The 65,094-nt window shown below is 40.6% G+C and overlaps 1 protein-coding gene across 2 annotated transcripts; it reads left to right on the top strand.

The window, feature by feature from the left end:
• The first annotated feature begins 10,010 nt into the window (after positions 1-10,010).
• On the top strand, positions 10,011-25,318 carry LOC147448119 (pentatricopeptide repeat-containing protein At1g11290, chloroplastic-like). 2 transcript variants are annotated; one of them, XR_015189677.1, is made up of 3 exons: positions 10,011-13,307; positions 24,822-24,877; positions 24,957-25,318. XR_015189677.1 is itself a non-coding variant. In XM_086523977.1 (1 exon), exon 1 carries the CDS (start codon positions 10,400-10,402, stop codon positions 12,362-12,364), a length of 1,965 nt encoding a protein of 654 aa, XP_086380103.1. In that variant the 5' UTR covers positions 10,011-10,399; the 3' UTR covers positions 12,365-13,338. The 2 variants fall into 2 exon arrangements, 1 of the variants encoding a protein (XP_086380103.1); XM_086523977.1 differs by lacking the exons at positions 24,822-24,877; positions 24,957-25,318 and having other exon boundaries at positions 10,011-13,338.
• The last annotated feature ends 39,776 nt before the right edge of the window (positions 25,319-65,094 follow it).

Genomic DNA, 65,094 nt, shown 5'->3' with positions numbered 1-65,094 from the left:
TCCACCAATGCTCCATTAGGATAAGTCATCCACCGATGCTCCATCATTTGGTGGTTGTCTAATCTCGCTTCATACACCTTCAAAATTTCTTCCAATGGCTTGAACTTCTTATGAATCAAGACCAAACCTCATGAGCTAGCAACTTTTGTCTCTAATCTGCTTGGATTTTGTTCAGTTTTGGGTATTTCTTGATCTTGTCAGTTGTTGTAATTACTCTCGATCTTGTGGCAGCTCAGCTATAGCAGCCTTTAACTTCCAATGGTATTGGGATCTAATAATAACTCTCGTAGGTTTCCTTGTAGATTTCACACTTACGAATTTGTTAGACTCATTACTACCCCGCTTACTTGTCGCTTTCTATTTCGCTTGCGCTCTTGTTACCACCTTAAGTAGCACTTTTGTATCTCAATTGGAACCACTTGAAGAGGTTATGACCTCTACAATGTTCACCGGTGCTTTTCCTTCCTTATTTGTGTTTTGAGGACAATCTTGGTACAAATACTTTTTTCCACAATCACCACAATGTCCACAATTACTACCTGTCACATTATGAATATTGTTTGCATCATTAGTTTGATCGGTTGGGCAATTCCTAGCCAAATGGTCTCCTTGACACTTGAAACAAGGTCATAGAGTTCTTTGTTGTATTGGTTGCTAGGAATATGGTCTCTAAGGATATGCATTTTGTTTAGCCTCTCCTTGATTGGTTATAAACATTAGTGTTCCTTGACTCAACGTAAACCCTTCACTTGGAGAAATGCTGCTTATCCTTGAATGAGAATTACTAGAGAATGAAGCGATATTCTCATGGTCATATGAATCCATAATCACTAGTGGGTTAGGATCGTATGCATGGTGGTATCGATAGCTTTCCTCTTTGTAATGTGATTGTACCTACACCAAGGCGTTCTTTTCTGGGTATTGGTCAGGATACACATACCTCAAGTGGCGGTTGGTGCCCCAACACCGGTCTTGGCCTTTCAAGTCCTAGCTGTGGATATGATGGTCCTGATACATATATCAGTGGTGGTGGTGCTAGCCTATTCTTCTATTGATATTGAGGATTCACTGGTGCATTAGGCTAGTATTGAAGGTTGGGCTGATAGAGCCTCTCCCTAACTTGACCTTTGTAGTAGTTATTTTCCTCAATGGCATGATTCATCCACTTATTCTCAATCACACCATTCTTGTTGAGGATATGGTTGTGGCAACATGGAGCACTAATGTGTCGAATGATCTCCTCCACATGTCAAGCAATGTCTCAAGGGCAATCTCTCTGGTTTTGGATTTTCATCATCTGACTCATTCTCCTTATAAGGTCACCTGCAAGCTACTCAGTATTCATGGGTTGCTGCTGTAGCGGTGTCATCCTTGCTGTATTTGCACCACTAGTAGTTGAACATGAATCATTCGAGGTAGTATCAACATCATGTGATACTACTGAGTAGACCTTGCAATTGTTTACTAAATAGTCAGCTTCTCACGTGACCTCATCTAAAGTTGCACACTTTTTCAAGTGCAGGTCCTTCTTGAGGTGCTCGTTCTTAATCCCTTCAATGAACAACACTACTTGGCGGTCCTCTTGAGGTTTCTCTTATTGTGGACATCTCTCGATATATTCCTTAAATTTCAAGGTGGCCTCTCGTGCTCTCTCATTGTCTTTGTGCTTGAAGAAATGGATTTGAGATACTGTATTGCGCTTAATACTTGCATGGAAAACCTCTCCACAAAGTCTTGCAATAGCGCTTCTATCTTTCCATAGTCTTTTACAAAGGTTGGAAAGATGTAGAGACGATGCCTTCCAAAGTTTATCCTTTTTCAAGTGCAGGTCCTTCTTGGGTGCTCGTTCTTAATCCCTTCAATGAACAACACTACTTGGCGGTCCTCTTGAGGTTTCTCTTATTGTGGACATCTCTCGATATATTCCTTAAATTTCAAGGTGGCCTCTCGTGCTCTCTCATTGTCTTTGTGCTTGAAGAAATGGATTTGAGATACTGTATTGCGCTTAATACTTGCATGGAAAACCTCTCCACAAAGTCTTGCAATAGCGCTTCTATCTTTCCATAGTCTTTTACAAAGGTTGGAAAGATGTAGAGACGATGCCTTCCAAAGTTTATCCAAAACTTTCAAACTGAATGTGGAAATTTCTGGCGTGTCCCGCTCTCAACACCTGTTTAAATGACACGGAATGTGCATGGAGTTCCTTTGATCCGTTATACTTTAATACCACGCATTTTGGGACTTGAAATGGATGCATGGGCCTTGGCTCAACATCATATCTTGCCACTCCCATAGATCCTAGAGGAAAGCTTCCTCATATGTTGTAGGTGTTGGTGCTCTAGGTATAACACTCAGGTACTTCTCTCGTTGTCACAACTGACACCCTCCCTTCATAGGGTGTGGCATGGATGACCCTGTAACGACCATAAAAGCCACCTCTCATAGGCTCTGGTTCTGACAAGTAGCTTCCTCTCATTCCAGGATCTAGAAATATTGGTGCTCCCAACCCTATTGTGTGTGTGTTTTCTATATGTGGTGGAATTTTTATGATTGGATTCATAAAGCTTACCTCTCTCTCTAGGCTGGCTTTCTAATGACCACTTGATTCAAGTAAATGACACAAAATGGTTCTCCCCAATAAGAAAGCTTTTCCACGTTTTCCACAAAAGCGTATTTTTACTCATGCCTATAATTGTCTACCAAAATAGATCATTTTCCTGTTTCAAACTGATAGATGTACATGTATGTACATCCTCTTAATGTTTGTAAGCTCCACTAGGTTCACGTCTTCCCTGATTTAAAATTTTCCCCTTCTTTGGTCATCGGCTTATATAACCCCACAAGAGGATTATTAATAAGAATTCTCTCAAGCTCTTTCATGGCTATGAATTTAGTTAGCTCTTGGGTCATTTTCCAAAAGCGGTCTCTCTATTCCTTCGTTGACTTTGTCCTTGGTTCCAATCATACCCATTGCATCTACGAGATCAAGATTATCTATCCTAAGATAGGCAACCCCTCTCTTATCAATGTATCGATCTCCATTTTCAACAACTTTTACTATCTCCCAAAACTCAAGGTTTCCTAAGTCCTCACAAACATAACATCTGTTATGGATATCCACATAAATTCTGGCTCCTCTACCATTAGTGTAGCAATAGTGTAAGAGCATGGTCGGCCTAACTTCTGGTTTCCTAGAGGTACCACCCACATCTCCTTCACTATGATAACTCATACATGTTGCTCTCTCATTCACAAGGATAGGGAATGCTTGTTTGGATGAAGTGTCTGAGACTACCTCTTCCTGAACGATTGATAAATGCTCTAAGTCAGCCTAATTGACACTCTTTTCAATAGACACACGACTCACTTGATCTCTATGTAGTCTCTCACCTGACCTATACAAGTATTTCCCCTAACTTATACAAAGTTCCTGATCTCAAGAACATGAATAATATGTGAATGTGAAACCTGACATGTTACCTTGAACTCCTTAGATCCTTTCGTAATCTCTATGTTGCTCCGACTCCACTCAAGCACTAGACTCCTTATCTGCACAAGGCTCAACACAAAACTAAAGTGCTGGTTGAGTTATGTCAGGCTAACAGTTGAGCTGAACACACTTTTTGCATTTAATAACACCTTTTGCACAACTTTTTCTTGATCCAAAGGGCTACTTATTCTATACAAAGCTTGAATCACTGCTTGAAATCAAAATTTGTTAGAAATGTGTACTCCTTACTCTCTAGAGGAAAAAAACCCGTTTTTTTTTTCTCTCTATAAGCTTATGACCTGATTTTCAAACTTTCTCACAAGCATGCAACACACCTCTATGAATGCAATAATGCATCGATCCCAAAAGAATTTAGCTTTTTGACGGTCTCTTGTAGTCACTTGACCCGCTTTTTTGTCAACTTTCTGACTAGGATTTGGTTTAGCCTGATATACAAATTCTCAATTTCAATTGTTACTTGATAAGTTTGATCCTTGTATCGAGGTCCCCCACTCATCCAAAACTTGGCCAAAACTTCTCTCTCCAGTAGATAGCCAAAAAAAGAACGCACTTTTTTTCTCTGCTCCTGCTTTTGGTACTTTTTTGCAGCTTTCCTCTTTTCTAAAGTGTTTTCCCTCTTCTAAGACTGCACTCACTAAGTTTCACAATGTTTGGGTAATTGATTTGAGTTTAACTCCAATTTTAGCAATTTTCTCAATCTAAGAGTTGGGATTTGACCCCACTCACACTATATGCCCCAACTCACTCTTGATTAATGGTTTGACTTCTTTAGTTAATAAGAACCTTTGTCCCAAGTGTTGTCAAATTCTGACTCCTTTAGCAGAGTGTTGGGAAAAAACGCGTTTTTCCTCTATCCTTTTCCCCCTGCGTCCAATTAGGTTCTTGATAATTGCAGTGTACTTAGCAATCTCAAACAATGTTATACATCCATTTTTGGTCAAGTTTGATTGTCTTATCTATCTATTAAGCACCTACTCATCTTTTCAACAGCTCAAATTTCTCTGAGTGTGAGTGTCCAAAAACAAGCATGCAATTTTCCAACACAAACTAGCTTTCAAACATCCAATGAATACATTTGTCCAAGAAAAACTCAAAAATAATTGTACTTCTTGAGCTATGTCAGGAAAAAAACACATTTTTTCCTTGTAATTGCCTAGAAAAGCCTCTTTTCTTGATTTGGTGCCTCTTTCACATCCTCTTAAGCACAATGAATGGTTTGTATTCCATTTTGCTCTTACCAGTTGGAGTTAACAAGCATATGACCTTGTTGACACTAAGTCCCTTGACTCTTGCACACAAACTATGCTTCTTTTTGCATCCAACTCTCATAATAATGCTCAAACACATTAGCCAAACACCCTTGACAAGTCAAAATGTGCAAATTTTCTTCATGTCAACTTGATGAAAAAAAAACGGTTTTTTTCTCACATAGGCTCATAATAAATTTTTTGACCTTTTTTTTTTAATGTTGTGCATTGACACACTCTTGTTTATAAAATTTTTTCCATACTTGGCTTTACCACTCACAAACCTTTTGAAAAAGAACACAGCTTTCACTTGTAATGAACAACATCAAAAATCTTTCGAGACACTCAAATATGCACTCACACATGCACCTGTTTTACAAATTCATGATTTTAAAAGACACTTCTTTTTTGTTATGAGATGAATTGATGTTAGTGAGCATGGTATTGGTGTTGTATTAATGTAAGATAATCATCCCATCTCATATGAAAGAAAAAAGTTAAAACCCAATAAGCTCAAGTATAGCACTTATGGACAAAGAATTGCTAGATGTTGTGCATGCTTTAAAAGTGTGAAACATCACTTGATGGGGTCCGAATTCTTGATTAATACTGATCAACAAAGCATTTGTCATTTTTCTTTCACAACCAACTATCTCTTATCATCATATTAAGTGGACATCAATAAATCAAAGTCTTCATCCACTCATTCAATATCAACCATGGCATGAAAATAAGGTTGCAGATGCACTAAGTTTCATGCCATCGATTAATAACATTTCTGTTGTATCTACTTGAACTTTTGAAAAAATGATTGATACTTATGTTCATGACTTTGACTTTGCTGGCATTTATGCTTACTTTTGTAACCATACATCTTTTGTTCATGCACAATACTCTTTTCATGATGGGAATTTTCTCTTTGAAAATTGATTACGTGTTACCATTTCATTTCATCAACTTGTCCTTAAAGACTGCCATGAGCCACCTTATATAGGCCACAGTGGGATTGCCACAACTATTCACATAGTAGAATCTTAATTTTATCGGCCCTCCCTTCGAAAAGATGCCGTTACATATGTTGCACAATGTTTTGTTTGTCCAACGAATCAAGCATCATCATGGTAAGCAATATGGTTTGTTGATGTCTTTCCTAACTCTCCTTGGCAGCACATTTGTAGCACATTTGTATGGATTTTATTACTAGATTTCCACTCCTTTGTGCACAAAACGATATGATTTAAACCATCGTAGATAGATTTAACAAGTAGGCTTACTTTCTACCTTGTAAGAAGACCCTTTCAACTAAGCAAGACACTCTACTGTTTCTTAAGAATATTTTTATTTTTCATGGAATGCTTAAATCTATCATATCTGATCGAGATAGACATTTTTGCAATAATTTTGGGTGAAACTTTTCACAAATTTAGGCACTCAAATAGATTTCACTTTTTCATTTTATCTAGAATTTAATGGATAAACAAAAGTGATTAATAGCACCATTCTAAATATTTTACAAATATATACTCATGATAGGCCATGAACTTGGGACACATACATTCACTTTCTTCAATTTGCATACAACAACACTCCTCATTTATCCATGGGAAAATCACCATTTTAAATTGTATATGGGTACTCATTGCCTACTTCTTTGTCTTGCATTTCTCATAAAGACAACACATCCAAATCTTGAAGCAAGCAAAACATGAAATTCATAAAGCACAACATGCATACATCAAACAAGAAGATAAAAAGAGACAACCCATGATGCTTCGCATTGAAAAGAGACATCTTAAGAGCATAGAGACCAATCATGTTGTCAAGCTAGCACCAACAAGGTATTATGGTTCCTTTATAATCACCCATCGTATTTATGCTAATTCCTTTCAATTGTCTCTCCTTGACTCTTGGAAAATTCATAACACATTTCACATAAGTCTTCTTTGTCCTTTCATATGTCCTCTACCATCAATCCCTATCATTGATGATCAACCCTTTTTAGAAGAAGATTCTGAAATCCTTGTACCTAAGACCATCATAGACCATCACGACACTTTGACACATAGTGGTACGTTGTATCGAAAGTATCTGCTTAAGTATAAGAATCATGGTCTTGAAAACACCAAGTGGATGCCAAAGAGATTTTTCCACTCTCATCCTAGTATCTTGGAAGCATATTAGACTTCTAGAAGCTGAAAGGTTTTATTATTTACCTGATGTTCTCTCCCTTTGGCTGATGACTGTGGTATTTCATATCTAAGGTTCGCTCTTTGACATTTCATTCAGTAATAATTTGATGTTGAGGTTCGCACTTTGACAACTATTCAATGTATCATTCAAAGCAATACTTGACTGAGGTTTTTCCAATTGAATATTATAAAAGCTGATTGCATTTCATTGTTTTCATACTCATCTTGTCTTTGTTAGAGGGCCCACTAACAAAGATCTCTTTCAGTTTCGTAGATATTTGGATATGTAGATTGCACTTACCTTTTTGGTTTTCTCTTTTAGCAAATTATGATGAGCAGTGGAAAGTTCTCTCTGAGTATTTTACTTGATCCAACATATATCGTGTAAAGATCTACCACGTCTCCACACAAATTTTAAAGATTCCTAGTTTTTAATTTATTTTCGCGACTAAGGACAGATGCTTCCCTATCTGGGAGGATTGTTATCATTATCTCTACTTTTGGACGTTTGACCATTTTTGCTTTATTTTATTCTCAAAAACCATTTAAAAGAAGCAATGTAAATAGAACTCTCCTTTACCTACACTTCTTAGATTTTAAGTAAAAAGCAACCACTTTTATTTTTGGGTGCATGCATGAAGAGAGAAATCGCATCTTCGGTGCACCGCACTTTTTCAATAGGAATCAGCTTCTTGACTCTTCATGAGGAAGACGAGAATTTTGAGAGCATCTTGACTAGGTAGCTTGCTATTTTACCCCCCTTTCAAAGCCAAAGGAGCCACCAAAATCTCCATCACAACAAAGTTGTAGAAGATACACTTTTTCCTTCTTTTATGTTAAATTTCTCTGTTAATCATGGCATACACACTCTTAATTATAGCTCATGCTCTTTTATCTTTCATACAATAATAATATTATAATAATTCATGCTCCAAGAGATGAATAAAGAGGTGTAAGGATAATACTCAATCATATTGATTGAGGGTGATGGTTGGTACCTAGTATGGTGTCTTGTGTTTTGATTCTTATTTATGTTGCTCTCTTTGTGTGTTGTGATCATTCAATTAATCGTTTTGCTAAATTTATTTATTTTTAATGAATCAAAGTTGTGTTGAAAGTATTGGGAAGATTTCAAAAACCAATACCGTCCGCATTCTTGACTGACCAAGGAGTTACTTGACCCTTTTTACTTGTATGATGCTAAGGTTGAACCACTACAAAGATTTTCTTAAGACCTCAACTCTTCATCTTAAGAAAAGTTGTCCCTAGAAAATTAATGTAGAGAGAGAGAGAGAGAGAGAGGGGGGCGGGGGTCACTAAATGACACCACAATTTTAGAGGGGTCTATGGTTGAAAATTGGCATCGTGTGTCGACAATCGTTGACGTAAACTAAGTGTAAACTCAAGAAAGCGTGAACTCGTTTGTGAACTATATGTGAACTCCGCATGCTTTGTGAAGTGGATGTAAACTTGGGTAGACCTGAAGTGAAGTCAGTGTGAACTATGATCGCAAACGTGCCAAAACGACTCGAACTCCGCATGCTTTGTGAAGTGGATGTAAACTTGGCGTAAACCTGAAGTGAACGCAGTGTGAATATGATTGCAAATGTGCCGAAACGACTCGATATAATGCTACCATTTTCTTTGCATAACAAACCATGTGTGCTAGCGTAGTAGTAAGACATTCGCTTCATGATGAGGAGGTCATGAAGTTGAGCCCGTCTAAGGTGGTGGTAACACGAGGCTCAATTATCAATAACTTGGGTGGATAACTGAGCCTACAATGTGGTCCTACTAAGCTAGCTCAATTCTATCGAGCATAGCCTTTTGTGACTATGCCAAAATCGGCATTGTTGCAAAAGGCTATGGTAAGTGCTTTCAATGCGAGGTGTGCAATTCACTTTTTCAGCTTGCGTGATGAGTTTTATGGGCGTTGTAGACTGTCAACTCTGCCAAGCATGGTCGCATCAACGTCTACCGACTATCTCTACTCCATCAACCTCAAGATGGCAGCACTCCAAGCTCGATAATATACACGTGACCACTTTGAAGGCTTAGTAGCCGCGTGGAATTTAAAAAACGAGCTTATTAGGTGCAATTTTTAGCTACTGAATACTGCGCCTCGTGTGACCATAGCTTAACTTAATCCATATTTTTTTGCCCAAATAGATTAGACAAGCCACGATCAATAACAATCTAGGAATGTAGATTCCCCCCAAAAAAGAGGTGTCCAAATAGTGCCGTGGGGACAATCCGACGAGATCTATCCGACAAGTTTAAACTCAAGATTTAGACCTCGTTCAGAGTGCCACAACATTCGAAGTTCACTATGCATAACTCGATGCCTACTTTTTAGATGCATCGCATGGCTCTACAGCCGTGGGACTCAATTCAGGTTGTATGGATGACGTTCTCGCTTCATTTAGGGTGGAAAGTCCTTAGGCCAGGTTCACAATGGGGCGACGACAACAAAAATACACTTTCAGGTAGAATCGCAGGGGCGCACGTCGGATGGGGTGTTCAAATAGCACGGCGAAAACAGTTAACAAGGGGTGCTAGCTCATGGAAGCCATCCAGCCTTCCCCCCCCAAAGGACTTCCACCCTCCATGTGAGCTGTCGCCCCCTCCCCCTCCCCTCTTTCACTAAGGTTTATGAAAAAATTACCAAAATACCCCTTTATTAAATTTTTTTTGGAGAAATTTACTCTCGTAGCCAAAGGAAATTTAAGAAAAATTTGAAGAGCATTCTGGGAATTTGACACACTATTGATGGTATTTTTGAAAATTTTGAAATTAAAGGGCTATTTTGGGAATTTTCAGAGGGGTATTTTTTCCAAGGTTTATTGGTACACTTGATAAATATTTCTTCCGCCGCCCAATGTTCACAATAGACGGCGGAAGAAAATCGAGTCATTTTTTGTTCCACCCTCTATGTGAGCAAATGGGTGGCCGAAGTGTGCATTTTGAACCCAGCCTTAGGCGCGTCCCTCCTCTCTATATGACACCACAAATAGTGAGGGGATCAGGTGAAATTGGAGCCGTGGATCTTGAACCCTGAATTTACAAATCCCGCTCCGAATTTACAAATGCTGCACGTCGAATTTACAACGGCCTGCTGATTTCTCAGCGCTCGCCAACGAAAACGATTTGTCCCCGTCTCAATTGTTGGAGAGGGCAGTCCTCTGAGATGAGTCGAGCGTCGTATGAGAGAAAGAGTATACCGCCAGAATGCCGAATGTCTGCTTCGAAGGCATCAGCCTGTTTATCAATCGAGTGGTCGTGGCCTTTTTGGGGCTCCCCTACATCGTTATATTCTGGGAGCATGCTTGCGTACCGCTCACATGTGTGGGCTTGCATGAGTGTACAGTTGATCATGTTGCTCGGCATAGACACCCATACATTTACGTACAGACAATCTTGTGGGCTGTCTCATTGACTTTGCCTGTACTTTGATGGTCATAAGCTGTTGTTGCAACAGCAAATATCTTCAAGGGAAGCAGCTGGTGTATCTAAGCAGTTCTTTTGATGGACGATTTTTCAGAAAGATCTTGCAGACAGCAGCAACAATATCCACCCTCAATGCTCCTCACAGACCTACCCAGCATAAACATCACAATAAGAAACATTGCCTGGTTACCCCCTGTCAAAATAGCTTCCAAGGTAATAATTCCATCAAACAGCTGGTGAAGCATGGGCATGTGATGGAGGCACACCAGCTTCTGCAGAAAATGAACATATGTGATGTTTACTCTTGGACAGCGGTATTGTCTGGTTATGTAAACACTGGAAAGGCTGAAGAAGCCCTCCATTCCTTTTGCGATATGCAGAAAGGGAATATAGTGCCAAACAACGTTACCTTCATTTGTGCACTGAAAGCATGCAGCTTGAGGTTGTCACTTGATTGGGGTAGGATGATTCATGCTTTCATCGTGCATGTTGAGCTCGACTTCGATGTGTATGTTGGAAGCTGCCTTGTGGATATGTATGTCAAATGTGGGAGCATTCAGGATGCTACACAGGTCTTCAGTCGGCTGTCTATGCGGAACGTGGTGTCATGGTCCACCTTGATTGCAGGATATGTTAGAGAAGGACTTGGAGCTGCGGCATTAGAGGTTTTTTCTCAAATGCAGCAAGAGAAGGTGGCACCAAACCAGGTTACCTTTGCAAGCAACCTCTCTGCGTGTTCTTTAATACCATCATTAGAGAAAGGGCAAGAAATATATCATGAAGCTGTATGCTGTGGATTCGAGGCAGACCATGTAGTACAAGTCAAGTTGATGGAAATGCACATGAAATGTGGCTGCACAGAAGGGGCACGCCATGTCTTTGATGGCAGGAACATTCATGATCTAGTTTCGTGGAATACGATGATTGATGGATATGCCCAGCACGGTCGGGGTAGAGAAGTGGTACAACTTTTTCACCAAATGATCGAAGAAGGTGTGAAACCCGACAAATTAACCTTCCTGAGCTGTCTCAAGGCATGTGCTCAATTGCAAGATATAGAGAAGGGTAGACATGTTTATGCATACATCAAGAATTGCAGTATGGAGATTGATGCTGTTCTTGGGAGCAGCCTTGTTGACATGTTTGCAAAATGTGGGAGCATAGAAAATGCATACAATGTTTTCAAACTCTTACAAAAGCGTGATGCCATTGCATGGACTATAATGATCTTAGCTTTGTTTCGACATGGGGATGCGAAAGAAGCCTTTAAGCTTTTTGAAGAGATGCGTGAGGCTAGAGTTCTGCCTGACAGATTTACATACAATTGTGTGATTAATTCGTGTGCACGTACTTCAGATTCTGGCAGAGGCAGAAGGCTTCACGCTGATATCATTGAAAACAACTTAGAATTAGATTTGGCTGTCGGCAGCTCGCTTGTTGACATGTACGCCAATTGTGGGGACCTTGACAAGGCTCAGGAAGTGTTTGATGGTTTAGTTGAGAAAGATATTGTTGCATGGAATGCAATGATTGCATGTTATGCCCAGCATGGTGATTCTCAAAATTTTCATAGTCTCTTCAAGAAAATGCACAAGGCTGGTCTTATACTGGACAAAGTCACCGTCATGAGCATTCTTTTTGCGTGCAGCCATTGGGGCTTGGTCGATGAAGGTTATCAAGTAATGGGATGTATAGCAATTGATCCGACCAGAAGAATGATTGCTGAACATTGTAGCTGTTTGATTGATCTTCTTGGTCGAGCAGGTCACTTGAAAGTTGCAGAGCATTTTATCGGAAAGATGCCTTTTCAACCAGGTCCTGCAGATTGGATGTCTCTGCTGGGTGCCTGCAAGCTCCTGTATAATACAGATATAGCCAAAGTTGCTCTAGGAAAATTGCAAGAGCTCGAACCACATCGTGCCACAGCTTATGTTTTGTACTCCAACATCTTAGATGGTCCGGATGATTAAGCGTCAGAAACAGAAAATGCAAAGACACAGATGAAGCAGAAATTTTTGTATCAATCGTTTTGATCCTGGAATAAACACCATCTTCTACCTGGTGCTTGGACCGATATTGACTCCTTAATAAGTTTGCTTCTATGATTGCACTAGCTGCTGTCAATGAGGACTAGTGCCCTTTTATCGCAACGCACAATTTGCAGGCCATTTTTTACGCTATAAAGCTTATACAATTTGCAGCTCATTGCAAAGCTTTTGTTCAAATATCAGGTCTGCTATATGTCTGCAATCAATATCAGAAATGGACCCAAGTTTTTGATACTCAGACATTAGATGGGCGCACAGAGATGGGAGTACAATCAACCCTTCTCTCTGAGGTGGCTAAGGAGTTCCAACATTTTTTGAAATCATGACCTTTTGTGATCAGGTGACTCGGGTGGTTAGGCATTGATGTAGAACCTCGGTCCCTGTCTTAGGGGGGTGTGTAGCCAATGGTAACAAGACACCTGGCAAATATAAAGTGATTAACGGGGTGGCAATGAGGGGGCAGGACTCGGCACTTGGCATAGAATAACGCAGTGCACATTGTGTAGCCAATGGTAACAAGACACCTGGCAAATATAAAGTGATTAACAGGGTGGCAATGAGGGGGCAGGACTCGGCACTTGGCATAGAATAACGCAGTGCACATTGGGGTAGAGCGCATATTCAAAACCGAGACTTTGAGAGAGGGCCACGTAGTCGGAACTTGGAAAGAACATCGCCATTTCTCACAGGCACTAGAGAGAGACGGTAGAGGGTCAACATGTAGTACATGAAACCCAGCTCCATGCATACGACCTGTGGTTGGAAAGGCGTGGCCTCCTACTACGTGGTCGAGGTGGATGGCAAACAGAACAAGGACACTGCCTGGTTATACCCTTCACCCCTCCCTACTGCTTCCAACATCAAGGTCTTCATCTCTCCCTTTGTGTTCATGAGCTTGTATGCCTTCTTTTATTGCTTGTTGTCTCGATTTTCTTTCTGTGTTTATGGACCTTGCCAATGGTGGGCTAGTTGGATGGAGTGCTGCACTACCTGCACATTGTCTGCACGGCTATACATTTACTATTCGATTAGACCCATTTGATTAGCCCTTTTTTGGATTTATCAGAAAGTCTGTACAGTTTTGGGTGTATCGATGATAAGAAATTCATTGTAGAGAGGATTAATAGATTTGGATTGGCCCTATGTCTTGTCTGTGCTTGCAAATGAACTTGTTGTGGGATAATTGACAATAGTCAAGGAACTGCATTTGGCATTGATTGCTTACACATATGCTGTAGATAATCCGACAAACACCCGAACCCAAGATGTAAACTAAATTTCATTTTTCATGTGCATTTAGTTTCTTTTTTCACAATCTTTTTGGCTTGGGCTTCGGATATGTTTGAACAGACACTTGCCTTTCTTTGCTCCTCCATGTTTCAATATTGAACTTAGTATTCTTGTTAGCAGGGATTACACTCATGTTGCCCTTGCATTTTGATTTGGAAGCGCGTATCTTTGCAAAAGAAGTCTTGAAAGCTTTTGCCAGTGCATAAAGCATGTGTAACAGGAAGCATAATGGTTTTGTTTGACTTTGTGTGGCATCTATGCGGGGCTTTGCCATACATTCAGGCAGTTTGACTTACCCCACAGATGAGATCAAGACGCAGAAAACAGAACAGACTTCTAAAAATGAAAGTAGAAAGAAGAAGAGGCCCCAAGATCAGAAAGATAAGGATGCACGACCCCAGCTCGCTCCTCGGGAAAGGGCCAACTACATCAAAGAGGGGAAGTGTTTTGGATGCGGGGAACAAGGACATATCTCCACGAAGTGCCCTAAAAAGGCACAGAAAGAATAAGATGAAGACAGGCCAGAGAGTTAAAAGCAACTGAGGAACGTGGACGGAAAGGCAAGATGAAAGCAGGACTGGTTCCAGATTGCATGGGTACTGACCCAAGCACGATTGATGAGAGTACAGAACTTTGCCGAGCTTGGGGCAAAGTGAAAGATCAAGAAGCCTTGATTTTCTTTGATGGAGGAGCCAAGGCCAACTTCATTTCACCAGAATTGGCGGCGCGGCTCAAGATTATGCCCGATCGGATGGGATCACTAGCAGAGGTAGTTCTAGCGGCACTCGGCAGGGATGTAGCCATTACACCTGTCATTGGCAAACTTCGGTTGCATTGTCAGGGGTATTTGGGGCACGAGGACTTCTACATAATGCCCTTGGAAGGTTGTGATGTCCTCCTGGGAATTCCCTGGTACCATAAGAACAATACCGTGGTCGACTATCGGGAGAGAAAAGCGACTTTGACTATAGAAAAGGGCCGAACCATTGTACTTGATGTGAATCTTAAGGGTGAGTCTGTCCCTATTGTATCGGCTTCGGCCGTTTCAAAATTAATAAAATCCAGTCCGTTTGTTTATTTGATCTTTTTGAAAGAGTTGAATGATGATCATAGGACAAATATGTCTGATCTAGAAAAGAACGCCAAGATTTTCTCCACACTTACGCTGAATGCTTTTCAGAGGGCCTGCTAGGCGAGTTGCCACCAGCTCGTCCTGAGGATCATACCATTGATATGATACCTGGAAGCACACCACTGAACCGGCCACCTTATTGTGTGAGCCGAGCACAGAATGGAGAGATTATGAACCAAGTGAAAGACCTCTTGGAAAAGGCCGATTACTTCACCTTACTGCTCTCCGGTGTTGTTGGTTTTGAAGAAAGACGGATCTTGGAGAATGGGCATTGACTATAGAGCTCTCAACAAAATCACACCATCAAGAACAGATTTTCGATTCCTAGGATCGATGATATTCTAGACCGATTACAGGGATCCTTGTTTCAGCAGGACCGATTTGAAGAGCGGATATCATCACATCCGAATCGCGCCGAGAGATGTCTACAAGACAGCTTTTCGGACGACCTTCGGTTTATTCAAGTTTTTGGTGATGCCTTTTGGGCTTACCAATGCTCTAGTGACCTTTAACCGAATGATGGACAGGATTTTCAAAGAGTACAGATTTTTTGTGGACACTTTCTTTGATGACATTATTGTCTTTTCCAAGGATGAGGCAGAACATAAAGAACATCTGCTACATGTCTTTTAGGCAGTAGGAGATCACAAGTTAGTGATCAATGCAAAGAAGAATGAATTTTTCCTACCAGAGATGCACTTTTTGGGACACATTGTCTCAGCAGTAGGAGTGCAGATGGACCCGGCCAAGATAGAGACTATTTGTGATTGGCCCGATTTGAAGAATGTCCATGAAGTTAGAAGCTTCTTGAGCTTATGTTCTTACTATCAGCGGCTCATCAGAAAGTTTGCAGAGGTTGCTTCCCCTTAGCATATTTTGACCAGAAAGGAGTCCCTTTCTTGTGGGGACCCACAAAGGTGACTGCCTTTCAGACATTGAAAGAGAAATTGACTACGGGACCAGTTTTGACTTTTCCGGATTTGCAGAAGTCATTTGAAGTATATTGTGATGCTTGTGGTCGTAGTCTGGGTACGGTCTTAATGCAAGAAGGCCATGTCATTGCCTACGAGAGCCGATTGTTCTCAGGGCTAGAATTGACAGCACAGATATATGAGAAAGAGCTTTTGGCGGTTATCCATGCTCTTACTCGGTGGCGACATTACCTACTCGGAGCCGATTTTACGGTCTTCATTGATCACCAGAGTTTACGCTACTTCTTGTCAAGAAGCAGCTATCGGAAAAGTAGATGCGGTGGGCGAACATCTTGTCACAGTTTCACTTCCAGATTGTCCATGTGTAGGGACAAAAGAACTTGGTGGCGGATGCTTTGTCCCGGAAGCTGTTGGTTCTGGCTATTTCCGCGATACATCATAGGAGCTTCGAGGATATGGTCGATCAGTATGCCACAGATACAGATTTTGCAAATATTTTCACTCGGATACGGAATGGGGAGGTAGTAGCGGGATATTCCATTCGGGATGGCTACTTGATGAAGAAAACAATGTTGTGTGTTACACAGCTGTTGAGGAAAAAGGTTTTAACCGAATGTCACTGTCCACCATTTACGGGTCACCACGGCATTGCTACAACCTTGAAAATGTGGAGAGATACTTCTTCTGGCCGAGACTCAAGAAGGAAGTGGACGATTTTGTACGCAGTTGCTTGGTATGCCAGAAGGTCAAGTTTGACAGGCGTAAAGCACAGGGATTGTTATAGCCTTTACCCATACCCACCCGCCCCTGGGAAAGTATTGCAATGGATTTCATATTTGATCTCCCGAGAACACAGAGTGGGTACGATGGTATTTGGATTGTTATTGACAAATTTAGCAAGCAAACTCATTTCATTCCAGTGAAGAAGACAGTCAAGCCGGATCACTTAGCGAGACTGTTTATGGCCCAGATCTTCAGATTACATGGCATGCCTGAGACAATTGTCTCCGACAGAGACCCCAGATTCACGAGTTTATTTTGGAAGGCTCTATTTGGGAGAACATTGGCACGCGGTTGCAGTTCTCGTCATCTTTCCACCCGCAGACAGATGGGCAATCAGAGATTGCAAATTCAGTCGTACCAATAACATGATTTACTCTTCGACGGGGAAGGCGCCATTTGAGATTATTGAAGGTGCTACGAAGGTTCCACCCTTCCTAAGCACAAAAGATAAGATTTTTGAAGCAGACGAGTACACACGGGACTTGGACTTGAGGATTCACAATGCTTTTCATGTGAGTCTCCTGAAGCCTGTTAAAGGCGATGTGCTCGATGATGGGGAGCCAGATGAGCAACCCGAAGTGGAGGAAAACGAGGAGATACTCGTTCCAGAACAGATTTTGGCACATAAAGAAAGAAAGGTAAAAGGTAAAATGATAAGGCAGTTCTTGGTTAAATTTAAGAACTATCCCGCATTTGATGCGAAATGGATGGAGCAAGAGGACCTGACAGATACTCCTCAGATTGTGAACCTTTACCTTGAAGCATTTGGTTTAGCATAGTCTATTCCAAATAGAACCCCGAACTCAGCTGGGCGGAATTTGGTGAGCGGGTATGCACAAGAGGGGAGTCGCTCCACTCCTTTGTCAACAGATTGCCCCGATTTTTGATACTAAAGTCACTGATGTCTCTTTTGAGTTTCAGGGATACTGTGAGCTAAGAGTATTCTGCTATGACTTTATGAACTGGAATTTTCGATAACACGATATTGATTTGTTCTTGACTTGTCTAAGTACAGGAATTGATAGACGAAATGACTGCAGCATTTTAGTCTGAAAGATCTCGATAGACGTGATTGCAATAAGGATTAGTTAATCGGGCATCTATGAGGTCCCGAGTGGATCTAGATGCGATTGCTAAATACGTTGCCAATTAATCATGGTCTGAGATCTGAATGAATTATGAATGTGATTTGTCATGTGATGTCCCGTGATGTCAAGTGATGTCCTGTGATGTGACTGTCGATTGGTACATGAGCTAGATGTGTGTTCCTAGTGCGTCCGTACTAACAGTTAGTGTCTGCTAGACAATTTATGGCTTGTGTCTGTTTTGCAGGCGTAATCGAGGGCGATTCCAATGCTTTCAAGAGGGGGGTATGTCACAAACTGGTGACGTGGCGTGGCCATTTGGGCAGCAGAAACACACACAACTTGGTTGGCTCGTTGCAGAAACCCAGAAAATGCGTTGCAGTACTGACGTGGCTTGTACGGACCCCCGTGATTTACAACGCGATTTGTGGCAGAACGTATGGATTGCTGACGTGGCAAAAACTGTACGGAAAACCTGCTTTTTCCTACGCAAGGCATGGCTGAAAATCTACGCAATTTTTGGGCAGCTTTTTGGGAAAAATTGCTTTATTTTTGAATGCTTTTAAAATATGGCAGCTTTTGGGGCTCTGCTTTTGGCATCCCATGTAAACCAATAAATAGGTGGCTTGGGCTCCCACTTCTGAGAGCATGTGGACGCAGAGTCTGAGAGTGAGAACCCTCCCACTCCTTGTACTTTGAGTTGCAGATTAATACGAAAAGAAATACCGAAAGGGACGCCAGTCTTTGGGGCCAATATCTCTAGGCACGGAACTCCGCAGGGCCGTGTCGAATCAATTGTGAACTGTGAACTGTTTTGAAGTGAATCTCTGCTGTGTCGCGGTAGAATCTTGACTTGGAGTGTCCAAGTTTGTTACAGCAAGGATAGACTGAAGACAGGCCAGAGAGTTTTAGAGTAGTAGAGGAACGTGGCAGAAAAGGCAAGATTAAAGCTCCGGATTGCATGGGAACCGACCCAAGCCAGATAGATGGAAGTACAGAACTTTGCCGAGCTTGGGACAAAGTGAAAAATTAGGAAGCCCTTAGCTTTTTCGATAGAGGAGCCAAGGCCAACTTTATTTCACCTGAATTGGCGGCGCGGCTCGAGATTACGTCCGACAGGATGGGGCCACCAGCAGAGGCAGTTCTAGCGGCACCCGGACGGGATGTAGCCATTACACCTGTCATTGGAAAACTTTGTTTGCATTATCAGGGGTATTTAGGGCACGGGGACATTTACATCATGCCTTTGAAAGGGTGTGACATCATCCTAAGTGACTTTGACAAATGAAAAGGGCATAAAAATTGTACTAGATGTAAAATTAAAGGGCGAGTCCGTCCCTATTGTATCGGCTTCGGCCATTTCCAAATTAATGAAATCGAGTCATTTTGTTTACTCGATCTATTTGAAAGAGTTGAATGATGAACAGAGGACGAACATGTCTGAACTTGACAATGAACGCCAAGATTTTCTCCACACATGCTGATTGTTTCTTTGAAGGTCTGCTAGGCAAGTTACCCCCATCTCGTCCTGAGGATCATCTGATTCTTGGAAGCACACCACTGAACCGGCCACCTTACCGTGTTAGCCGAGCCCAGAATGAAGGGATCATGAACCTAAGTGAAAGACCTTCTTGAACAGGGTCTTATCCAACCGAGTACTTCACCCTAGTGCTCTCCGGTTTTGTTGGTATTAAAGAAAGACGGATCTTGGAGAATGTGCATTGATTATAGAGCTCTCAATAAAATCACTATCAAGAATAGATTTCCAATTCTAAGGATCGATGATATTCTTGACTGACTTTAGGGATCCTCTTGTTTTAGCAAAATTGATTTGAAAAGCGGATATCTTCAGATCAGAATCACTCCAAGAGAAGTCTAAAAGACTGCCTTTCGGATAGGTTTTGGTTTATATGAATTTTTGGTGATGCATACTTCTCGGATGGGTCTTGATGGGAATCCTCTCGCCTCTTGGGTCGCATTGATTGCAATATATGTCCCTTGTCACAAACTGCTGTCATGTCAAAGCCCTGAAGAATGGGGCCAACTTACATATACCGGCCGAGGGGTCTAAACCCTAAGAAGAACAAGTAACAAAAGAAGAAGTCCTACCAACTTATGAGACCCCGTCCGATGGGGCCCCAAGAGACATCAAGGAATTAAAATAAAGCAGGACCCACACACACACAAAGGCTTGCGCCAAAAATTGATGATGTGGCAGCTGTACGGAGGTTTCGAAAATTCCGCTGACTGTTGATGTGACAGAACTGTACGGATTTCCGATTTTTACGTTGACAGTGCTGACGTGGCAGGGCTGTACGGATTTTTGTGATTTACGCTGGCAGCTTTTTGGCATTGCTTTTGGACCAGAAGCTTTTGAGTTTTAAAGGCTTTTCACTGTAACTGCTTTTTAGGCCAAGGGCCTTTAAATATGAGGCTAGGGCTCATTCTTTGGCATGCTTCTTGGAGAAGGTGCAGAGTCTCGAGTACTGGCTTGTATTGTGTTGATGCAATATAAAGAAATATCGAAAGGGACGCCAAGGTTTGGGGTCAATACTCCGTGTCGCGTGTCGTCTCTCTCAGTTCTGTGTTTATTGAAGTGCTAAAAGTCTGTTCAGTCTATTCTTTTCTATTGGCACGCAGTGCCCGTCTTGTGACAGTGGTATTAGAGCATCTAGTGTGTGCTTTTCCTACAAAAGAGCAAACAGAGCTATTGGAATTTTATTTGAGGTATCTTCGGCCTTCGACCCCGGACTTATTAGCCACTCCCACCCTTACTTCATTGCGCATCGGGCGCGCTCCCGTCTTCATCGCTGTGTCTTATAGGGCATAAGCCATAAAGAACCCAAGACTTGGAATTCATGGATTCAACAGAATATTTGCAGTTTCTACTCAACGAGCTTCACGACATTCTTTCGCGGCATCCTCAGCAGAATCTTCTGATGCTGCAAAGTTTTCAACAATTTTTGAACTACATGTTACCCCCTCTGATGCCCCAGGTGGTACCTCCTCCTCCGACATTAGAAAGTACGAGAGCTTCCAACTGGCAACCTTCTCAACTGTCTGTTTCGATCGGGGGAGTTTTCAGGAATATGGTGCAGCCGTCTGACCCTGATCCAGTGCAACCGCCTTTGCCACCGCCATTGCCCCCACCTCCACCACCACCACCACCAGGCTACAATGGTTGGAGCTCATATGGATACCCTTATTATCCATACCCGGGATATGCGCCTAACCAACCCAAAGATTTTAAAGATGGCGGCACGACAATCAAATTTTTTTCACTTTTTCTGGGGTGAAAGATCGCAAGAAAGTTCCTACAACAATTCGACAACATCTATGCTTTGGGGAATTATACAGAAGAATCCAAGATTTCTCGAGTAGCAGGATTTCTTAAAGATAATGCTATGCAATGGTGGAGTTCAATAGCGACACAACCGCATGCTCCAAGGACCTGGCAAGCTTTCAAGACAGTTTTTGCACGTAGTTACATGACTTCTATGTTTGAAGTCCGGATTTTGGCAGAGTGGGGCAACTTGAAAATGCTTGCCACCGAAACCATGGACGAATATAACCAAAGGTTTCTGACGTGTACCTTCCGGTGTCCTTCTTTAGATATGTTCCCTTGGAGGCCCAATGCGAGCGATATACCATTGGACTATCATCACCATTGCAGGAATATTGTCTATCCAAGCAAGTCTCTATCATGCAAGAACTTATGGACCATGCCGCGTCGGCTACAAATTGATGAAGGGAAAGCTAGAGTTTACCACAGAAGAATCTCCGGCCACTAACCACAACTCTTGGCAACAACGAACAAATTCTCGAGAGTCTCGTGAAAATCAACCGCAAAGGCCTCGTTTGACGCCTCAACAACGAGACACCCTGCTACAAGAAGGCCGATGCTTTGGATGCTTTCAAACAGGTCATAATCATTCTAATTGTCTCAAACGCACTGATAGACCAGAGGAGCCGACGCCCGCACCAACGGTCGACAAAACCCCATGCCACCTCCTGCTAAGAGAGCTAGACCCGCTATTGGACTAGTTCCTAATATTTATGGCATATGCCTTGAGAGTACAAATGAATTGTGTCGAGCATATGGCAAAGTCAATGGCTTCAAAGCCCTTATTTTCTTTGACCCCGGAGCTACAGAGAACTATATATCCAGAATTCTTAAAGCAGATGCACTTTGATTATGACGTAGAGGGTGGAGAAATTGAAGTTGAGCTAGCCACGAGGCAAACTCAGAAAGTGGTATCGCTCATTGGTGCTCTTCCAGTGACTATTCAAGATTATCATGGAAAAGCTGATTTCCACATCATGAAGTTGGGCAATTGCGACGTTCTCTTGGGCATGCTTTGGCACGACAAGAATGATGCGACTCTCCATGTTCGGAACCGAACCATCACCGTGATGCAGAAGGATAAGCCAGTCGTCCTCAAAGTTCGGTTGTCCGAACAAAACTCGAATGAACTCTCTCTACTTGTTTTTTTCTTTATAGCTAGACAGTATTGTTTGAAAATTTGTTTGAAATGGATGATATCTGTTTTGAACTTGTTTTGGTGCCGGTTTGAAATGTTTGATTCTGGTTTTAATACTGGTATCAATGATTGGTGATTTTACTCCCAAGTGTAGTAGTGAGAAATGATGAATGAAAAGTGTCGTTGTGACTCCCGGCCCGGCCCTAGATGGTTATGCGGGAGGAGTATTAAGAAGTTTGAGCAGTGGTTACTCTCAATACCTCCAAACGACACATGCTGGGGTTTGGGGGGCGTTTGGTTGTAAAAGACCTCTATATCTCCCGGCCCGTACCTTCTTAGGTTATGCGGGAGGAGTGATGAGGGAGTCGTTGAATATCTCTCGGCCCGGACCTTGTTAGGTTATGCGGGAGGAGTGTTCATCGGCGAATTTATGTTTCTATGTCTTGTAACATGCATATGTGAGCATTTGTTTTGCATTTTGATGTGTCAACCACCTAATATTCCTAATTGGATGAGATTGCCTGGGTATGTAATTTTAGTGCATCAAGACGCCCGTGGAAGATAAGTACGGTCTGGGTGTGATGTCTAATTTTACTACGCCGGAATATCAAGAGTTCCTATCTGGATGAAAGGAGAAGCTAACTCCTTAACAAAAAGAGCAAACTGATTGTCCCTCGGAAATTTTTGAGCTAACTTGAGTTGTTTTGCAGATATGCTGTAATCGTGGACGATTACTCTCTTTCAAGAAGGGGAGATGTAACAAACTGCTGACGTGTCAAAGCCCTGAAGAATGGGGCCAACTTACATATGCCGGCCGAGGGGCTCAAACCCTAAGAGGAACAAGTAACAGAAGAAGAAGTCCTGCCAACTTATGGGACCCCGTCCGATGGGGCCCCAAGAGACATCAAGGAATTAAAATAAAGCAGGACCCACACACACACAAGCTTGCGCCAAAAATTGATGATGTGGCAACTGTACGGAGGTTCTGGAAATTCCGCTGACTGCTGACGTGGCAGAACTGTACGGATTTGCGATTTTTACGCTAGCAGTGCTGATGTGGCAGGGCTGTACGGATTTTCGTGATTTACGCTGACAGCTTTTTGGCATTGCTTTTGGACCAGAAGCTTTTGAGTTTTAAAGGCTTTTCACTATAACTGTTTTTAAGGCCAAGGGCCTTTAAATATGAGACTAGGGCTCATTCTTTGGCATGCTTCCTGGAGAAGGTGCAAAGTCTCGAGTAGCGGCTTGTACTGTGTTGATGCAATATAAAGAAATACCGAAAGGGGCGCCAAGGTTTGGGGCCAATACTCTCTGGGGTGGAATTCCGCCACTCCGTGTCGCGTGTCATCTCTCTCTCTCTCTCTCTCTCTCTCTCTCTCTCAGTTCTGTTTTTATTGAAGTGCTAAAAGTCTGTTCGGTCTGTTCTTTTCTATTGGCACGCAGTGCCCGTCTTGTGACACCCCTCATTGCTGTGGCAAGGAAGCTTTGGGCTGATATGGCCCAGATGCGAAGGAAAGGCCCATCTCCACATGAAATCACCTATGCTTCCACGTTGAAGGTGCTTGTGCCCTTACAAAAGCGAAAAAAGTTATTGATGAGATTTGTGTGCGAAATGTGGTCTCCTGGGTCACGTTGGTTGTAGGTTATGTCCAACATGGCTTTGGCGAGGAAGCTCCAGGTCGGTTTTAACAAGATGCAAATTGAGGTTTCTCGTGAGAGGAGGATGTGCCCAGCAAGGGCTGGCCAAGGAAACGGTGCATATTTTTGTTGGAGGCGATACAAGGGCGCCTCTTCAACTGCAATCACTTTTGCTAGTGTTCTCAGTCACTCAGGTCTGCTGGATGACGACCATATGCTTTTTGAGAGCATGAGGGAAAAATATGGCATTTTAGCCAGACAAAGAGCATTACACCTGCATGGTTGACGTTTTTGATTGAGCAAGGCATTTTGACAAAGCTATGAGAGTAATCAAGACCATGCCATTATCTGATTATTGTCAGATTATTCTCCAGTTTGGTCTCCACTTTGGTCACACCTACCACAGGGGGCAAAGGGTTTAAGAAGGAAAACAAGAAGCCGAGGAATCTGCCAGTTATGGCTCACTCGAGCTCTAGGGACCCTGAAAAGCAAGACAGAGTGAAAGGTCCATGGAGCCCTGAAGAGGATGCGGCTTTACATTGCCTTGTCGAGAAGTATGGGCCACGGAACTGGTCTCTTATCAGCAAGGGCATCCCAATCTTGTCGTTTGCACTGGTGCAATCAGCTGAGCCCGCAGGTGGAGCATAGGCCTTTCACGCCTGCAGAGGATAGAGCAATCATGGAATCACAACATGGGAATAAATGCGCGACAATTGCACACCAGTTGCCTGTGTGCACAGAACAACGCTATAAAAAATCATTGGAATTCTACACTCAAAGGCCGTTGTATTGCAGTCAGATATTTGGGGACAATGAGGAAGAGATAATGAAGCTGATATATTAGCCATGGCTTCTTGTGAATTGAAGAGTAAAATTGTGTTCTGGCTATGGACTCGGCTTTTGTTCCTGTTGGAGCCGAGTGTATATAATTGCTTCTGTGGATGAAGGCTTCATGTTTGCTCCTTCTGTGAAGTTTTTTTCTAGTATTGTTGTTGTTTTAGTGTGTTTGTAATGGATTTCCAATGTATCAATCTGTAGTAATGCATGTGGATGTGAAGGCACTCGAGCGCTACATGGGATAACAAGAAAACAAGGTTAGTACCTCGCCATATCCAGATGTGTGGAGTTGAGTAAGCTGCTAGGGACTGACAATTGCTCTGTTTTATTGCCCAGGAAGCGTGTCTCTGCTTCCAAAGGAGCAACTAATGAAAGCTTTGACCCTTATAACATCGTGTTTTTAAACACCACCTTCATTTGAGCGTCCTTCAATCTTTCATTCGATACCTAGCTTACAATATTTAGCACTTTGATCCCTCGTTAGAATTGCCTTTGCAAAACCGCAGCTGTAAGCTGTATTCTTTCAAGGCTAAGATCCAAATAATATAGTCGACCTGATGGGGTGAGTTTTCCATATGACAATCATCATGCTGCAAAATCTGCAATGTGGGACACAATTTACTGTGATCATGCGGACTTTCGAAACTCAATTTTCTTAATGAAACAATTTGTTTATTTGGATAAATCAACACTTTTTGATTTATTTGACCCTCTTTTAACTGGCATTTAAAAATCCATATATTTGCTCACTTAATGCAATCGGTGCTAGAAAGATGATGGAAGTGAAGCTTATTTGAAATCCATTTTGTACATGAATTTAAATTTGAGGTGAACACTTAGACGGAGAGGAGAGCATTCATGTGAAGAGTAGTTGAAGATCAATTATGCAAAGCTTGTTGCTTTCACAACGAGAACTCCGGCAAGGTAACAAATTCCTTACCGACCTTTATAAAATTTTTAAGAGTGTACCTGTCAACATGAAGGTGTATATCTTTACTCATCCACTACTACTTAGCCATTACTCCCCTTCAACACTGAAGGTAGCATATTCCCTCTAAATTATAAAGAAAGGTGAAGGAAGTGTGCCGCTTCACCACCATACATGCGTATGGTTTTTTTCTTTCTTTTGGGCACCCGCATGTACCCACGTATTGCATCTTAAGTGCATTGTTTTCTTAGAAATAACAGAGCTTTGTCTACCTACATTGCATACTCTAACTTGTGTTTTTTATCATGCAAGGTCAAGATGATAGTAGTTAAAAGGAGATTTGATGACTTAAAAGACGATACGAGCTTCACTTGATGTGAAAACAAGAAGAAAAGCACTTGATTGGTTTCAATGAAAAGGTGTGAAAGTCTCTTTCATGATTAACACCCTATATTTACATCAAAGTTTTGTGTGGGTTGAGTCAATTATCCATCTAATAGCGCATGATCTAATAAGCACTTGGTCATGTACAAGCTATGGTTGATTGTGGGTCTATGGCATGACAAAGTTATGGTTGTAAGTTAATGTACCCTTCTTTCTTGGATTTTGTTGACACCGAGCAACTAAACATTTGGCTTAGTTTTTGTGTTGGGCTGTCAAGCCCATTTTTGAGTCTTTACATATTTAGACCACTGTATAAACATGTGTAAGTGTTGAATTGTATCCTTCAGTTATGCGAATCTTAGCACTCATGTCTTAAAAATGCCAATTTTTGTGTTGGGTTGTCAAGCCCCTTTTGAGTCTCTACATATTTATACCACTGTATAAACATGTGTAAGTGTTGAATTGTATCCTTCATTTACGCAAATCTTAGCACTCGTGTCTTAAAATGCTGATTTGCTCTTGGAGTGAGGATAAAATAAGCTCTTAATGCCTTACATCACTATCTATGAATATGCCCTTAGTCATATTTAAGATGGCAAGCTATTTGCTTTCTTATGACTACAAATGCCTCAATATATATAAAGCCATGGAGCACTTTAAGTGTATACAAAAATGATATTGAAGGTACTCTCTCTCTCTCTCTCTCTCTCTCTCTCTCTCATAATAATTGTTGTATTTGTGTTAAAGGCTAATCTTGAAGGCAAAATCTCAATAGAAAGTAAGCACATTTTGAAAGAGTGAAGCCTAGGCAAGATTAATATATAAGCGAAAGGTATACAATGACACTACAATCTAGTTGCACCAGCGAGGGTTGATCCATTACCTTTCCGCCTCAAAGCATACATTGAAACTACCAAAATACCCCTTTACTTTGAAAATTTCCAAAATGCCCTTGAAATTTAAATATTTCCGAGAATACCCTTGTACTTCTTTTGCAGGGATTGCTCCAATCTTCACATAACTTTGTTCTTTTTCATAGCCAAGATCTATATCCAAGTGTCTAAGAAAAAAATTACCACCAATAAGGTCTCGCATAATGGCATCCCGCGCCTACATTATGAATTGTTTCGTCATGAGAGCCCACAATAGCATAAAAAATTCTAGTTCTACCATCTTTTATCGAGGGAGAATGCATCTTGCAAAACATAATGACTTGAGACATACTTGCAACATTGACAAGGGGTATTTTGGGAATTTCGTAAAAATTTAAGGACATTTGGCAAATCGTAGCATAACTTAGGCATTTTAGAAATTTGGAAAATTTGAGGAGTATTTTGAGAATTTTCAAAAAGTATTTTGGTCTTTTTTCCAATTAATTAATATAAAGGCTTCCATTTTGGGTTGTAATGCGAAAAAAGGCTGACGATGCGGTTTATATTAGAGGAGGTGGGAGGACTCAAGGTGAGGTTTTTTTCCTTTACAAAAATGGTTGAAATGGGGAGTGTTTGACATTGTCTACAGTATTGTGGATGGCAGGTGAAGATGGTGGATAATAGTGAGTACAATGAGACATATGTTGTACCCTGGCAATAACTACCAAATATCTAACGTAAAGTTAATTCGAGGACTTGTTAGGGTAATGTGGTTGATCGAACAACCCACTACTATTCATTTATCATAAAAGAATAAGGGACTATAGCATATTGCTATGAATTCCACCCACTCTGTGTCTTCTCCTCCTCCATAGCATGCACTACTGACACGTTCCCTCCTTTCGCACTTTCACAATTGCTATCAGAGCAGCTAGGTGGAGCGGAGGCTTCACCATCTTCATGTGTGCAAGGACCACACAAAGATAAGGATTCAAACACAAGAGCCATTCATGGATGAAAATAACATAGTAGAGCTTGATCATTAAAGATAAAAATGACTACAAGAGTGCCTCTTATATAGCCATTCCTTGAGGTAAAGAAAGATTTACCTCACAAGTGGGTTTTTACAAGAAAAATTTTACATCAGGAGATCCAAAGCCGAAGTATAAGGCGAGATTAATAGTTGAGGGTTTCAAGGAGTAGAAAGGTGTAGAAATCTTCTCGCCTATGGTCAAGATGATTACTTTGCATATGGTGCTTGGACTAATTGCTATTGAGGACTTGGAGTTAGTGAAAATGGATGTGAAGACAACTTTTCTTCATGGTGATCTCCAACATGATGTATACATGTAGCAACCCAAAGGGTTCGTTGAGTCAAGCAAAGAAGATCTTGTGGTAAACTTATAAAAGTGTTATATGGCTTGAGGTAGGGATCCAAGAAATGGTATAAAAAATTTGATACATTTATGCAACCTCATGGATTATAAGAGGAGTCAAGAGGATCATTGTTGAGCCTCCGCAGTACTACTCCCCTAACTTTCATTGAGTGACATGGTTAGTCAACTCTGGCTATAGTCCATGACTATGCCAACACCAAACACACAAATGACAAGACATTCCTAGAGACACACTACTGGAGAAAAACACATATCACTTCCTCATTCATATTCATAAGAAATGATTGTGTATAAGATACATGCTTAAACCAGACTGCGGCTTACAAACCAATCTACTAATTACAATGATGCTAGAGGCGACCACATACTCATACACCCATCTAACATTCTTCTCCCTTTTTGGGTTCCCACCTCTAACATTCTTCTCCCTTTTTTTGAATCGGCTTCTTAGACCCAAGATGATGCACGTGTGGTAAGCCCAAGTATAAGGGGCCAAAAACCCATAAACCGTCTGGTAGATGGTTTCAGTCGCGCTGCTGTCTGATTCTAGAATGAGTTCTAGTTCTTTTGATTTAGGATCCAACTCTCCCGATTTAACTAGAGCCTTGGCCCTCTTTTTCTTGGCAACCATATCTTGACTTTCTTGGTGCATGGTTGTTCATGTTCAGGGTGGAGGCCTTTTGCTACCTGCTCATCATAGGGTTCCCTTTTCTCAGTCTCTCTTCTTTCTAAGAGCTCTATGGTTTGAGAATTGGGATGGATGGATTTTAATATTTCTGGTGCTCTGATCCTCTTGAGCAAGTGAAGTCGCTAGTGCTTACGTCTTCCTCCTATTGTGTACTCCACCACCACTAGATCAGATCTTATCCTTGCCCTCGCTAACTAGTTGCACCAGTAGGCAATTTTCAACCAAGTACCAAAGGCTGGCCTATTGGTTTCTACCGTTTCTTTCAATAGTCTCTCTACGAGCCACAACACATCTATCTCCATGTTGGTTGTTTCCTACTTTTCTAGTGGCATCTTTTGAGCGAAAATGTGATGTTGCAACACAATATTGCACATCCCGGCCAAATTGTTTTGATGTTGAGCCCCCAATCTGTGTATATATCTTTGAATGTATCCCACTTTGGATTTTCTTGAAGCATTTGCTTTATGACCTTGTAATTTTCTTCCATTTGATCGGTCCATTCAGTGAAATTTTTCCACCATTACCATGTAATCTTTAGCATATGCTAGCGTCATCACCCCTGGATATAGCATTTGATAGAATTTGGGTAGAGCTTCAACCAAAGGTGCTATGGAATGCAACAATGTGGGGTTATCTTGAAGCTTTTTTATGCGAGTTTCCATGAAGTGTACCTCCTCCCTAGGCAACTGGTATGAGTGTTTTAGTAACTCAATGATCTTGTCCATGCACCCTTCCCAAATATTCGCGTCATTTGTACTTGGTGAGATCTCGAGGTTTTGCATTTCTTGTTTCAAGTCCACCCCCTTCAGTTGAAGCTTGCCAATTGATTTCCTTTATGTCTTGTCTACAATCTTCCATGCATGCATGCGTGGGCTTGTCCCCCCAGTAGCAATTCCAAGTTCAATGGTAGGTTCTCTAGATTGAAAGTGATCCACGTGGGCCCTCGTCCCATTTTCTTTGTTGAATTTACCTTGGGTGGACTTTTCAGTGTTGAATGCATGCGGGGTGAGGGGTACTTTGGATTTGGTCTTATCATGGGGGCATCTCCCTGGCCACTTCTTGAAAAAAATTATGACCATGTGTTTTAACTCTACTATTTTATCCTCATATTTCACCCCTTCACTGGCCAGTTTGCTGAGCTTGGCATCCCTTATGAACTGCTTCAGCTCCTTGTGTTCCTTTGCCAATTAAATTGACAATGAAGGGTTTCTTCTCATAAGACGCATCAACTTGATTTCTCTTTTTATGTTCCTCCCGGAAGCCTCCTGCTGAGTTGCTTTCTTCTACTGATCCAACTCCTTCAAGCCTGGACCACCTTTTTCTTCAACGTCTTTTTGGTCTTGAACTATTTCTTTTTCTTTGCCTCCCACTTTTCCTTCTCTAGTTGTTGGTCTTTTAACTATCCCTCCAAGGAGACTTGCTCTTCTAAATGCTCATTTTATTTGTGTCAGCTTCTCTTGATTTTGGAACCTGACGACCCTTCAACAACTATCTTGAAGATTTGCTATGCTTGGAGGGTTACAATATTTATGGCCACCATCGTGTCTCTAAGTCGTGCCTCTGGTTTGACACTTGGGTTGGCCTCTTTTTCTTTTAGGGCCACCACTAAAATTCTATCAAATGGTATTATGCCCTGGAGCTCATCCAGTGCCTTGGTTCTGAGTTGTGCTTGTGGCTTTGGTATTTTCTCGTAATATTCTTCCCAGGGTTTCATTTGATCAAGTTCATTTGGCTGCTTGTTTTCTTCTCCTCACAATGGTTTTTATTTGATTGACCCATTTGTGCACTCGAAGTGCCTCCTGGATTTAAAAGTGCTGATGGTTTGGCTTCATAAGCTGTTTTCTAACCTTTTTTCCCAATAGTTTTTCAGCTGTGTCGGCACAACTTGAACCAATTTGGACATTTTCAATCACAGTTTTGTTATTCTTTCTAAAAATTCTTCCACAAGGAATCCTTTGCTTCCTTTTCTTTTGCTTTTTGCACTTTCAAGGTACCGGTTTCCCAACTCTCTTAATTCTTTGGTTGGTAGACTTCTTCCACTTTATGTTTAAGTGGATCAATCTTCTGGATTTCTTGGCCCATATCTTAGTGCTGGTCTGATTTGTCATTCCAAAATTATTTAGAACCTTCTTTACCTTTGGAGTACATATTGACGTGGCATTATTGAAGACCTTGTGCTACCTAAGATGCCTCTTACTTCATTTCCTACCATAATTTGAATGTTGACAAGGTAATAACTGGTTTTTCTAGAGGCTCTCTAGGTTTGGATTTGGCTATCACTGCTACCTTTGACAACAATAGGTTTACAGTTGGATTGCTGGATTGCTACTGGCCCGATGTTTCTGTACACTCCCTTGCAAAGTGGCCCTCTTTCCCACATTTCCACCAATTAAATCTCCTGGGTGGTAGCCTTGGGTACGATCTTTGGCCAATATTTGTGGTTTTTCATGTGGCTTCTTGTATTACTGTCGATGCGGATATCCTATTTGTTGGTGCTTCCCACTTGTGCCCCCTACACTTGCAGTAGATGCACCATACTTCCCCTTTGGTAGGCATTCTGCTTCTCACACCAGACATCTCTTCTACTTGTTTCATGTCCCTTTTGAGCTCATTCTCCTAGAATTTGGTTTTGAAGCGTTTACTTACAAGTTATTGTTTGAACTATTGGTGTTCTCTGAATTGCTAGAGTCACTCGGACTCGTGTCTCTCTTTTTCCATTTATCCCCCTTCCTCTCCGTTTTCATTGCTCTTTCAATGAGCTCTTCAAAATTGTGTGTGGGGTTGGTAATCTCTGATTTTGCCACCCCTTTTGATGAGGTTCTATTGAGGAACCGTGCCTTAAGACTTTTGTGCCGTAGTGATGAAGATAGTTGTCCTGCCAAGATCTTGATCCCTCTCAAAAATTTCCTGACACTAGTCTTCTTTTGTTTGATCTTTGATAGCTGGCAAAGCAACTCTTCATCAGATCTTTTCTCTTTGAATCACTGAACAAAGGCCCTAGACATGGACTTGCATGTTGGTATTGTTCTGGTGGGTAGTTGAAGAACTGTGTCAGGGTATTCTCCAGTTTGGTCTAGGTAGTTCTTTGAGATTTTCCCAACTCACAAAATCTTGAATGTGTACATGTGGGTCTCTTCTTTTCTTCTCTTTGAGTTCAAGCATTTTTAGCTTGAGGTCTTTAGCCACCTATCAAGCCAGGTTTATTGTTAGAGCATTTGGTTGCCTTGCGCGTTACCTCCTCTTTGGTTGTGGTTCCTCTGGTTGCCTCTTTGGTTGTGGTCCAACGCTCTCCTCCCATGCTTCTAGTTTAGAGTGACCCTCTTGATCAAAACTACCCTATCCGACTCTTAATTTTTGCTTTTTTCCTAGGTTTACATACGTTCTTTTTCTATTGTACATTACTTGGGCGTCTATACTCTCATATGTATTGTCCTCCATAGTTAATATTCCTTTCTCAAATCCCCCCCCCCCCCCCCCCCCCCCCCCCCGCCCCAGTAGGATCGCCAATGGTTAGCCTCGGGCGTACTACACCCCTAACTGTCATTGTACATAACTTGGGCGTCTATACTCTCATATGTATTGTCCTCCATAGTTAATATCCCTTTCTCAAATCTCCCTCCCCCCCCCCCCCGCCCCAGTAGGATCGCCAATGGTTAGCCTCGGGCGTACTACACCCCTAACTGTCATTGAGTGACAAGACTAGTCAAATTTGGCTATAGTCCATGACTATGCCAACACCACACACACAAATGATAGGACATTTTCAAAGATGCACAATTGGAGACAAACACATATCACATGCTCATGCATATTCATAAGAAAACAAGGTGCAGGCTTAAACCAGACTACGACTTACAAACCGGCCGGCTAATTACAATGGCACTATAGACGACCACATACTCACACACCAATCACCCCCCAGTGTTTGGGCATTTGCCTCATTTTATCCTCACCCTCAATACCCGTTGTGCTTATTCAATCTTGCTTCTTGATTCTAACTACCTGTGGCTATTTGTTACCCTTTCTGGATTATCACCTCTAACAATCATTGTCTGTACATGAAGAAGCTCACTTGTGGTTCACTCATTCTTCTTGTATTATATGTCAATGATATGAAAATCACTTAGAAGGAATCTCACAAAATTGAAAATTTGAAGAAAATGTTAAGTTAGAATTTTGTTATAAAGGATTTTGGAGAAGCTCATTCTTTTCTTGGTATGCGTATCAAGTGTGACAGATCCAAGGGGATTCTTGAATTGTCTCAGCACTTGTATATTTGTAAGTGTTACAAGCTTTCAATTTGAAAGGGGGGAAGGCATTGAGTACCCCAATACCAACATATGTGAAACTTAGCAAAGATGCTTCTCTTAAAGTGGATGTTGAGAAGGATGAGATGGCTAAGATTTTGTATTCCTCATGTGTAGCTAGTCTCACGTATGTGATGGTGGCTACAAGGCTAGACATTGCATTTTCAATGGAAGTGGTGAGTCATTACATGGCTAACCTTGGTAAAAAACATTGAGATGCAATGAAGTATATTTTAACGTACTTGAAAGGTACAACAAGCAAGTGCTTACGCTTTGAAACTAGTGATGCATCCATTGTTGGATATGTAGATGCAGTCATGCAGAGAATGTAGAGAGGTCTACATCTAGCTTATGAAGGAGCTATTTCTTGGAGATCATGTATTTAAGATTGCACATCCTCTTCCACTAAAAAGGCTAAGTATGTTGCAACATCAAAGGTCAACAAGGAGCCTTTATTGTTGGCATGTTTAGCGGGAGATTTGGGCAAGGGTGAACAAATTTTAGTGCTACATTGTGATAGTCAGAGTGCCATTTCCTTGGAAAATTATCTCGTGTTTCTTTCCAAAACAAAACACATTGAGGCAAGGTATTACTTCATATGGGTTGTGTTGGCAAATAAGAGCATTGAGCTTGTCAAAGTTCATACAAATGATAAGCCTGTGGATGCTCTTATGAAGAGCTTAGACACATAGCATTTCTCACATTGTATAGAGTTGATGGGTGTGGGGTGAATCCACAATCATGCTTCATAGTTATATATATTTTGTTTTAGTCCACCTATGCCACATTATTAAATTAAGAGGCACGTTGTTAGGGTAAAAATCAAGTGGCTAGCCAAACAACCCATTAATCCATCCATTGACCTCTATTCATTTATCCTAATAGAATAAGGGAGTGTAGCATATTACTACAATGTCCATTCACTATGTGTCTCCTCCTTCTCCACAACATGCACTACTCGAACACTCCCTATTTTTGCACTCACAAGATTAAGCAAACCCAACTAGGGCTTGGAGTCTCACAACACCCAGTATGAGTGCAAGGAAAAGACTCAAAGGTCTCACACATGTACATAGATAATGGGTGTTGCAGCCATAGGTGTCGATTCCCATTAAACTACTAAGTGGAAGCGCAATGCTATTTCCATTACACATGTGCAACCTTTCCAGGAAGCTACATGAGCATTGAATAAAAAGTTATGACCAAATTTAGACAACCCAACAATTTTATTGACTTGCTGAGACAATAGAAATTGATGAGCTACTTGACTCCAAACACAACCAGGTTTGTTGAACAAATAACATTGGCCCTTGGAACATAATGAGCCAAAGAAATATGGTGTTTTTTAATATAAGGGTTCTCATTTATCTCTTTCATTTTCTTTCTCTATCCTCATCCATCGTGATTGAATACTTGATTTGTGAACGGTAATTGAATGTGCTTAATCTGATATGCTTGTTGTGATACCTAGTAATTAGCCTTTTGTGTATTATAACTAGAGTTTTTAACAATATTTCAATGAAGAGATTGGGGGAGATGCCTCTCTATGCTTCAGCTTGGTGCTAGATCATGTTGCACAAGCTAATATTAACGCATTCATCATTTCTTACATGCTATGCTTTTGCAGATAAAATAGGAAGATAGGGAGGCATACTAGATTGAGTGACACTCTGAACATGTGTAGATTATAGGATATTGAGTAGGGTATAGCTTGGCTTCATGTCCTTCCCATGTAAGTAGAGAAGAGGACTTGCCATTGGTCTTCAACTTCGGGAGGGTCTTCAATAATTGGTTCACTTGGTGGCTCTCCTTTGTAGGGCTTAAGTAGGCTCACATGAAAAGAGTTGTGTATGAGCCAATGGTTGGGCAACTTGATTTGGTAGGCCATCTCATTGATAGGTTTCAAAATTTGGAAAGGACCATAGTATCTTTTTGCTAGTTTAGCATAATACTTTTGATGGCCCATAGGATTTTTGCCCGTGGTTTGCCTTAATCAAGACTTAGGAAACTTAAGCAAGACCCAATCATTTTTTTGAAAGTTAAGGCCCTTTTGTGCTTGCCAGCAGTAGCTTTTGCCTTTATTGAGAGATGGATATAGCCTCCTTAATCTTTTGAAAAGATTCTTGTAGGTCACGGCTATACTCATCGGTGGCAAAGATCTTCCCATGTACTTTGAGTAGCAAGAGACTTTTAGGTCTTCCCTCAATGATCTCAAAAGGTGCTTTTCTCGTAGAAGTATATACAATATTATTGTAGGCATACTCTACAAGAGGTAAGTAGTTTTTCCATTGTGAGCGTTGATCTACTTTGGTAACATAAGTCTTGAGTAGATCGAGTATTGTAAGATTGGCTATCTCACTTTGGCCATCCCTTTGTGGGTGATAGGCCGAAGAGAAATTCAATCTTGTTCCTAGATTTTCAAAGAGACCTTTCCAGAAGTTACTGGTCATTCTAGGATCTCTATCTGACACGATGGATGTTGGTAATCCATGGTGTTTGAAAATCTGAGCTATGAAGAGAGTTGCCATTTGGTGTGCCTTAATAGTCTTTTTGACAGGAATAAAGTGTGATTGCTTGCTAAACCTCTCGACTATTATCCATATTCCCGTATTCCCATGCATAGACTTGGGCAATCTAAAGATGAAATCCATGGAGGTGAATTTGGGATAGGCAATGGCTGGAGTAATCCAGACTGCTTTCCTCTATCATACTTGGTCTTTTGGCATACTACACATTTTGAAACATACTCTTATATGTCCACTTTCATGGTAGGCCAATAGAAATACATCTCTACTCCTCGAAGAGTAGGCTGAATACCTCTATGCCCCGCATAGGGAGGAGCATGAGATTCATACATAACTTTCTCACGAAGGGAATGGGTAACACATAGCCTATTGCGGTGGAGAAGATAACTATCCTGCAAGGTGAATGGTTCTTCTTTCTTCCCCAAAGCAAGGGATGCCATTATGTCTCTAAAGTCAAGGTCAGTAGCATACTCATCTATCATAGAGGATAGATCATTGTGTGTAGCTATAGACACCGCATTAACTTTTGGTTGTTGTGAAAGTGCATCGGCCACTTGATTGTGCTTACCAGCAATGTGACCATTATGGAAATTACTGTGAAAGAAAATTTTCCCACCTCATTTGTTTGTTGGAAAGCTTGGTTTGCATCATGAAATACTTGAGACTTTGGTGGTCGGTTCGTAGGATATATGGAGTCCCCAATAAATAGTGCTTCCATGTGTCTAGGGCATGTAGAACAACTAAAAGCTCTTTCTCATAAATCCCCAAGACTCATTCATCAGTATTGAGCCTTTGGCTCTCATATGCTATGGCATGCCCTTCTTGAAGAAAAACTGCTCCAAGGAAATCACCACAAGTATCACATTGGACCTCAAATGCCTTCTTTGAGAGATCCGAAAGCATGAGGACTGGTTGGAAGGTAAGCTTCTCCTTGAGCTTATCAAAAATAATTTTGCTCCTTAGCAGTCCATACATACATACGTTCTTCTTAGTCAAGTCATGTAGTGGTCCGGCTATTTGAGAGAATTTTGCTATGAAGTGTCTATAATATGCACACATACCAATAAATCTTCTTAGCTCATGTAGATTCCTTGGATTAGGCCATGCTTTTATTACCTCTAACTTTGATGGATCCATACGGATACCATCTTGGGAGACAATATGACCTAGGTATTGAATCTCTTGTAGGAAAAATTCACTTTTCTTTTGGTTGAGAGAAAAAGCTTGTTCTCCCTCAATGCTTGAAAAATCACTTGGAGATGTTGCTTACGTTCCTCCAAAGACTTGGAATAGATGATGATATCATCAAAGAACACTCCAGTGAATTTGCAGTAAGGTCTAAAATTTCTCCATTAGATGATTAAACGTAGCTGGTGCATTAGTCAAGCCAAAAGGCATGATTAGATATTCATAAAGACCAAACGTTGTGCAAAACTCAGTCTTTAGAATATCTTCATCCACTATCCTTATTTGTTGATCATAGCCACTTTTAAGGTCAATCCTACTGAAGTAGGTAGAGCCATGTAGCTTATCAAACATATCTTCTACCCGAGGCACGGGAAATCTATTTTTGATAGCGATATGGTTTAGTGATCGATAGTCCATACACATACGGTATGTACCATCTTTCTTTTGCACTGAAAGGAATGGAGAACAAAAGGGAGAGGAACTAGGCCTCATTGTCTACCAATTCATGTACTTGTCTCATGATCTCCTCTTGTTGAGCTTGAGAGACTCGATAAGGAGCCTTGTTAGGTGGTGAGATTCCTGGAAGGAGCTCAATGCGATGGTCATCATCCCCTTGTTTTGGAGGTAAGTCCATAGGGATATCATCGATAAACACATCTTGGAATCCTTTTAGAAAATTAGACAAGTCTAACTCTTCTTGATTCCTACCATTTACATTTGATGAAACATTAGGATCTTTTAGAGATTCTTTGACAAAAATCATGTACGCAAAAACTGAGCTCTTCATTGATTGATCAAAAGTAGGAGGATTAACAAGTGGAATAGTGTGACCATGCTCACTAGCATCTATATACATGTTCTTTCCCCTGTATGTGAAGTAGATTCTCCATTTAGGGAACTTCATATTGGCAGCCATGCGATCAAACCATGGTGCCCCTAAGATAGCATCCTCATGTTGGAGAGGAGAGATAAAAAAGACTTCTTTAGCGACATAGCTTTGGACATGACGCCTCAACTTCCCAATCAAGGGAGTAAAGAAGGCTTGCTGTCCCTTGAAATCCGTGTCAACCATTATCATATCTCCCATCTCGAAAGCTTGAATGCCCAACTTGGTGGCCAATTCCATTGATATGAAGTTGTGAGTAGACCCAGGGTCAAACAAGATGAAGGCATCATGCTCTCTTACCTTTCCCCAAGAATAGGAAAGTGATGATGCTTTGCAATGAATATCCTCTTTTGGAGCTTTGATGGTGGAAGCCCTGGGAGTCTCATTGCGAGAATTCTTCTTGGGGCAAGAACGATAGCCATGTCCTTGCTCCCCACACTTGAAACACTTACGGTCCTTGCAAAAAGATTCAAGCTCTTCAGGAGAGATTTTGTTTTTACCTTTGTAAACTCCCTTCTCCTTGGAGCGATTGTTGTTGTTGTTGTTATTAGAAGTGCCTTGGGAAGAATTTTGAGCAGCTACTAACCTCTCTTAAGCAAGAAAAGAGAAACCAAATTCTCTAATACCAATGTAATGGAATTGGCCTAATAACTTGAAAGTAGCGAAAATTAATGAGAGTACTTTTGAGAAATTGCTTTGTGAGCTTAGCGGGTGAACATAATTGAAGATAGCAACATAATCATAGCAATTAGTTAACTTGGCATAAACAATACTTTTGCAAGAGAGAGAATTTAGAGAACATGACAACACTTGAGGACCAGATTTATGTGGAGCCGGTCTCCACTCCAATAGGCATTTGTATTATGATTTCTCCCATTAAGAGAGACTTGTTAAAATACAATCTTTGTGTTCCTTGTGACCTAGGTGATGCAATGAAGATGGAAAGCTTTATGCATCACAAGCATAACATAAACTTTGTGGAAAGCTTTAACTATCCCAAGCCTCACTCCCAAGACCTCAAACACATTCGAAGGTGGAGAGAGCTAGCAAGGAATGAGGGTAGGGAAGAGGAAGAAGAAACACTTCATAGGAGAAAGAATTAGTGCCTCACTTATCATCACTCTTCTTGCAAGCATACATAATAGCATAGTAATGAAGATGGATAAGATGGCAAGCTTAAGCATTGAAGCATGGCTCTTGGTTGGATTTGCACTCCATAGCCAAGAGTGTTGGTGTAGGCTCTCAACCTCTACTTGCTTGGAGAAGGAGAGGGAGATCTTGCACTTTACACAATGCACAATGATAGTGTGCGTGAGTGTGTGTGGGAGAGTATACCCCTCAAGCAACCCCCTAGATTTCTTTGGCCGAACCCCCCTTGTAGCTCATGCTTAAACCTCATTGGACCCCTCTAGGCCTAGCCAATCACAAGCAGGAGGCATTACAAGCAACAAGGGTAGCCTTGGGACAAGTGTCCCCCTTTCCTCGTTGAGAGAGAGGACTTGATAAATACAAATACAATTAATCAAATCTCCTAAATTATCATTGGACCCCTTGGGTGGCCAACCAATAGGCTTTAGACATACCATGAGGGCAACATGAGGAGGAACTTGAAAAGTGTCCCTTTTGCTTTCTTTGAACCAAGCATGCCTTGTGTGAGTGTGTTGGTGTTCTCTCTCATCCCCCCTCATGTAGGGCTCTCCCCCTCCCTATAGAAATTGAATCTTCACTTTTTGACACCTCAACCCCCTCAAGATTAGGCCTAATTCCCACCACAAGCTTGGCCCTTAAGCACTTCAAGCTCTCACCTCAAGTATAGCCCTAGCATCTCAAGCATGAAAAGCACCTCAAGCATCTCAATCATCAAGCACCTCAAACATCTCGAGGATGTAGGCGATGTTGAGGATGTTGCAGGTCTTGTTGCTATTATAGTTGTTTTGCCTACGACAGAACAAGCCCGTTGGGATGTAAAGGATGCATAGGCTCATGCATTGATTGTGTTGTCTGTGAAGGGCAATATTGTTCCTCACATCCGTTTAGCAAAATCTACAAAACAGGCTTGGGATATTTTGGTTGGTCTTTATGCAAGTCGCAATGAGGCTAAAATTGCTTTGCTGCGTAAAGAGCTGGAGTCGAAGATTATGCATGAGGAAGATGATATGGACACTTACCTTGCTAGTGTCAAGGATATCACTGAGCAACTTATTTTTGCAGGTGAAGTCATTTCAGACAATTCCCTTGTGCAGACTGTTCCTGATGCCTTACTAGATTCTTACCATACTTTTACTAGTACTTGGAGACTTATGACCCAAGGAAATCCAGAAGTTGTCAAGTTTGTCATTATGCACATTGCTATTGCAAGAGTCACTTTTCAGAAAAAATAGGACTAGACAGTGTGCAGTTGAACAGGCTTTTATTGCTTCTCAAAGAAAGGGTGGTAACAGCAATGCAGCCACTTCTTATGGTTCTACTACGAGTGGCAAAACTTCTGTTCCCAATGCTTATGATGGCAACACTTCGTCTGGCAATTCTGGTGATAAGGGCAAAAAGAAGATGCATTGCCATTATTGTAAAGCTAATGATCACTTGATCAAGCAGTGTCCTAAGTTGAAGGCAAAAGAGGCTAAGAAGAAAGAGGGTGGTTCCACTGCAAATGCTGGTTCCACTACAAATGCAGCCATTGTTGAGTCTTCTATGAAAGGAAACTGTGTTGCTGATGTTGATGCAGAATGGGCTTTTAGTGCAGAGTGCACTTACAATCCTGCTGTCCATGATGCATGCTTGTCAATTGCTGCAGGTTCACATGTGTGGTATTTTGATAGTGGTGCTACAAAGCACATTACCTCACATCATGAATTGTTCACCTCCCTCGAGTCTGGTCCGTCATATGAATTCAGTCACTTGTGCCAAGAATGCCTCTTATTCGGTTCAGGGAGTTGGAAAGATTGGGCTTACTGCTACTAATGGTAGTTCTTTCACACTTGTTGATGCACTTATGGTACCTGGGATCAAGAAGAATCTTTTGTCTGTATCCGCACTTGCTAGACTTGGACTTGTAGTCAAATTTGTGGATGACAGATGTATAGTTCATGATCTCAGATTTGGTGATGAAATTGTTGCATTCGGTCTTTTGTGCCGTGGGCTGTATAAGCTCACCTTGTATGACAAGTGTGGTCAAAATTTTGCAAATGTAGTTGTAGATTCAAGGGCTATTTCAGATGCAAAACTTTGGCATGCACGTTTTGGTCATATGAATTTTTCCGGTTTGCTGCGTTTGCAAAAATCTGATATGGTTGCTTCTTTGCTGCCTCTTGAAGCACTTGTCAAACATGTTTATGGAGGCTATATTCTGGGTAAAATGCAACGTTCTAAGTTTCCAAAGGATGGTTCAGTTAGGGCCACATGCAGGTTGCAGCTTGTGCATAGTGATGTTTGTGGGCCCATGCAAACTCCGTCCTTGGGCAATTACCTGTACTTTGTGACTTTCATTGATGATTACTCCAGGCATGCATGGTTATTTCCGCTTAAAGCGAAGTCCGAAGTTTTTATGTGCTTAAACAATTTCTGGCTATGGCTAATGTCTCGAAATGTACTATGGGCACCCTCCATTCCGATCGAGGGGGGGAGTATATGTCTCATGAATCTAATGCATTTCTGGCTAGCCGTGGGATAAAACATCAGTGTACAATGCGTTATACACCTAGCAAAATGGAGGAAAAAAAGGTCACTTACAGAAATGGCATGATGTAGTCAAAAGTCAACCTTTGCCACATTCTTTTTGTCTTGAGGCCATCATGTGTGCCACTTATGTACTAAACAGGTGTCCTACGAAAGCTTTGCAGTCTATTACTCCATATGAAGCATGGCATGATAGAAAGACTTCTATTGAGCACATGCGTGTTTTTGGCTATTTGGCATATGCTTTGGTGCCACAAACACAACGCAGAAAATTGGATGATAAGGTTGTCAAATGTATTTTTGTTGGTTATAGTGCTGAAAGCAAAGGTTACAGGTTATATCATCCGCAAACAAAGCGTATTCTGGTTTCACGGCATGTAGTGTTTGTGGAAGATTTTGTTCAGCCCTTGTTGTCATGTACTAGGGATAGTAATGTAAGCTCACAGGACATTTATGACACTTTGTTACCTATTTTCAGTGGTGGAAATACGAATGTAAGTTCCAATGAGGCAAATGTACAGCCTATGTGGGTTTCTAAAAATGTTACAGACGTACATGATGCAGACGTACATGATGTGCTTGATGAGGAAAGGGCTAAAAATGAGCAGGCTAGAGGTATGCCAAAATGGCTGGTGCACACTTTGCGTGACAGTAAATTGGATGCACCTTTGTCTAGTCGTACTCGTTCACGCTCTTGCCACGCATCTTATGCATCAGATTGTTATGCTTTGGCTGTGTCTAGATTACATGATGTTGAGGAGCCTCTGTCTTTTGATGAAGCACAGAATTCAAAAAATTGGATGGCTGCCATGCAATTAGAATATGATGCACTTATAGAAAATGACACATGGACTTTATGTGATTTGCCTCCTGGAAAAATGGCCATTGGTACAAAGTGGGTTTAAAGTTGAAACGCAAGCCGGATGGTGAGATCGATCGCCATAAGGCTCGACTTGTTGCAAAGGGTTATGCACAGCGAAAAGGCATAGATTATGAATAGATTTTTGCTTCCACGTATGACTATTGTGCGTTTTCTATGTGCATTGGCAGCTCATTTTGGTTGGGATGTACATCAATCTGACATTGTTATTGCTTTCTTGAATGGTGACATATTTGAGGAAGTTTATATAATGCAGCCTCGCGGTTTTGTCAAGAAAGGACAAGAGGACAAAGTATGCAAATGAAACAAGGCTTTGTATGGATTGAAGCAATCTCCTCGTGCTTGGTATGAGAAAACTGACACTCATTTGGTCAAACAAGGCTTTCGTAACAGTTCAATAGAAATCACATTGTATGTAAATCGTGAGGGTGATGTACTTCTCATCGTGGTTCTTTATGTAGATGATTTGCTGATCACAGGACCAAATGAGAGACATATTGCTGAATTAAGGCTGATTTGAATGCTACTTTCAAGATGAAAGATTTGGGGTTGTTGCATCATTATTTGGGCATACAGTTTAAGTAGTGTGATGGTGGTTTTGCCTTGTGTCAAAAAAGTTACATAGAGACATTGCTATTTAAGTTTGGACTTGAGGATTGCAAACCTATTGCCACTCCCATAGAAACAGGTTTGAAGTCAAGTCTACGTGATGCTGGCGATATTGCTGATGTCACTCTTTACCAAACTGATGTTGGCTGCCTCATTTATGTATGCAACACGAGGCCAGATATTTAGTTTGTAGTCTCACAGGTCAGCAGATTCATGCATAGCCCAGGGTCTAAGCATTGGCAGGCTGTCAAGAGGATTTTTCACTACCTTAGTGGCACTTTACATCTTGGCTTGTTTTATCCCAAGGGGGGATCATTGCCGCCAGACTTACATGCTTTTTTGGACTCAGATTGGGCTGGTTGTTTTGACACACAAGTGTCCACAAGTAGTTTTTGTTTCATGCTTGGCAGTTCATGTATATCATGGTTGAGCAAGAAGCAAACTACTGTGGCCCACTTCGAGGTGTGAGGCTGAGTACAGGGTAGTCTTCATAGCTACGGTTGAGTGCGTATGGATCAGACGCCTTATGGATTATTTGGGTGTTGGACAGGACACTGCCAACACTATCTACACTGACAGTCAGAGCACATTGGCAGTTGCAAGGACACAAAGCACATTGAGGTGCATTACCACTATGTCAGGGAGAGGCTCTTAATAGGAGAGATCAGCTTGGCTTATGTGCCAACATAGGACAACCTTGCAGATCTTTTCACAAAGGCATTGTCTCGTGAGAAGCTTGCAGCTTTACGCAAAGCTTTGGGCTTACTCCCCTTTGTGGACTGATCATGTCCTCAGGGCATGGCACTTCCCTTTACTCATGTGCCAACTCTCGTTCACTGCATCACTCCAGGGGGGATTTGTTACCACACTAGGACCGCCGGGGCATTTTTTCCCTCTTTAGGAGTTTTTTCCTCCGTGCATTGTATACACGCCCATCACTCTAGGGCTATCTATCTTTCCATTACACACTAAGTAACACACTCTCTATTGTGTGCCTTGAGCTTCCTTCGACTTCTCCAAGTGTGTGCGTCTCTCTGCAACCCTAATTCCAACATTTATTTCTCATTGAATCCATAATTGATTGTTTTGAACAAGTGGATTTACTCCAAATTTCAGATAAGTGTGTATTGTCACCTTGCCCCTGATTGTGCAAACCATTGTGTCACATTGCAAGACGGGCTTAGATATAAACAAACACTCTATCTTTGGCTGTGTAGACCATTACATTGCAGTTCAAAGAGAGATTAAGGAGTAGCACACACTTACCTGCAGTGAAGTAGGCGATCACTTGTCCAAAACAGTCCATTACAGACACAATGAGAAATAAAAGATGTGCACACTTCACACATCTGTCATATTTGAACACACATACAAACTTGCTTAAAGGGTTGTATAACCACTTGTGCAACCCTTTAAGCCAATTTTGTGCATTCTCAAATATGACAAATGTGCACGATTGACAAATGTGACAATTGTGCACTTTTTCTATTTTGGACTAACTCTATAATCAATCATTTTGGACAATGGCCACATAGTTTACTTCAGAGTCCAAATAAGTTTGTGTAGGCTATACAGACCACCGCGTTGCAATATGATTTTAATAGACACCTTGTCCTTGATTGTGCAGACCTCCACATTGCACTGCAAGGATGGTTGTCATCACTTTAGAGTTGTGATTTTAAACTACTTGCATCAATTTAGATCTTTCTATCTTTATGTTTGTTGTTGCATCAATTACGCTATTGAATGTTAGTTAGTATGGCATTTTCATGCACTAATGTTAAGGTTTTATTCTCTAATCTTGATTTCATATATTTACAGCCATGGTTGAGACAAAGGATAAATCATCAGGACATTTGAGAGCATCTAACGTCCGGAGATAAAAAATGATCAAGGGATTCTAGATCTAATGTAGCTTATTTCATAACTAATTGGAGCTCAAGGGAAACAAAGGACAAGAAGACTCCTCTAAATGTCCAAGGATTGAAGAGGAAGTACACATTGCTCCTACAAAAAATGTTCAGCATGAAGCCCAAGTTTCAGCAACAATCGCATCATCTACATGCCCTTCTATCACATAGATAATTTCTTTGGGTGAAAGCCTCAGAGCCCCCCTATCCTACACTTGCTTGGTGAAATATCAATTTTTCACCTACAAGATTCCCAACTTGGTGAAGGCCATTTTGTTGTTCTGAAGCAAGTGACAGTGACACATCCAAAATTCAGGGATGCAATATATGTGGCCAAGATCTACAAGCTCATGCCACATGACAAGTCTCCTATATAGATGGCAGTAGACAAGGGTATTGCCATGATTTTTCAACACTATGGCATGATCCTAGCCAAAGGCCTTGTACACCATAGCATGAAGCCAATGCTTATTTTCATAATGTGGAATGGTAATTTGGAGCAGTGGATAGAGGCTTGCCACCATGAGGAAAGCAAACCAAATATAAGGGAATTCAAATACACTTTTGGAACTTTCAAGCATTTTAATGGAACATCCTACAAATCACGAATGTACTCTTATAGACGCAAAAGTTTTTGCACAGTCATAAATTCTTACACAATGATTTGAATGCTCACAATATTTTGACACACTTTGCCAAAAAAGATGTATAGCATCATTGATTGGGGATCAAGCACCGTCTCAACCACCAAGGAGACATTTTCTCGCTTGTTACGGCTATCCCTAGAAGCGAAAGCACATAAGAGAGAGATTATGCATGGGATGAATCTAAAACATAATCACAAACCCGCTCCCTTTACTAAAGCCTTCAATGTATATAGTCTCTTTTGGACTCTTAAAAGCTTGATTTTGTGTATCCCACAGACTTTTGAATGTGAGAGACAAGCTTTTTGTGCAATGTGATGCAACACATTGTCAAAGGAAAAGAAAGGAATCTCTTAAACAGATCTAATGTGTGGGATTTATTGCTTTTTTTGTATGGATGGAACTCATAATGTTGACTATAATATTGTAACTTACTCTAGCCTGTAATCAGCCAATGATTGAATAGTCAAGAATCATAAGTCTTGAGCCATCTTTTCATATGTATAATGCTTTTTCAAGTTGAGTCTTAAAAAAATTTCAAGTAATATCTTTAAAATATTCAATTTTAAAAACATCTCAATTTGGGCTTTTGAAGTATTTCAAGGTTCAAGGTGCATGCGCATTTTTAAACATGTGTTTTTTTGCTATGTGCAGATAAAGATGTACCTTAACATGATGATGTACCTCAACACGAGCAAAATGTCCATCAAGATCCCTATCTCAACCATGAACTAGCTCAATAAATCTACAAAGAGTAGGAGATTTGTTAAGTATGGAGCCTGATTTACCCTTGTAATTTTCTGTGGTAAAAGCGCACATTTGTAAGGCCCCCATTATGAGGAGAAGCCATCGTGCGTGAAGGAAAATCACTCACCGGAAACCAAAATTTTCACAGACAAGAATCAGGGGCAACTTTAAAGGCTTCGGGGGTGGAGGCTCCCGAGACTTTTTTTTTCGCCGGAATATTCTTTTTCGTCGGAAGTCAATGGCCGGTGGCCGGTGGCCGAATTCAAAAGCGGACTTGTCTTCTCAAGGGCGGCCACACATGGGCGGATTGGAGGGTCCGATTTGGACTTATTCGCACAAGGGCGGCTACACATGGCTGTCTCTCATAAGAGAGGGCAGCCCTTTTGGCCTATAAAAGGAGGCCATTCCTACACACATTTCATAGTGTGAAGTTAATGCAACAAGGTGAGTGTGAGGTGGTGAGAGTGAAGCAAGGCAGGAGCTCCATTAAGGGTATAATCCCTTTGTAAACTACTTCTTGTTTTGAAGTACTAAAGCCATTGAGTGGCTGCTTTCCCGTGGACGTAGCCCACATTGGGTGAACCACGTATGTCGTGTGTACTCTCTCTCTCTCTCTACTCTATAATCTCGTGTATATAAATCTGTCTCTCTCCATTAAGTAATCTACTCAATTATCTATTTAGCTACGTCTTATTTCCTAACAACTGGTATCAGAGCAAGGTTTGCTCGTAGCTAAATTATCTCAAGGAAAGGATTCCTTGAATTGAGTGGGAGTTATGGCGGAGGAAGGGAAGCTCAAGATTGAGAAGTTCAACGGCAAAAACTACCAACATTGGAAGATGCAGATTGAAGACTATCTCTACCAGAAGGACCTCTATTTGCCACTAGGCGGTCTTGCGAAGAAGCCCGCAACAATGGCAGATGAAGCATGGATTGTCCTTGATCGAAAGGCACTGGGAACAATCCGGTTAAGCTTGGCGTCAACGGTGGCCTTCAATGTTTCGGAGATGAAGACCACGTAGGACTTGATGAAGTCACTTGACGACTTCTACGAGAAACCATCGGCATCCAATAAGGTATTTCTTATGAAGCGCTTGTTCAATCTAAAGATGGCAGAGAATGGTTCAGTTGCAGAACACCTAAATGACTTTAACACAAACATAAGTCAACTTCGATCAGTGAAAATCAATTTCGATGACGAAGTGCGAGCTCTCCTTATACTATCATCTCTACCGGATAGTTGGGACAGCCTTGTGATGGCTGTAAGTAATTCTATCTCTGGCACAAATACTCTTAAGTTTGATGATGTTGTGGGTGTTCTCCTAAGCGAGGAAATGCGAAGGAGAAGCACAGGAGAATCATCAAGTGCTGCACTATCAATGGAAACAAGAGGAAGGCTTAAGGAGAGGTTCAAAAACCAAAAGGGTCGTGATCGCTCAAGGCGGAGCAAGTCACGCACAAAGTCAGTTCTTGAATGTTGGAACTGCGGCAAGAAGGGCCACGTCAAGAAGGATTGCTGGTCCAAGAAGAAGAAGGAGACAGAGTCTCAAGACAACAAGCCAACATCGGAGGCCAATGTGGCAGGTAAAGTAGAGCAAGATGCTCTAATTCTCTCATTAGACAATGTGTCTAATTCCTGGATAGTAGATTCCGGGGCTTCATTCCATGCGACACCACACAAGCAACATTTCCAAGACTACACCAAAGGTAATTTTGGGTATGTATACTTGGGAGATGATGAAGCTTGTGAGATTGTTGGCAAAGGTACAGTTTCTGTCAAAACTGCTAACGGAAATGAATGGAAGCTTAAAGATGTTAGGCATGTTCCTTCTCTTCGCAAAAATTTGATCTCTACAGGACAATTGGACGATGAAGGTCACAACATTGCATTCGGAAACAAACGGTGGAAGATCTCAAAGGGATCTTTGGTGGTTTCCAAGGGTGAAAAAGTTGGTACACTTTACTTGTGTACTGTTAGCACACAACCATCAGCTTGTGCAGCAACTACAGAAGTTGACAGTGCGGTGTGGCACTACCGACTTGGGCATATGAGTGCCAAAGGAATGCAAATCCTTCAAACAAAGAAGCTTCTACCAGGTTTGAAAGAAGTGGACTTAGAGTTCTGTGAAGATTGTGTTTATGGTAAACAAAAGAGGGTAAAATTTCAAAAATCAGGAAATGAAAGAAAAAATAAAAAACTTGAGTTGGTTCATTCTGATGTTTGGGGTCCTGCAAGTACACCATCACTTGGTGGCTCATTGTACTATGTAACATTCATAGACGATGCGACTAGAAAAACATGGGTTTATGTCATGAAGGATAAATCCGATGTATTTTCCATATTTCAAAGGTGGAAAGCCTTTGTGGAGAATGAAATAGGTACCAAGGTTAAATGCCTCAGATCTGACAATGGAGGCGAATATTGCAGCCAAGCTTTTGAAAGCTTTTGTGCTAGCAATGGCATTCAGAGGCAAAGGACAACCCCAAGGACACCTCAACAAAATGGGATTTCGGAAAGGATGAACAGAACAATCATGGAACGAGCACGAAGCATGCGGCTACATGCAGGCCTACCGCTTGAGCTTTGGGCGGAAGCTGTAAGTACGTCTGTGTACTTAATCAATCGGTCACCCTCAACGGCATTGGATGGGGGAGTTCCAGAAGAGGCATGGATAGGTAAACCGGTGAATTATGCATTTCTCAAAGTGTTTGGGTGTGAGGCTTTCATGCACATAGATAGAAGCCTAAGATCAAAGTTAGATGCAAAGTCCAAAAAGTGTTTCTTCATTGGCTATGGAGAAGGAGACTTTGGGTATCGCCTATGGAATCGTGAAGATGGTAAAATCTTAAGGAGTAGGGATGTAATTTTTAACGAACAAAATATGTACAAAGATTACTTGGAAAGAAAACAAACAAAAGAAACAGGAGATGAGTACATGGAGCTTGAGGACGGTGAAGACTCAAGGACTGCAAACGGTGACAATGTGCAACAACGTCAACCAAATGAGGAGCCTCAACCTATTCCCCGAAGATCTACAAGAGCAAGTAGACCTCAAGAAAGGTTTGCTCCTTCCTTCAACCATCTCTTGATCTCAGATTCTAGAGAGCCGGAATCATATGAAGAAGCTATGCAACATGAATCCAAAGAAGAATGGACGAAGAGCATACAAGTGGAGATGGACTCACTACATCGCAACCAAACATGGGAGTTGGTTGAGTTGCCTAAAGGTAAGCGGGCACTTCAAAACAAATGGGTGTACAAGCTCAAGGAAGAAGAAGGTGGGAAGAAAAGGTACAAGTCTAGGCTTGTGGTAAAAGGTTTTTCTCAAAAGAAAGGTATTGACTTCAATGAAATATTTTCTCCTGTTGTAGAAATGAACTCAATTAGGCTTGTCTTAAGCCTTGTGGGTGCTCATGATCTAAATCTCGAGCAAATGGATGTAAATATGGCATTCCCTCATGGTGACTTAGAGGAGGAAATCTACATGCTTCAACCAAAGGGGTATGAAGTAAAAGGTAAGGAGAAAATGGTTTGCAGATTAAAGAAGAGCTTGTATGGTTTAAAGCAAGCATCAAGACAATGGTACTTAAAGTTTGATCGATGGATGTTGGATCATGGATTCACAAGATGCAACTCGGATCACTGCGTCTACACGGAGAATTTGGGAGATGGGAAATTCATCATCCTAATGTTGTATGTTGATGACATGTTGATTGCAAGTGCTAACATGCAGGACATCAAAGACCTAAAACAGGAGCTGTCCAAATCTTTTTCAATGAAAGATTTAGGTGCTGCAAAGAGGATACTTGGTATGAAAATCTCAAGGGACAAGACGAAGAAGACAATAAAGCTATCTCAAGAAGATTACATCAAGAAGGTACTAGAAAGGTTTGCAATGAAAAATGCAAAACCAGTTTCTACACCTTTGGCTGGTCATTTTAAACTAACGAAGGATATGTGTCCAAAGACACAAGAGGAGATAGCCTATATGTCTAAAGTTCCATATGCTGCAGCGGTAGGTTCTCTAATGTATGCTATGGTCTGGACAAGGCCAGACATTCCACATGCAGTAGGAGTTGTGAGTAGGTTCATGGACAACCCAGGTAAAGAGCATTGGCAAGCTTTGAAGTGGATACTTAGGTATCTAAAAGGGACAACAACAAATTCTTTGTATTTTGGAGGAACTGATATTTTTCTAGAAGGGTATGCTGATGCAGATATGGCAGGTGACAAAGATACTAGAAGGAGCACTACTGGCTATGTGTTCACGGTTGGAGGCACAGCAGTAAGCTGGGCTTCAAAGCTGCAGAAAGTGGTTTCACTTTCTACCACGGAAGCAGAGTATGTAGCAATGACGGAGGCAAGCAAAGAAATTCTGTGGCTTCACAGATTCTTAGAAGAGCTTGGATTCAAACAAGACAATTGTGTCTTGTACAGTGATAGCCAAAGCGCTATCCATCTTGCGAAGAACTCAACCTTTCATTCAAGGACAAAGCACATTGAGGTGAGATATCACTTCATACGCACTCTTTTGGAAGAGGGACAACTAAAGCTAGGAAAGGTGCATACAAGTGAAAATCCTGCAGACATGTTTACAAAGGTGGTCAACAAGGAGAAGTTGAGCTTTTGCTCATCTTCAATCAGCATTCAAGGATAAGAAGCCAAAATGGAAAGAAGTCACAGGTTTGGTTTGGAGATCAGTCTCCAAGTGGGAGATTGTTAAGTATGGAGCCTGATTTACCCTTGTAATTTTCTGTGGTAAAAGCGCACATTTGTAAGGCCCCCATTATGAGGAGAAGCCATCGTGCGTGAAGGAAAATCACTCACCAGAAACCAAAATTTTCACAGACAAGAATCAGGGGCAACTTTAAAGGCCTCGGGGGTGGAGGCCCCCGAGACTTTTTTTTTCGCCGGAATATTCTTTTTCGTCGGAAGTCAATGGCCGGTGGCCGGTGGCCGAATTCAAAAGCGGACTTGTCTTCTCAAGGGCGGCCACACATGGGCGGATTGGAGGGTCCGATTTGGACTTATTCGCACAAGGGCGGCTACACATGGCTGTCTCTCATAAGAGAGGGCAGCCCTTTTGGCCTATAAAAGGAGGCCATTCCTACACACATTTCATAGTGTGAAGTTAATGCAACAAGGTGAGTGTGAGGTGGTGAGAGTGAAGCAAGGCGGGAGCTCCATTAAGGGTATAATCCCTTTGTAAACTACTTCTTGTTTTGAAGTACTAAAGCCATTGAGTGGCTGCTTTCCCGTGGACGTAGCCCACATTGGGTGAACCACGTATATCGTGTGTACTCTCTCTCTCTCTCTACTCTATAATCTCGTGTATATAAATCTGTCTCTCTCCATTAAGTAATCTACTCAATTATCTATTTAGCTACGTCTTATTTCCTAACAAGATTTGGGTTGCTAAAGGTGATCCAAGAGGATGAGCCAGACCGTACTGGAGAGCCGTTGAGCTACAAGCAATGCAAAGAACTATGCCCAAACCATTTTGTACGGCACACAATGTTCAAAGCCACTCTAGTAGCGCAAGGGGTCCCCTCCCTTGGAAGATACCTAACTTGCAAGTCACAATTTTCGTGAAGCATATGCAGGCAAGATTCTTACAGGTGTACAAGCAAAACACAAACACCAGTAACATAGCCATTTACTTTGTACAACAATGCTACTTCTATTACATTTTGAGGTGCAAAGTACATTAAAATATGATTCTCTTAGAACGAGAGGGGTGGGCAAGAGATACCTAGCAGATCAAGTTCACGCTCAAGAGACAAATTAAGGAGAGCCTCGCTGCGAAAAGGGTTTTATCTATCTCCCCAAGGAGACAATAGTCCTTGAGCAATTGGCAACTCAAGGTAAGCCAAGAAAGATTGTACAATCATTGTGCTTGTTGCAAAGCACTAAAAGTTGAAAATGCTAGATTGAAGCACAAACTAGCAAGATACGATGCAAATTTTGGTCCCTTGGAAGAGGTTATGTTAGAAGCATGTTTGAGCGGCTCCACAAAAACATATGAGTTTTTCCTATTAGATATCATGGAAGATAACACCTAAGATCTAAAGTAGGTCTTTTTTAATGTAAAAGCCTCTTGTAAAAGCCCACCCTTTGTAACAACCAAGTCAATGAAATTTTTGCTAACCAACAACTCTGTGAGAGAGAGAGAGAGAGAGAGAGAGAGAGAGAGAGAGAGAGAGAGAGAGATTTGACACCATACAAAATACATAATTAAAGGTATGTTGCATTTCTCACCCGCGTATCGCTCTGTAGTCATTTTACAAAAATGGAGTGTCTCTAAACCATCATATACTAAAGGGTTAGTCGTTAACAAAAATGGAGTGCATCTCTAAACCATCATATACAAAAGTTTTACACATAATAATCATTACAAGCGTATAGTTCTCTACCACCATATAAACTTGCTAATATATCTTGTGGAGTGTCAATCATAGGCACCTTATCATCCACTTCCTCCACATTTGAACACTCTAGAGCCACATTTTGCAAATCCACTCAAGTTTATCATTAGAGTGGGCTTCACTTGCAATTACTTCGTGGGTCTAGGAACATCCAAATCTTTTCTATGTAGCTCATGTGGCTATCCTTTTAGGCTTGTGCATTAGTCACATGTTGCAAAAGATGTACACTAAATCTGCATCTCATTTTGGTCTCAATCAATTTTTTTCTTTGTGTGCACAAAAGCAAAATACTACCATTTTTTCTCACAATTTACACTAGAGGATGGCCACATATATATTGTAGCTCCACTTTCTCCCTTCCATCTTCCTTCCACCAAATAGGTGCACTCAATGTATTAGTTCCATCTATGTTCCATGGATCTCCAAACATTCCTTCTTTTTTGGTGTAGGTTGTCTTTTACATCCATAGCACCTAATAGCTATGCACACACTTTCTTAAAATTGTTGATGACCTCATTATGAGAAGATTGAGTGTGCATTTGAAAATTTGGATCTAACACAAAGCTTGCTCCGTGTAAAGGGGTGTATAATTAATACCAATGTTTCTCACCAAAGGACACCATCATGGTTTTCTCTCACACTGCAAAGAACATAGTACTCTCCTTTAGCTTGCAAACAAACTCATGAAAGTTCTAATAGAATCGCCCAAATATAGGTGCATCTTTACCAACCAAGCACACTAGATGTGCAAAAGGCTTTGTAACAATGACATTTTTCTTCACACTTCTCTAAAACACTTGAGAGTTTACAAGTTGATAGCACTTGGTGGATATAGCCTCATAGAGAGGATACTTGTCAAGAAAAATATCCCATTGTCTTTCTACAACTATTTTAAAAAGGGCTAGCTTAACCCACTCAAATGTTGTGAGAACATAGTTTGTGGTCGCAAGCCTTGTCTCACAAAATATCTTCAAATTCTTGGTGTTAGTTCTAAATAGAGCACAAGTAACAACATGCTCTCTAATGAACTTGAAGACATGAATCATATTCATAAGAGTTTTCCTAACTAAAGGCACTTTTCCGAAGTCCTTAAGAAGCAAATTCAAAGTGTGAGCAACACATGGAACACATGTAATCGCATGATACTTTCCTTTGATTGCACGCCTTGCACCTTTGTACTTAGATGCATTATCTATGATAATAACTGTCACATTTTTCCTGTCCCACCAACTTTTCCAATTGCATAATCAACATCACATTTGCCAAGGTTTTTTTTGGAAATTTCTCCATCCATCAAGAGCAATTGTACATCCATATTGTGGTATGTACTTAAAAACTTTACACTTGAATACTCTTTGATGAAGCTTTCACTTTATCTAGATACTTTGTATGCATCTTGGTTTAATCAGGTGCCACAAATCCTTTCTTTGCTATGCTCATTAAAGCATCCTTGAAGATAGGATTATGGATGATGCAACAAAACCTTGGATACACTTGAGATGTAGCTCAAGCAAGCATTACTTATCAAGTTCTTGGTGAAAAGTAGAACCACTATGGGTTTATTGACCATCAACTGACACTACACAACGTCCTTTTAAATAAGAAGTGGAAGGTGTGGGGTTTGAACTACCAAACCCTTGATTGTATGTAACAATAGCAAAGGAGTATTTCTCACCGCCCTGTGCACATGGGCGCTGGATTACCTCATTGTCAAGATCCATCTCCACATTCCTCTCAATTAATGAATTCATCACTTTGGGACCGACTTTTATTTTCCCCTCAGCAAGTATTCTCTTCAATGCCATGTTCTTTTCTTTTGTGTGCATTCCTGCTAAAGGTATAGCCATCAATTCATCTACATAAGTCCACTCATATCCTTTCACCATATTGTAAGAAATTAGGAGCACCAACAAAACTATCTATCAACTTTATGGCCCACATTAGTTTCAATCTATACAAATCATTTCTATCCTATTTAAAATTCAAATTATTACCATTTCTATCTTATTCAAAAATCAACAATCATTTATGGTGTACATGCATAATCGTTAACAATTCTTTCATTTCTTAAATTTTAAATCTATGTTCTTGAGTTTTTTCATAACATATTGATTATGCCATGGGTTGTATAAGCTCATTTTGTATAACAAGTGTAGGGAAAATTTTGCAAATGAATTATGGATTCAAAAGTTGTTTCATATGCCAAACTTTGGCATGTTCATTCTGGGCATCTGAATTTTGTCAGTTTGTTGCATTTGCAAAAATCTAATATGGTTGCTTCTTTGCCACCTCTTGAAGCACCTTCTAAGCATGTTTATGAAGGTTGTACTTTGGATAAGATGTAGCATTCAAAGTTTCAAAGGGATGGTTTAGTAAGGGCTACATACAGATTGTAACTTGTACATAGTGACGTCTGTGGGCCTATGCAAACTCCATCCTTGGGTAATTACTTATACTTCATGAATTTTATTGATGATTACTCTAGGCACGCATGGGTGTATCCACCTAAAGCTAAGTCTATAGTGTTTATGTGTTTCAAGCAATTTTTCACATCCTCCATTCAGATCGAGGGGAAGCACATGTCTCATGAATTTAATGGATCTCTAGCTAGTTGTAGGATAAAACTCTAATGTGCATCATTATATACACCTCAACAAAATGATATTTATGAAAGAAAAAATAGGTCACTTAAAGAGATGGCATGATGTATGGCCAAGAGTCAAGCTTTAATGCATTTGTTTTGGCTTGCGGCTATTATGTGTGCTACTTATGTACTTAATAGGTGTGCTAGCAAAGCCTTGTAGTTTATGACTCCTTATGAAGCAGAGCATGATAAGAAGCCATCTATTGATCACATGCATGCCTTTGGTTATTTAGCATACGCTTTGGTGCCACAAAACCAATGCAAAAAATTGGATGATAAGGATGTCAAATTCATTCTTGTTGGTTATAGTCATGAAAGCAAAGGTTACAGGTTATACCATCCATTTAACAAGATGTTGTATTTTTTTGTTCAACCTTTGTTATCATATACCAAAGACAATAATGTAATCTCACATGACATTTATGACACTTTGTTGACTCTTTTTCATAGTGGAAACTTGAATGTAAGTTCCAATGAGACAAATGTACAACTTATGGGGATTTTTGAAAATGGTACGGATAAGCCTATTATAGATATAGATGTACATGATGTACTTGATGTGGAAAGGGTTGAAAATGAAGAGTCTAGGGATATGCTAAATTGTTATGGATAAGTGTATTATCAGTGTAAATGTACATGATGTACTTGATGTGGAAAGGGTTGAGAATGAAGAGGCTAGGGGTATGCCAAAATGGAGGGTGAATACTTTGCATGATAGTAAATTGGATGCACTTATGTCTAGTTGTACTCATTCAAGTTCTCGTCATACATCACGTGCGTTAGATTGTTATGCTTTGGTTGTTTCTAGTTTATGTGATAAAGAGGAACCTCTTTGTTTTGATAAAACATAGAATTCAAAAAATTGAATGGCTACAATGTAATCAAAATATAATTCACTTATAAAAAATGAAACATGGACTTGAAAGGCCATTGGTACAAAGTGGGTTTACAAGTTGAAACATAAGCCGGAAGGCAAGATTGATTGCTACAAAGCTAGACTTGTTGGAAAAAGGTAATGCACAACAAAAAGGCATTGACTATGAAGATAAATTTTCTCCGACTTGTTGTATGAATACCGTTCATTTTTATGTGCATTGGTAGCTAATTTTGGATGGAATGTAAATCAATCAAACATTGTTACCACTTTCTTGAATGGTGATATACTTGAGGAAGTATATGTAATGCAGCCTCACGATTTTACCAAGAAAGGGCAAGAAACAAAAGTGTGCAAGTGCAAGACATATTTGTATGGGTTTAAGCAATCTCCTCGTGCTTGGTATGAAAGAGATGACACTCATTTGGTTAAACAAGGCTTTCATAACAATCCAACTAAAAGCACTTTGTATGTCAAACATGAGGGTGGTGTATGTCTCATCATAGTTTTGTATAAGATGATTTGATGATTACTTGTCCAAATAAGATTCACATTGTTGACTTAAAGACTAAATTTAGTGCTATTTTCAAGGTGAAAGACTTGAGGTTTTTGCCTCATTACTTGGGCATACAGTTTAAGCAAGTTGATAGAGGTATCGCTTTGTGTTAAGCAATATACATAGAGACATTACTATGTAAACTTGAACTTGAGGATTCCAAACCCAATTCTACTCCGATGGAAATAGGTTTGAAACTTAGTCTTCATGATGTTGGAGATCTTGTAGATGTCACTATTGCTAGATGCCTTATTTGTGTATGCAATATGAGACCAGATATTCAATTTGCAATTTCTCACGGCAACAGACTATGCATTTCCCAAGGTCTTAGTATAGGAAGATTGTTAGAAGAATCTTTTGCTACTTGAGTGGTACTTTAAATCGTGGGCTGTTTTATCATAAGGGGGGATCATTTTTGCTAGATTTTCATGCTTTTTTGTAATCAAATTTGGATGGTTGTTATGCCATACTTGTCCTCAAGTGGTTTTTGTTTCATGCTCAAAAATTTATGCATGTCAAGGTTGAGCAAGGAGCAGCCTACTGTGGCCACTTTCCGTTGTGAAGTTGAGTACAAAGACAATCAGACAATCAGATCACATTGGCAGTTGCAAGGAACACAACTTTTCATGCTTGCACAAATCACATTGAGGTGCATTATCACTAATGTCATAGGGAGAGACTCTCAGCAAGAGATATCCCCTTGGCTTATATGTCAACATAGGACAACCTTGCAGATCCATTCACAAAGGCATTGTTTTGTGAGAACTTTGAAGCTTTCCACAAAGATTTGGATTGCTTCCCTTTGAGTATTGATCATGTCCTTGGGGTGTGGAAATTCCTTATACACTATGAGCCAACTCTTGTCCATCGCATCACTCCTATGGGGGATTTGTTACCATATATGAGGTAGTGATGTGTGTGAATGCACTTAGGACCATAGCGGGCACTTTTTCTCACTATAAGGTCCCCCCCCCCCCGGGTGCATTGTATATACACCCATCACTCTAGGGGTAACTTATCTTTCTATTTGCTTTTGCAGTCTTTTGGTTGACACATTTTGTTGAAATTCATCTTTTTATTTGCTTTTTTTTGTAACTGAACAATGTGTCAACCAAAAATTATGAGAGCAAACCCATGGGTCTTAGGATAATGTAGTGGTACCAAAAAGGAGTGTCTTGGGTACTCCTCTTGAAAGGCACTTGGGGAGAGATTTGGGATGGGTAACTTTATGAAAATTAGCATTTTTTATTTAAGAATTTTGAAAAGAAATAAGGTAGTGGAAGGATTCACCCATGTCTTTAGTCATAATTGCACTATCACTCTCTCTCTCCACCATAGCTATTGCTTTTGCATGCACCTTGTAGTCCAACCTCTACTCCCTATTTTTGTGTTCCGAGGAGGCACTGTTTGTTGCTTGATTATTGTTAGTTGTATATTCATTGGTATAGCTTGCAGCTTTTCTTTATTACATAACTACTTACAATTTTGTTGCAAAAATTGTGAAAATGCCTTAGCGTGATTTCTACAACCTTTAAAGTCCTCAAGATGTTCCTTAGAAGGCTTTAAGGTGCCATTTTGAATAGTAAAATCCAAGTATGCCAATACTTCCACATGCAAAACATACGAGGGAGACAAAATGAGAGATTAGAGTAGATACTTACAAAAGAGAGATTTCCATTAAAACGTGGCATTTTGCCAATGCATTTCAACTTACAAAGTGTGTTAAAGGTATTCCATGGTTCCAAAAAATCTCTCTTGAGGAGCATGGTTTTATAAGCACTTTTGGAGGGAGAAGTGAAAAGGTGGGGCAATTACTAAGCTTGACATGAGCTTTAAGAGTTTTAAATCGTGTTGCATGTGCACAATAGATTTTCTTGGTACAAAGAGAGTGTTATTTCTTGTGAATGGTAAATTCAATGTAGACATTGAAGAAGGATGTGGACCTGATATATAAGATACAAGGCCAGGATTTTTAAAAAGGACCATGTTGATGTTGCAACAAAAAGGTTCATAATGTAAACAAAGGCCACCACACATAATGGATTTATAGTTGTAAGAATGATGTTTATTGTCTCAAACAAAAGGGATTAGATTGTTTTAGGAGATTTAGGTGTAACTCATCCTTTATTGTGTGAGATAAAACATTCAGGTAAGAAGGATGTGTGGTGAGACTTGTTGGAATTCCTTCTAAAGGGTTACATGGGGCAAGTGAAGCGTGGTGCATCTTGCTTTGCAACATGGGAATTTGGGTGCGAGTGTTGCAACATGAGAAATTGATTGAGAGAGAGAGAGAGAGAGAGAGAGAGAGAGAGAATTCTAGTAGAGATAAGGTGGGGTAAAGACAAAAAAAAAAGGTGATGTAAGCGTAGAGAAGTGGTTTAGGCTAACAATATCATGCAAGGGACATGGTGGGTTGCTTTGATAGTGTAGAAAAAAAGCCTGTCACAGAATGTGATCCACTTTTTATCCAAGAATCATAACCTTATTAAGGTAAAGTCTAGTGTTATTTACCTCACTTAGTCTAGTTTTAAGCACATAGCTAAGAATCAGAGCTTAATTAAAGGTCGAGGAATTAAAGTCCTGTGTTATTTGCCACACTTAGTCTAGTATTAAGCACAAAGCTAGTACCGGGGGAGGAGTTTCCTGAAATTGGTTTAAGGTTGAGATTTTAAAAGGCACGAAGTAGTGGGTTAAAATGGGCTGCTTGGTTTAAGGATTAGGAATCAAAAAGTGTCGTGGGTGTACAATGCTTATTAAGGTAAGGTTGAAGTGCAAAGAGTGGTGGGTATCTAGGATTAGTTAGGTAAAACATTAATGTGTTAGGTTTTTGGATTCAAGCTGGGTTTCTCATGGGGCCAAAAAAATGTATAAGTTTAACATAGGTTAATAATGAGTAACTTATAAGGACAATGCTAGCTCTAGGGCACACTTTTAGGTTAAGGTCATCGTCTTTATGAGGCAAGGAGTGCAACCGATGTACAAGGTTACCCAAGGTCAATATAGGAGGAAAGCAAACGGTAGGTGTACAAGGTTAATAACTTTTTGGTTAAGGAATGGGATGTACAATTTTAAGGTTTTTTCTAAAGGTATTGGGTTATGGCCTACATGTCCATTTGGGTCCAATCACACAAAGCTTTATTGCCAAGCCAGTTTTGGTGAGGTGAGGTTGATACATGTTTGGCAAGGCTATATCTTGGGATGCTTAGGGAGCTTTACAAGTGGGTACATATGTTGGTTGGATACAATCAAAAGAATCTAACATGAGTCTAAAACCAATAAGGTGGATTGAAGTGTGTGTAAGGGGAAAGTTCACGAGGGCAGGGCGATAACTTTGAAGTCTTGTAATAGTGAACAACTATGTTGACCAAAGGTTGTAGATTGGCTAAGAAGAGACACTGCAAGGCCTTGCAATTGTGGGTGAGGTCTAGGAGGCTATATGATGGGACAGATGTTGATAAAGGCTATATATACGCAAATAAATACCTGTTCACAAACTTTGTGATGTCCATGGATGTAAACTTTTGTTGTAAGATCCGTGACTTTCGAGTCTCTTTTAAAAATAAGAAAATTAGATTTCGAGCATATATTACTTTAGTTTTTGGTTTAGAATGCTTGTTGTGCAATGTTAGGAGATTTTAAAGTGGAAAGCAAAGTCGTTTTCATGTTCTGATAGCTCAAACGAACGCTAGGTTCAATTTTGTTAAAAAAATTGCTTTTCTTTTAGCTTTTTATGCTTTTCGGTCTTTTTTTGTGAAAAGCAAGGTTGTACCTTTAATCTACGAGTCTCGGGGAAGCTACGATTCAATTTTGTAAAAATCCATTTTTTTTGTGTTTTTCGCGCTTTTCGTACTTTCTGGCGCTTTTTGGTGAAAAAAAGCTCCGTTTTCTAGTTCAGGTATACTAAACAAAGCCATGATTTTATTTTAGAAAATTATGTTATTGATTGCTTGTTGCGCTATTTTTAGCTTTTCGTGCTCTTCAGCGTTTTCAAAAAGCAATGTGCTTTTTAAACTTGTATAAACCCAAAATTATTATTTTTGGTCACTGTATGAGTGAAAAAAGGACATACGATGGAGAAACATGATTAAACAAAACTTTTAAAACACGACACTATAAATACATTGAGACGGTACGATAAGTATCGTGATTATACTAAAGCAACACAATGCAGTCTAGTTCACTCACGGTCTCATTAATTGTGTAGATGTTGTCTACAGAGTTTAATTTTGTTGAAAAAAGTGGATGGTTTTGGACAAAGTTGATTTCCAAAAGCTATGCCATGTTTTTAGCTAAAAACCCAAAAAGCAAGGCCTAGTCCTAGCAGAAGAGGGGGCACCCACTTTTTCCTTGGGACTCACTCCAGCCTACTAGTGAGATATAAAAGGAGCATTACTACTCTGTAATGCCGTCAGCTACATAAAATATAGGAAACTCTACATACGTATTATATGGAGTGGTGCAAGCTCTTCATCATCTCCATAAGAATATCTCTCTTGTTTTTGAAAAGAAGAAGAAGAAGAAGAAGAAGAACCATCTCTCTCTTGTTTTTGAAAAGAAGAAGAAGAAGAAGAAGAAGAAGAAGAACCATCTCTCTCTACTTGCTTACTATATTCTCTCCTACATCAACTTCGTTGGTGAAAACCTCTATGTATCTCTCATCACTCACCGCTCTCTTGTGGCAAAGAAAGAAGCCTTTCAATCACCAGTAATCACTTCTCAATCACCGTAAGAAGCTCTAAAGTTCATAGCCATCATCTCTTTCTCTCTCTACCTTCGTTTTCGAGAAATTACGCACTCGATGGTTGTTTTTTTGCATACATAGCCATCATCTCTTTCTCTTTCTACTTTCGTTTCTGAGAAATTACGCTCTCGATGGTTGCTTTTTGTGTACATAGCCATGTATGGGATTTTCATATGTGTACAAGGATGCTCCATTCTTGTTTCATCGTGTTTAGCATGCTGATATATGCATACAATGTGTTTATGATCACTTAGATGCATAAAAAGTAGTCTTTGCTTTCATGTCACGTAGACGATAGGGACACTATTTTGGTCGTATCTCCTAAACTACTATGACTAAAGTCCAACCTTTTGAATCATAGATTAAACACATCATTTAGAGCATTTTCTCCCTTACGTGTCATATGAAAATTTTTCTTGAGTGAAGAGTTATAATCGAAATACAGCTTGTTGTCCATTGCACAGTCAATGTTTTGGGACTCGACGCTCCTTGGAGAACCACTATATAGATTTTTCGGATTGGAAAAACCACTTAACCAAATCAAAATCTTGATTAGACATTGTGATTAATGTACTTAGATTTCCATTATTAACCATTCCTTGTACGTGATTACTTATACAAGTAGGGGCTCTACTTAGGGGCACTACCATATAGAGTCATGAGTTTGATGGAATAGTTCGTATATGTTTTATGGTTTGTTTCGATGACTTGATTTCATGTCTTTGATGCCCATAAACTTATGTGTGGATATATTTGAAGTCCCTTGACAAAATTAGAGGCATGGTTGACACAAGTGACAATATTCCCATGAGGGAAAACCTCAAGAGATGCAAACAAGTCATGATGCAAAGTAATGTGCTTTGCACATCACTATCAAAGAACCAAACATGCGAATCTGCAGCAATTGACATACATGTATCATGGAGAGAAGGATCATAAGTACACTTTGCACTAAATAACCACTTTGCATTAATATCAACATCACAATGTCCATTTTCAAAAGATTCTACAATAACTGCACTGGTAGTAGATCAAGCATCTTTCTTCTTGGATTCTTTTGCCTCCAACTTAGGACATTTCATTAGCCTTGCAATAATAGCAACACATCTCCTTCTTCCCCTTTTCACCAAAATTTCCAAAAGAGTTGCTGCAAGCAACAACACTACACAGTGATCTGCTACTTACAGAAGAACCATGAGAAGTGGCTGCATTGCTATTTCCACCTTCTCTTTGAGTAGCAACAAAAGCCTCTTCAGCTGTTGTAAGTTTCTTAGTCCCGTTATTTCTTGAAAGTGAATCCTATAACAACAACGTGTATAATGCATCAAACTTGACAGCTTGAGGTTTCATAAGTCTCCACATACTAGCAAAAGTCTAGTAAGAATGTGGCAATGCATTGAGAATAGCTTGCACAAATGAACTGTAAGAACTAACTTCACCTCCAAAATGAGTTGCTGGTTGATATCCTTGTTATTAGCAAGAAAAGTTTCCATGTCAACTTCCTCTTACATAATCTTTGACTCCAACTCTTTACAAAATAATGCAATTTTAGCCTCATTGTGACTTGCATAAAGACCAGTGAGAGTATCCCAAGACTCTTTTATTGATTTTATTGAGCTGTCCATCTTTGCATGTTTGATTATTAGTAGGAGGCATTTCAGTCTCAACCTTATCCTCAACAAGGTATGCAAGTACTATAATAGTTACCAAGCATTCTTGTGGGACCTTGCATTTGGCCACATCCATGTAGGCACACTATTGGTGCACGCGAGTGCGTGTGTGTGTGTGTGCACGCGTATGTGTGTGTGTGTGTGTTGGAGTATTAAATTATATATCTTTATTCAGAACTTGAACCGACCAATTCAAAAGAGAATTGATAGAGGCAAGTAAGAATGGGTACATATATTTTTTTTGTTAGAATATATGTACCTATAAAATTGTTTTTGATGGTTTACTTACATCTAAAAGAGAAGAAGAAAGTGAAGGTGTTGTGGGAAGCGTGTGCGAGTGCAAGTGCGAGAGCAGAGAGAGAGAGACCGGCTTTGGGTGGAGCGCACAACAACGTAATCCTGTTGCAGCTCCCTTATTCTGTTGTATTAAAGAATAAGTGTATACATGGTTAAGTTAGTAAATGGGTTGAAGGTGCTGCGTGAAGCGTGTGCGAGTGCAAGAGCAGAGAGAGAGAGAGAGAGAGAGAGAGACCTGCTTTGGGTGGAGCGCACAACAACGTTATCCTGTTGCAGCTCCCTTATTCTGTTGTATTAACGAATAAGTGTATACATGGTTAAGTTAGTAGATGGGTTAGTAGTGAGTGGGATGTCCGGTTAGTTGGCCTGAATCCCAACAAACTCCCACTTGAAGGACAACGCAGTCCAAGTGATCTGGTATGTACAACCGTGAAGCAATCTAGTGGCTTCAACCTATACCCATCAACTCACTGCAATGTGTAAACCGCTCCAAAGTTAAGCCTTTTGTCAAAGAATCTGCTAGGTTGTCATCAATGTGTACCTTGACCAAATCAATTAGCTTTTTGGCCAAGAAATCTCTCACAAGATGATACTTGACTTCAATGTGTTTCGATTTGGAGTGAAACACGGGATTCCTTGCCAATGCAAGAGCACTCTAACTATCACAATATATCACTGGAGTCTCATCAATGCCAAGATTTCTGACCAAGCGAGATAACCATACAGCCTCTTTACTTGCATCCGACAATGCAACGTACTCTGCTTCCGTAGTGGAAGACGACGTACAATCTTGAAGACATGACCTCCAAGATATTGCTGCTCCAACAAATATGAAGACATAGCCAGATGTCGATCTCCTATTGTCAACACAACCCGCATAGTATGCATCCGTATAACCCATGATGGATGAATCACTGTTCCCGAAGCGTAAACACATGCCGACCATGCCTTTGAGGTACCTAAGAATGTGCTTCACTACTTCCCAATGCTTGCTGCCAGGATTTGCCATATATCGCCTCACCACTCCCATTGCAAAAGCAATGTCTGGTCTTGTGGCCACCATAGCATACATGAGACTGTCCACTGCCAAAGAATATGGTACCTTAGCCATTTCAGCTCGCTCAACATCATATTTGGGTGCATCTTCCTTGCTGAGTTTCAAGAATGCCTTCATTGGGGTACTCAATGCTTTCCCCCCTGCATATTGAAACGCTGCAAAACTTTCTCAATGTATGTTTCCTGAGATAACTCAAGAATACAACGTTTGCAATCTCTTCTGATTCGCATGCCAAGAAAGTGTGTAGCATCCCCCAAATCTTTCATTGCAAAATTATTGCTAAGTGTTTTCTTCAAGTTGGCAATTTCCGCAATGGATTTCTCAGCTATAAGCACGTCATCAACATACAAAACTAGAATGATCATCGAGCCATCATCTAGATTTCTTGTGTACAAGCAGTGATCCTCTTCGCTCCTTTTATATCCTTGAGACCTCATACATGCATCAAATTTATGATACCACTGCCTTGAACCCTACTTTAAGCCATAAAGTGTCTTTTTGAGCTTACATACTAGCTCCTCACAAGATGCGTTCTCCTGAACAAACCCTTCAGGCTGCTGCATGTAAAC

This window comes from Adiantum capillus-veneris, chromosome 11 (assembly GCF_014529385.1).
Source record: "Adiantum capillus-veneris isolate H3 chromosome 11, ASM1452938v2, whole genome shotgun sequence".
NCBI classification, from domain to species: domain Eukaryota; kingdom Viridiplantae; phylum Streptophyta; class Polypodiopsida; order Polypodiales; family Pteridaceae; genus Adiantum; species Adiantum capillus-veneris.
The sequence above is the reverse complement of the archived record's forward strand: the minus strand, read 5'-3'. Positions and strand labels throughout refer to the sequence as shown.

Excerpts from the sequence above, each read along its gene's own strand:
- LOC147448119 (XM_086523977.1), top strand. The coding sequence starts at position 10,400 with ATGGTCATAAGCTGTTGTTGCAACAGCAAATATCTTCAAGGGAAGCAG.